Source organism: Lingula anatina, chromosome 9, assembly GCF_051362555.1.
Source record: "Lingula anatina isolate TDL-2025a chromosome 9, LinAna3.0, whole genome shotgun sequence".
NCBI lineage: Eukaryota > Metazoa > Brachiopoda > Lingulata > Lingulida > Lingulidae > Lingula > Lingula anatina.
This window is the reverse complement of record NC_141775.1, coordinates 16,429,067-16,499,054: the sequence shown is the minus strand read 5'-3', so window position 1 is coordinate 16,499,054 and position 69,988 is coordinate 16,429,067. Positions and strand designations below refer to the sequence as shown.

The 69,988-nt window shown below is 38.1% G+C and overlaps 4 protein-coding genes and 1 long non-coding RNA gene across 5 annotated transcripts in view; 2 read left to right on the top strand and 3 right to left on the bottom strand.

The window, feature by feature from the left end:
- The window catches only part of LOC147759993 (uncharacterized), a 3,843-nt gene extending 1,005 nt beyond the window's left edge, over window positions 1-2,838 (bottom strand). Inside the window, exons 1-2 of the long non-coding RNA XR_015331188.1 lie at window positions 2,699-2,838; window positions 2,069-2,125 (exon numbers count right to left, since the gene is read on the bottom strand). This is a non-coding gene — a long non-coding RNA (uncharacterized LOC147759993). The remainder of the gene's footprint in view (window positions 1-2,068; window positions 2,126-2,698) is intronic.
- A 4,634-nt stretch (window positions 2,839-7,472) lies between these two features.
- Window positions 7,473-20,018, bottom strand: LOC147759992 (E3 ubiquitin-protein ligase NHLRC1-like). The gene is made up of 3 exons (XM_086995665.1): window positions 19,007-20,018; window positions 7,729-7,977; window positions 7,473-7,495 (listed from the first exon to the last, which is right to left on the bottom strand). Exons 1-3 carry the CDS (start codon window positions 20,016-20,018, stop codon window positions 7,473-7,475), a joined length of 1,284 nt encoding a protein of 427 aa, XP_086851791.1.
- Window positions 20,019-46,895: 26,877 nt separating this feature from the next.
- LOC147759991 (uncharacterized) lies at window positions 46,896-50,978 on the top strand. Its single transcript, XM_086995664.1, has 2 exons — window positions 46,896-48,853; window positions 49,099-50,978. The coding sequence occupies exons 1-2, from the start codon at window positions 47,263-47,265 to the stop codon at window positions 50,976-50,978; spliced, it is 3,471 nt and encodes a 1,156-aa protein (XP_086851790.1). The 5' UTR covers window positions 46,896-47,262.
- Window positions 50,979-52,293: 1,315 nt separating this feature from the next.
- On the top strand, window positions 52,294-56,601 carry LOC106163444 (G protein-coupled receptor 157). Its single transcript, XM_086995441.1, has 6 exons — window positions 52,294-52,874; window positions 53,238-53,695; window positions 54,459-54,598; window positions 55,349-55,456; window positions 55,698-55,913; window positions 56,239-56,601. Exons 2-6 carry the CDS (start codon window positions 53,263-53,265, stop codon window positions 56,512-56,514), a joined length of 1,173 nt encoding a protein of 390 aa, XP_086851567.1. The 5' UTR covers window positions 52,294-52,874; window positions 53,238-53,262; the 3' UTR covers window positions 56,515-56,601.
- On the bottom strand, window positions 56,532-69,542 carry LOC106152376 (uncharacterized). The gene is made up of 18 exons (XM_086995440.1): window positions 69,341-69,542; window positions 67,206-67,248; window positions 66,040-66,069; window positions 65,335-65,366; window positions 65,061-65,139; window positions 64,604-64,724; window positions 64,062-64,240; window positions 63,264-63,476; window positions 62,732-62,854; window positions 62,324-62,446; window positions 61,405-61,527; window positions 60,837-61,025; window positions 60,330-60,455; window positions 59,618-59,860; window positions 58,792-59,034; window positions 58,228-58,416; window positions 57,532-57,981; window positions 56,532-57,217 (listed from the first exon to the last, which is right to left on the bottom strand). Exons 1-18 carry the CDS (start codon window positions 69,458-69,460, stop codon window positions 57,174-57,176), a joined length of 2,670 nt encoding a protein of 889 aa, XP_086851566.1. The 5' UTR covers window positions 69,461-69,542; the 3' UTR covers window positions 56,532-57,173.
- Window positions 69,543-69,988: the final 446 nt, after the last annotated feature.

The following is a 69,988-nucleotide window of genomic DNA, read 5'->3' as shown; positions in this document are numbered from 1 at the left end:
CATAAACATTACAAATTAAATTAAATACCACGTGTAAGAGCTTTTTCTGTTAATTCGTGTGTAGTGCACGCTGTCGGGAGTTCAAGAGAGTGAAAGGTTTACTTGTGTAAAAACCTTTTTTTCAACCACAAAATCTGGCGATCGCTTGCGATCACTTTGCAAAAGTGAAATATAAAGAAGCTATGGCCGATTTTGATCGGCAAGCAGCCGCAAACCGGTTGCAACAAGGTTGCAGTATGGCATCTGCAACCTCTTATAGACCATCTTCAAGTTGTAGGTTAACAGTCGCACACCGTTTGGCGAGCAACCTGTCTGCAACCACTAGGTGATTGAAAACCGGTTGCAGGACTGTAGCAATCGCTTGTCAACTGGTAGCAGCAAGGTCGCACAGAATATATATGTTGCAAACTTGTGAAGTAGCTGCTTTCTTATAAATTCCCCTCTCAAAAGACAAAAAAAAAAAGGTTCTAGTAAAACGTCCCCTTTTCAAAAAGACGGGACTGCGATAATCATTGGCTTTGTTTACCTAAGAAGTAATAAAATAATAATTAAAATAAAACTCGGAAAGACTGGGTGAGACCGTGGATTGCAAGACGCCCCTTGTAACGCCATTACAAACATTTGATGGAAGAACTTGGACTTGATTAAAAGGAATACTTAATTTTCTTCCTAAAAATAAGACCAGCATTGCTTTCTGAACTTTTGAACAGACTGCACCCTCAACTAACGAAACCAGTGCTGTAAAAAAAAAATTTGAACGCGTTTTAATCCTTCATCTTATATTACTCTTTAATATGTTCTTGTTCAGATACTTGGCCTCTTTGATGTCGCAAGGCCTGTGCGGTTACGGTCACACTGGACAAAAAACACTTTGCGGTTGCAAAAAAGGTGCAGCACAGATAATCTCCTGGCGACAGAAAAACCTACTTGTGTCATCCAACCGGTTGGTAACAAGTGGCCGACCGCTTTGCAACCGAACTGCAACCGAATATGTGGTTTTCCCTTTGTCTTTTTAACCCCAGGCGTATCCCACTTACAATACAAGGTAATAAAATCGTGACAGGTCGTGCGCTGTACTTTTTACACTCTCAGCCTTGTGGTAAGGATACCAAGCACTGGGAAGATGTTAAATTGTTTGTGCTGAAACTATTTTTATTTAAGATTATTGGACGCATTTAACAACCTGTTCAATTATTTATGGATAATTTTGATGGTTGAAAGTATGATATTAGATAACAATTATACATTGCTGATTAAATTGTTTTATTTTCCGTTTTCTCTGCATTGGTGCATTTGTTTCATAGTTTAAACTGAATATATGGCTTTGTAAATGACATTTGCCCAAATAGACCACCATTATCCACCTATTTTATTGCAGTCGCTTGCAACCTTCCTGCAACGTATTTTCGAATGCCTGTTAGCGATCCAGAGACAAAAGACCGTCAATCGACCATGTAGTTACAACTGCAACCTTCTAGCGACCTGCTGCCGACTACTCGCGACTGGTAAAAAAACTTGTAAGCGACCAGTCGACTCAATACTGTCAATCGACCGTACAGTTGCAAATGGTGTGCTACTGGTTATAGCAACCTACTGACAACCAAGTAGAGACAGATAGGCAAACTTTATGATAACGATATTTTTCATCTTCAGTCGGTTGTTGGTGCACAAAAATGGCCTTCATGTGTCAGTGATCGCAAGCGACCTGTTAGCATCCTTATGCGACCACTTTGAAACCTATGGCAACCTCCTTGCGACTGAGGTTGCAAAGAGGTTGCCAAAAGGTTGCAAGCGCAGTGTGACCCAGGCTTAAGTGAGCGTAAGTGAACGATTGTGATTGAAAGCTTCCTTCGGTTACTATGTTCACTACAGCGCATCTTTATGCATAATTCCCCCAAAATCCTATAAAATTAAGATATCAGATATCTATGCAACTTGTTATCCTTATACTCTGTCATGATTCTTTTATGCTGCATTTATTATACAGTATGTTTGAATGGAGTTCTTTTCCTCATATTTGTACCATGCTTCATTTCCAAACTTAAACATACTAATATTTTTCATATACCTGCTACAGTTTCCTCTTGACTAATACCAGGCAGCTTTCCTGGAGGCTTCAATGAAGCTGGAAAAGAGGAAAAGTGAACTATTAATGTATATGTGTGGTACAACGTTAATACAACAAGGTAAGGTGATGTGGATAAATTAAACATTCAGTATTTTTCGTACAACCATTGTGCATTTCGATCCATCTCAGCTGCTCATGATAAAAGGGGTTTGTGGTGTGATAGTTACATCTACAATGGAATTTTCCATTTTCCCTATATAATCAGCAACTCTGGTAAAGGTTAACTTGTACATAAGAAAAAAAATAAAATAAAATGGAAACAAAGGATTGTTTTAAAGTGCCTTTATGACAAACAAAGAAACCATCACAATTGAGATTCTTCTACAGAGCACTTCAAGATAACATTAGTGACCACTTTTAGATTTTCACCTAAAATGACGTTTTATCATTATATCTATTTTAAAAAGAAATAACGGTTAAATATGTGACTGAACACTTAGAAACTTTTGATTTAATTAATTCAATAATTCTTCAATGATATTAACTGAATCATTATTCAATTATTGAATTGGTTTTTTCCTTCATATTTTAAAATGCTTGGTTTCAAATCATACTTATATTTTCACATACGTGTTAAACTGTCCTCTTGATTTACACCTGACTTCTTTCCTGGAGGCTTTGATGAAGCTTGTCAAGAAAAAAGTAAAATAGTAATGTAATTATGTGGTACGACATGGCGATGTGGGTCAATAAAAGAGCCAGTATTTTTTTTCCTACAATCAATATGTAAAATAGTGGGTTAATACAAAAATAACATGGAAACCTGACTAAGGATTGCTTTCAAGTGGCATTGTCATTTTTAGAGGGTAACATGTACATAACAAAAAATAAAATGGAAACATCATCCACAAACAAAGGATTGTTTTAAAGTGGCTTTATGACAAACAAAGAAACCATCACAATTGAGATTCTTCTACAAAGCACTTCAAGACAACATTATTGATCGTTCTTAAATTTTCATCTAGACTGATGTTTTGTCAAAGATCCTTTGCTAAAGAATGATAGCTTAAACATGTGATTGAACGCTAAGAAACTTGTAGTCTGTGAATTTAATTCTTTGTTTCTTTTTTTTCTAGTCATAGAATATCCCCCCACTCCCATAGTCCCAGTATTCTTCCATTGAGCATATTTCAATTTGGCTGTCAATTTATGAGGAAAATAAAAAAAACAACCAGAAGTCAAATATACTTTTTTGTGGATTTTTTGAATGTATTTTTTGTAGGAAAAACTATAGGATAAATGACTATGTAAAAGCACATTTCTGTTATTAATCAAACAAAATAACCGCCTAAGTATGCAGGAGATAGAGAATAACAGAAAAAATCAATATATAACTGTTATAATTAATCTAATCAAAACAATTTACGCCTTAGATTTTTCTGTTCATTGTTATTTTTAATTCGCAAAGAACCCCAACTATCATTATCAGTATGTTAAATATCCAAAACTTAAAGAAATAAAATGAAAAAAAAAATCAAAGGAGTGAAGGTAACTTAGACCCCATTCCAAGAGATTAGATCGATCCAACTAGATCGACCTCACTCCCTGGGGGTTCACGCTAAATAGCTGTCAGCCGAGCGGGCTCGAAGTTAATTACCCCTTTACAGCTTGTAGTAGGCGGGACGGACATTTAAGCTATTATCTGACAGTAATCTAGTGAGACTCCCCCGGGGATAGATCGATCTAAAATCCATGGGAATGCACCCTAAAATGGAATATATTATAGAATGATATAAAATAAAGTTCAACTGCGATCTAATTTTGTGTTGTTTCCATTTTGGTGGCAGTATGAACTTCTCCCAGGAGCTATAGAGCATGTTAACTTTTTATGTAGTTTAATGGTACTATTTCAGCCTGTAATGTGAATATATTTTGCAGGGCCAGACATTAACATATTTCACTTAGTTGCTAATGATCTTCTGCTGATGAAGTCCTTTGAACAAATATGGAAATTGCCCTTTCATATCGCTTGGATCGCGAACGATCTACCGCTGAAGGAACTGTTAGGGAAAATTGCCTTCTCGTCTCGCTCTGGTCAGTGGCGATCTCCCGCAAACAGGGACCCTACTTGAACGAGTAGGAAAATTGCCATCTCGTCTCGCTCCGATCACAAACAATCTCCTGCTGAAGACACAGAATAGACGCAGCCTGAAGAAGACATGAAAATTGCCTTGTCGTCTTGCTTGGATCTTGAGCGATCTTCCACGGATGCGAAGCCGACTCTCCCCCACCCGCCCCTTGGCTGAAGCCCCCCCCCCCCCCCCCCCCCCCGAAAAGTTTGTTATTTTATATGACAAATGCTGCCATTTGGTACGGTATAGAACTATGAATCAGCAAGTCAACATTCTAATTTGAAAATGGGGCATTTGGTGTGATTTTTTTCAGAAATCTAAAGGGGGAGGGGTTTGTAGGACTCCCCTGAACCTCCACCCCCCCCCCCCCCCCAATTAAAAAAAAATCGCCACTACGAATGGATTCGAATTCCCTACTTGAACGAGTATGACAACTGTTTTCTCGTGTCGCTTGGATTGGAAATTATCTCCCTCTGACGATCTTCCGTAAATGAAGTCCCTTCAGCAAATACGAAAACTGCCTTCCTGTCTCCCTCTGAGCATGAACGGTGTCTCGATGAAGATATCAAAATTCCCTTCTCGTCTGTCATCGTTGTCGGGTGCTGTGTGAAGGTCTAGAAGGTTTCCGCTTACATAATTTGGCGGTAAGTTTGCACAGACTTGGTTACTGGCCTACACATTGTTTGTACCAGAGGTATGTCAATCTATCACTGTTTGGTGCACATTATGTTTTTTAAATGACATACAAACCGAGGGAGAGGAGGGAGAGTGCTATCATAGTTGCAGAAATGATATAAGAATGGTGTCTAAAATTGTTTATCTTGACTTATCAACGATTCTAGGACAATTCCCCCCACGGACTATTCCCCCCGGACAATTCCCCCCGGACAATCCCCCCCCCCCCACCGTTTTTCATTGAGTGAAAGTACAGGAAGATTTATTAAATATTTAATCGAAGTATAACCACCTATCCTTCAGGTAAAGGTGGGGTAAACAGATGAACAGGTAAACAGTGTCAGATATTTTATGTTTTTAGTGTCGTGGGTGGTGGGTAGCCCGCAAGAAAACGCAGTAGATACTCCAGCGCAGTAGACTACTGCAATCATACTGCAAACATGCTTCAAATCTGCTTCGATTTGGGACCTAATTAGCATATTTGAAACATGTTTCTATCATGCTGCTAATCTACTGCATTAATGCTCCTCTCTGTACAAATCTATGTACTTTTTGGAGTAGAATTGCAGTAGGCTATGCTGCATTTCTACTGCAAATATGCTCCACACCACTACTGCGTTAATGCTTTTTTGCTACTTCGATACTATTGCATTTTCGTGCGGGTAGTGGTCAAGCAATTAAAAGTGACAAACAGTCACAGGGATACCTGGATAAGCGAGAAAATCTGTTTACCCAACCTCTCCCTAGAGAAGCTCCTTGTTTCAAGACTTACTCAATCAAGAGGGGAGAAATAAAGCAATTGAAAGTAACAGTTAATTCATCAAAGGGCTACCTGGATGAGTGACATCATCTGTTTATCCCTCCTTTACCTGGAGATATACTTTGATCAGATGTTTAATAAAATGTTCTGTACTTCTATCTCGAAAATTTTATGTACTTGTACTCCATGAAAATAAATTGTTTAATAAAATTAATATTATCTATCCTTGATTTGCATCACTAAGAAATATTCAGAAAATGGATGAAAAGATTTTAACTTTGTACTCTTTACTTTATATTTGTATCTAAATATATATATATTCTTCAGGGGGGAATAGCCCGGTGGGGAATCGTCCTGGGGGGAATTGTCCGCCGGGAATAGTCCGGGGGGAAATTGTCCTGATACCCTTATTAACACCATAAGTTGTGTATATTAAACAAAAAGCTTTTCTACGCTAAAATTTAGCGACCATATTAGTTATGAAAAGTGCTCAATATCCAAGAAATTATTAAAGTTAAGCTGACTTCTCTAACCTAAAAAATACAATTATTTTTCAAAGAATTACATTCTTCACTATTGGACACAGGGGCATGGCAACTTGACTACCTGGAGGGCTCACGCCCTCACCTAACATTTAGTTGCATGTCAAAAAAGTTGGAGAGCACAGCTAACAAAAAAATCACAAATAACACAAAATTATACTAGTTATACCAGAAATATTATCATTTCATTATTATTATTTTCCCTTTGCTGTATATTTTGGCAGTCATTTTGCCTTTTTAATAACAGTAACGTACTAGGATGAAGTTAAATACTCTACTGTGTTCTTCCGACAGGAAATACATTCACAATAGCCAAAAAGTATATCCGTCAACGTCTTGTTGTTTTCCTTAAAAAAATGAAAAAATAATCAACCAAGCTAATTTTACTTCTCTTGCCCTAGAGGATGCATATCCGTAATAATAGTTTACAGGAAAAAAACATTGCAGAGTTCAAATATTGGCCAATGGGAGTGAGTGAATATTCGTCATTTTGTAGTGTGCAATATCACCCAGTGTCATCATCATGACGTCATAGTTGTGAACAGTGGCTGTATGTTTCTTAAATTTATTCGATATATCATAATTAACGCCGGAAGAACTTGCTTTAGTGAACTCTGGATGTAAAAAAAAAACTCTGAGTCAGCATATTTAACAAAGCCGTTGATCGAAGAACCAATAAATTTTGCCTCCATATTTAAAATATAAAACACCCAATGACCATCCATAATTGAAAGCTTCATGCTTTAATCAACTGTTGCACTATTCTGGAAAAATGGCCTAACCGCCTGACAATTTCTGTTCTTTTCTTTCCTTTTTTCTATTTGTTTCCTACTTTTTGTTTATCACATGTGTAGGAACTACTGACTTAATCCACCTTATGTTTCTGAAAGTCTTCTTACCACTACAATTTCATATTTCTGAGTGTCACAGCACTTACGTTTCTCCTCTTTCTCTGATGTTGGTGCATCTGTCGCCGCCTCATCTTCTACAGTGATTCATTCAAAAATTCAAATTAATTTAATGTTTGTTAAAATGAATTTAATAATAAACATTTTGTTATTTATAATTCTATCTGACTTTTTTGTTTGTTAATTTGTTTCAAATTAGCAAATGTTTCTGCAGTTGATCATCTATGCACTTTTACACACACACACACACACACACACACACACACACATAGTTACACTATTTAGGTGTAAATAAATACGAATTACCTGCATGACTTGCCAGGATTTCCTCATGTATTTTTCTCATGTTAACAGCAAGCAAACGTGATATTGCTGGCCCATGACTGTCTATAAATCAAAGCAGCGTTTAACTATTTGTCATGAAATACATAATAATATTTATCTTCAAAGGCACCGAATAAATGATAAACAAGGAGAAAATGCTGCTGTATTAAGGTAACTATATATAAATAATAAAAAAGGAGAAATTAAAAAAAGTCCCTGTATACTAATACATCTTCAAGAAATTATTAAAAAAAATATATGCAATAAACAAGTTTTGATATTGATTTTTTTCTCTCTGCAGAACAACAATTATTCTTACCAGCTTCATCTGAATTCCAACCCTCCTTTACAAGAACGTAGTCGGTTTCTATACCATTAGTGATTGGATCTTTAACTTCATCATATTCCTTTCCGAGAAGCCTCTTTCTCAGGTGTGTTTTACCTGCGCCGTAATGGCCCAGCAGCATCACCCTTGCCCTCTTCACTCTTTCAAAGCCATCCTTACATGCTCGTTGATATGCTTCTTGCAGTAATGGGTCTTGTCTATTGATTTCCTCTGAAAAGTGACCTGAAACATTAAAGGTGCATTTTAAGTCCTAGTTTTGATACAAAACCCAAATAAACGTCACAATATTTTCTCAAATATAGACTGGATATTTAAAATGGAATATACCAGATCTAAAGTTATGCCTATAAATAACCACAAGCCGGAAGTAAAAAAACCGGGAATGGTTTGAGAATGATTAAAATGTTATGTTCGACAAATAATTGAGCACAGGACCGTGCAGCCATCATTTCGATAGCTGGTTCCACGTTAAAATATAGTCACCAAAATTCAACCTCCTATGTCCTCAAATCGTTAAAAAGTGCTTAAACTTCTTATAATTTGTGTGTCATTTTTGATAATAGTTTTGATAGTTTTGCATGGCAATTATCAGTGGAATACACGCCTGTTATGTACCGTTAGTGGTATTTAGAAAGAAACTTTTACTTTACAAAAATTGTAAGTTACACTGTTATTGTACAATGAATAATTACAGTCATAAGATTATGTATGTGTGCATTTATTCCATCTAACGTAAGAAGATTAGATACAATTATAACGTCAGAAAATACAATAGAGGGAGTGTGATAATGATAGGGTCGCTAAACGATTTTGACGGAATATAGTGACTAGCCTTATCCTCTTGTCGCCTGGGTAGGCACGCCCCCTTAGAGTACTTATGTAAACAAAAGGTCTTCCATAGAGAACTATCCTTTTGTTCAACAGCCTCGCGCGTGCAGCGGATTATGTATATAGTGACGCTATACAGCTAAATGCAGTTAAATCTGTGAAAGCTGTTACTTAATTTATTCTGCTGTGTCGGACGTTGTGGGCCAGCCCAATGGTTCATTCACTCATTCTTTTCTGAAGATTGGTGATGCATATTTCGAATGCTTAATTATTTGCCCTCCTTCTTACAAGAGAAAGGAAAAGGGGAGAGAAACGGAGACAGTGTCAAATAAAAAGGGTAAAGAGTAATATAATACATTAATTAAAGGGACTCGCGGTGGAAGAAACGATAGACTGTTTTGCATGAAGGTATGCAATTATAATCCCACATGGCCATCGCATATACGGCCGTAGTTTAAATACATTACTCATAGTTGTATTTAATTACATTATTTTGCTGAATAGACATACATTTTAAAGTTGGTCTTTCAGGAAATCGTTTTGTTTGAAATAACACACACGACAGAGGTAAAATCACATATAAATTTATTTTGAAATAAAATGTTTCGCTAGATCTTGTTAACACTCAGCGAAATGCACCTAGTGATTATATTCAATGTGCCATCATTTAATTGCTTTCTCGGTTTCATTAATTGACGATAATAATTGCAGTAAGCAAGAAGGAGGAAATGCTGAAGACAAAACAACGCCGTGGGTATGTGTGACTTTCTCCCTTAACATTTTCTATGATGCTGTCAAAGAAAAAGGAACCGAGATAGCGATCATTTAAACCGTTGCTGTTTACAGGTGGACTTCTTCGTTTACCATTTAAATGCCCCCCTCCCCCAGCAGACCCAACTTGAGGAATGCCATTGTAGCTACAGTACACTGTATATCAAACTTCGGTCCAAGTTATGAAATGTTTAAGCACAAAACGATAATTTGAGGGTATTTTTTCATTCAAGACAAAATTCAATAACTATGATGTGTGACAAAAGAGACTTTACAAAGCTTTACGTGTACTTAGATATATTCCAGTAACCTATGGAGATAGGCTAGCCACGTAATTGTAACCTCAACAGGCAGTGTCCCCGATGAAAGCAAGCACCACAATAAACACTGAAAGGCGGGGTACAAAAATTAACTTTTTTAAATATCGATTACAACATGCTGTACAATGACTGAGTCGTGAAAGGAGTTTTGGACTTCTTTGCGTTAAAAACAAATTCATTTCAAATTAAAAGAGCATTTTTTGGGGGGCGCGTGGGGGGGGGGGGTAAATAGTAACTCATTCCGTAATCCTTCCTGCACATTTATTCAATCGTATCAAAACGTTTGATACACAATGTTCACTAGTGTCATAATTTTGGCGATGTATTAAAACCATAATTGTACAAAGTAGGTTAGCATAAGTTAGGCAACAACCAGTGTGAAGAACAACTCCTTTTTTAAGTGAGGCAAGACAACCTATTCAAACTGATTATAACCTTGATAAAGACACAAGGTAAAGGAGTTATGTAAACTAGCGTGTGAAAACACAGTCTTTGTCACTGTTACAAGACAATGGAGGCGACCAAGTGGGGTAATTACAATATACCCCTGTACAGTCAAAGAGAAATTAGTTATGAAAGCTTACATCGGGTCAGCCCTTAATTTGCTTGTCCGAAAGAAAGAGATAGTTGTCGCAACGCGAATCCTTTTATTAACCCTTCATGAGTTTGTGTAAAAGTGTGAAAGACAGGCAACGATCTCGAGTCGCTGTTGATATTGTTCGCAATTAATATTGGAGTATACCGCCTACATGTAAACATCAGACAAGGCGTTGAGATCGATAAAAGTGGAGGTTTATCTGAAAAATAAGATGCCATTTTTGTGAAATGACTTATTAAGTGATGTGCATGTACCGAACATGTTTAAATTCTTGTTTTTTTATTATTTGAAACATCTTCATACACGGCCTCATATTTATATTTCTCCCAGGCCATACTCATTTTATTGTATAACATGGGACTCTAAAGCACAGGCCATTGTGAAAGTTAATTGGCTACAGAGACTTGTTATCCTTTATGCAGTTTTATAGCGTGGATGAACTAGAAACGGGCTTTACTTAGCTTTACTTAATTTACGAAAATTTAAACAAAATCAATCTGCAAGGCTTGCTTTGACTTGATGTTAACCTAACACTGGTTTTAAAAGGAGAAATAGAAATATATGTTGGATGGATTAAATCATCGACACCGTTCTCTTTTAACTTAACGTGGTCATATACACAGTAACACAGATAATATTTATAAGTTGTCTGTCGTTCAGCACGCATTATAGGCGAGTAGCCAAACAGTGACGATGATCAATCCAAGTAAAATCTAGGCAAGTATTGTTTACAAAATAGATCATGATGAATAAACCTACGCTTTAATAAATAATCACCACACGGTTCTGTTTTTGTCACTTAAAAGCTTTCGTTTAAAGACGCTCAATGATATCAAAAATGATTCGACGCTTTAAAAATGGACCGGTTCAAGGGGCATTTTTTGTTTCAGCTAGGGACTTCAGGTAGAGGATTCAGTGTAGGTGTTTCCTCGGATGATAACAGCATCACACCCTAGGTCTAAGCGAGTTGACTTTTTGTCCAAGCATCCTATTCCTACTACTAAACTAATAACTCTAAACCACAAAGGTTTGTGCGGTAAAAATAGTTAAACTAAATGAGGTGCATTGACAGAGGCACAAGTACAATCCAACGCCAACGTGCAACAGGGGGAAGTCTGACAGTATATTACATAATATATGAAAGTGCGGTCAATATCAACAGTGTAAGACATCAGTTAAAGAGGAGGGGGTCTTACTATCTTTTGTTAAACGCGACTGTTATTATCTCTCGAACAAGCTTAAACCATGCCTTATACAATTACTGTGTCTCCGGCATGTCGAACATATTTTGCTACAGTTACAAACAGGGAAAACTAGCGACTTAGTTGTTCTAGTAAGAAAGCATAAGTGCGGCGCCCGGGCAAAACAATCAACTACCCGGTATAACATTCATATTTTAGCGTTTACATATGACGCGCAAAGAGCTAAGTACATATGACGCGCAAAGAGCTTAGCAATTAGCCTTGACAAAGTGGTCCGTTTTTAAACAACAACGAGAAAAAAGAACGCTTTGTCATAGTTATGAGACAAATCGCTTGCAACGTGCAACAAGGGGGATGGCTGACAGTGTGGTCACACTACATGTTTATGAAAGTACGTTGAATTAACAGTCTTCGACATCGCCCAAAGAGGAGGGACTTACTGTAGCCCTCAATCTATTGTTAAACGCGATCATTATCTTTTCTCATACAACCTTAAACAAAACCTAAACAATAAGATTGTTAAATCAGATAAGTGATGTAAAATCATATTGGAAATTTACGTTGACGACGGAGACTTTCATTCGCAAAGTTAATGAAACAAGACTGGTCCAAGTTAACTGCCCATATTGAATAAATCTTGGACTGCTAAAGCCATGCTTCACTTTGGTAATAGTTATTTAGTAAGCTAGGTTTATTCACATAGATCACAAAGCATAAGGGAGTTATGCTGCAAACAACCCATTTTGAACGCAATCGTCATCGCTGCCGAACAACCTGAAATCATGCCTATACAATATTAGGAGATGCACGTCGAGTAAAAGATTCAACACCTGGGTGCCCAGCACTATTATGAAAAGGAAAAATGACTTGACGTTTCATGCACAATCATCATCGAAAGCTTTACAGGGGGTATATCAATATGCTGCATGCGCAGTCGATTTTTATCAAAATAAAAAGTGTGTTTCATACAAGCAAAATCTAACTTTCCTTTATAACTGTTACTGAACAGCGAAGAGTTACATAAACCCAGTTATAAAATTACAAATGTAATTATGAGGCTAATTTCTCTGTGGAATGAAATATTTTGTTGGCTTTCAAATGAAAGGACACTCACTTTAATCTTAAAAGAAGTTAGTTAATGTGCTCGTTCCCCTAACGCGCGTGCCAAAAGGTCTCATCAAATAACCAGATACACATCTGTCTATACTGGTAACTAGTGAAAATCTATCTGTGGCCTTTGATAATGGGTAGACACTCACCGCGTTAGTTGCGACAATGATTATTTCTTCACAGTGATTTATTCATTTAATTATTAAATCATAATGTATTTATTAAATTATTTGAAATAATTTACCTTTTTTAATGATTTATACCATCTAATTTTTATCTTTTTTATTTGATTCTTAATGTCATCTAATTATTTAATTAATTCTTTAAATATTTTATTTATTTATTTTATCAAGCCCGTAGCCAGCAATTTCAAAGGGGGGGGGGGGGGTCTTTTTCTGAAAAAGTGGACCTTTTACCGAAAAATCCCCATGTACTTATGTCAAATTTTACCCAGAGTGGACCTTTTTTCAGCAAAAGGGGGTTCTTTCGAACCTCTTGAACTCCCCCTGGCTGCGGGCCTGTTTATTTATTTATTTATTTATTTATTTATTAAGATTTTCTATTATTATCCTTTTACGGATTCGCTCTATTATTTTATATAAAATGTAACTTAATGTAGTAATTGAGGCAACACGTCAGCTTGTAATGTGAATAAATTTTTTTAATAATGTTTCTTTCTTTGTTATTTCTAAACAGTAATCTATTTTTACACAGGTCGCGATGATGAAAATTTGTGTACATCTTTAAACTTTTTGAGACGGGGTGATTTGTTGATCATGCTGATGTACGATGCTGATGCATGTTTATAAAATTCAATTTTTGACCACAGAACACTTCATATTGAATTAAATAACTGATACTAAATTAAACTAGCAGTTATCTTGCAACACTTAAAACATGATCAGCTGCGCGTGCCAAGCTAGTGAACATAAAGATAGGTGGCCACGGGAGTGGCACGCGTTAGCATGGGTTCTAGCATCTTAAAGCTATAATCCTATCGCCGCAACAAACAATGGGCACCTTCTGGCTGATGTATCCTGCTGTTAATTACACCTAGTCACAGCGGATTGTCGCACTCGCGCTGGACCACAGAAACAGGCGTCATGGGGTTCACTCGCCTAATGTATTGTGTGTTATTACGCCTAAACTATTGTGTTTTTGCGTTCGAATTTTGAAGGGATTAGACGGCTTTCCATTGTTTGTCCGCCCCCTTCTATTCACAGGATAGGGATTAAAACATCCTGACGCTTTTAAAACGTCGTACAACGGAAACATAATTATTATTTCTACTGTATCAAATTAACAACACAAAAAACTAGAGGATCACATAGGCGTTAATGCCCCCTGGAATCATACCACCACATGGTGGGTTCAGGGGGCTGTCGGGGGGATCCTGACCCCCCTTCAATTTCTGAAAAAATCACACCAATGGCCCCCTCTTGAAATTAGAATTTTGTCTAGCTTAATCATGGTTCAAAACCGCACCAAATGGCACCTTTCACCCTCAAAAATGCCCTGAACCACACGCCGGGGTAGGGGGGGGGTGCTTCTCATCTGCTGTCTGTCATTCTTTAAAAATAGAGCCTCCTTCAAATAGGCCTGGATCCGCCCCTGTCACCAGTAAGTGCTGTTTAAGTTGAAAGGAATGTTTAGATGGTTGTGAATTAGGTGTAGGTAATGTGTGTGGGAAGAGAAGGGGAATTAAAGCTAAATATGGGCATATCTTTCAATTTGCAAAGTGAGATTTATGGGGGAAAAAGTAGGGTAAAGGTGAAATTCAAGGACACAGTAAGATTGTCAATAGATAATTTTGTATTCATGTTTAATAGTTATTTTGTTGTTATTTTTTTTTAGTTTTGGAGACGTAAAGGATGGAAAATTTACAATGTTCAGTTCATGACGAAAATAAGATAAAAGGTGAAATTTAGCTAACAGTTGTTTGCCAAAGTATTAATTTTTCATACATTTGACTTTCTATTTATATCTAACAGTTGATATGAACATATTTTGACACTTTTGGAGATATAAGGGTTATACATTTAGTTAAGTAAAAAGAACGTTAAAGTTCAAATTCTCAGTCACATTAACATTGCCAATGTATGACTTCCAATTCAAGTTCAATAGGAACAATAGGCGTATCTCTGCCAGTTTTGGAAATTTATATGTCAAAAAATGGCAAAGTTCACTTTATGGTAAACAGTTGGTCAAAGGTCAAATCCAAGGTCACAGTAAGACTAGGTTCACATACCTAGATCGATCCATCTGGATCAGTTGAACTTCCTGGGGAGTCTTACTAAATTGCTATTAACTTAGCAGCTTAAATGTCTGTCACGCCTACCAAATCAGCTAGGGGGTAAAGTTAATTACCCTTAATAGCTGTACTAATGAATTTACTGTCATTTTATATGATTATCTAAGAAAAAGTTTGACATAGAAAAAATATCAAAAGAACAATTTTAGATAACCAGTTTGCTCCATTCTCAGATTTTGAACATAGTGAATAACTGAATTTGACAAACTGCAATGATATGAGTTTATTTTTGACACTCTGTTACACAATACACGATAACAGGTTTACCATCATTTTTATGTAGTCAACTAACCATATTGTTAAGCACAACATGTCAAAAGCACACTGCCACGTATCTAATTAGTTCAATAAATTAAATCTGAAGAAAATACACTACAGACTTAACATTTAATATGGAATATTTCAGTTTTGAAGGTATGCCAAAGTAAAACTGCATAAAAAAATACGATCTCATATAAGATAAACGACTGGAAAACTGTGCAGTCAGGTGTGTCGCAACCATTTAATTGACTACCAAGTCCGTTGCACTGCTGCATTATGCAATATGGTTCAACGTTGATTCAACTTTCATAGTCAAAGTCATATCAACATAGTTTCAACGTTAACCGTCAACGTTGATTCAACATTGATACCTCAAGGTTGATTCAACCTTGATGGTTCAACGTTGATTCAACTTTCATAGTTAACGTCATATCAACATAGTTTCAACGTTGACCGTCAACGTTGATTCAAAATTGATTCCATGTTGATTTGCCCGCTGGGAGACTGTTTCCCACCAAGGTGTGCCATTATAATCAGTACATGGCCCTCAACAGGAGGGGTAACATTAAATGCAAACTCATTGTTGTATTAATATACACTATTTTGCGGAACATCCATTCATAATTTGATCTTTCAGGAAATCGTTTTGGTTCAAATAACACAGCAGCCTATTACACAGTTCCTTTAAAAATCCTTTTGATGTTGTAATAAACCAGTATTTATAAACAACGCAATAAAAGCTAATAGGTAGCAGTGGGGAAATGATAATCAAAGACCAACGTGCGACAGGGGAAAAGCCTGACGATCTGATTACTTGTCGCCTTTACATTATAGTACTGTTAATTGTGACGTCGCTTAAAGAGGTGGGGGGGGGAGGGGGGTCTTACTATACAGGTAGCTCGCAATATATTGTTAAATGCTTTTGTTAACATTTCTCAAATAAGCTAAAATCGTGCCTTTACACTAGTTAGCACTAGTAAGGTGGCCCAAAATATACCAGGAACCAAGTAAGTTGAGATATTCAATCTTGAACACCGCTAATTGTATTGCCATGAGTTATTTAGATACCTGTTGCATAAGAAGTGCTAAGCACATATCCTCGACATATTAAAGTTACTTTTATTTTTAAAGAACACCGAAAAACCAACCCATCTTGTGACCGTAAGACAGATTCCATAGGAATCATTTTAACCTCATTTTTCAGAGCGTCCAAAGGTTTATGCGGTAAAAATATTTTTATTAAAAAAGGTGCACTTGCAGTGGCGCAAGGACAATCCAACTCCAACGTGCAATAGGGGGAAGTCTGGCAGTGTGATCACAATATATGAAAGTACGGTCAATTAACAGTGTAAGGCATCAGGTAAAGTGGATGGGGATATTACTATAGCTCTATATCTATCGTTAAAAGTGACTGTTATTATCTCTCGAACAAGCTTAAACCATGCCTATGCAATTACTATGTGTTCGGCTGCCGTGCAGAATCATCAGACGAACAGATTTTGCTATAGTTACACACACGAGCGACCTGTTTTAGATCACTGTAGTAAGAAAGCACACGTGCGACAAACGGACAATAACAGTCTAATATAAAATTGACATTTAAACGTTTAGATGCACATACATATAACGCGATTAAAGGTAAGCATTAAGGCCCGACAAACTAACGTCCATTTTCAAAACAACAACGAGAAAAAAAACACCATGTCATAGTTATGAGTTAAGCATTAAGCCTCGACAAACTAACGTTCAATTTTAAACAACAATGAGAAAAAAACGTCCTGTCATAGTTATGAGACAAATTGCTTTAAAATTATTCTGATGTGGGAAAAAATCACCCGTTTCTCAGAGCACAAAATAGGTAATAAGGGGAAAATATTTAAAAATAAATGAAAAGGTTTACATAAATAACAGAATAAGAGAAAATATCTTGCAGTGAGGCAATTACAATCCAACTCCAGCGTGCAACAGGGGAAGCCTGACAGTGTATCCACACAATATGAAAGTACGTTGAATTAACAGTCTAAGACATCGGTTAAAGAGGAAGGGGATCTTACAATAGCTGGCAATCTATTGTTAAACGCGATGGCTATCATTTCTTAAACAAACTTAATCCAGGCCTAAACGATAAGATTGTCAAACAGGATTAGTGATGTAAAATAATATTAATGGCAATTCAACAGTGATGATGGAAAAAAGTATCATTCACAGTGTTAATAAAATTAGACTGGTCCAAGCCAATTGCCCATAGCAAGTAAATCTTTGGTAAAGCCAGAACGTACTTTGGTAATGGTTATTAATTAAGCTTGAATTATTTACATATACAGACTTGATATTTAATATGGAATATTTTTTTCCAAATTATTTTTCATCAGTTTTTTCCTATTTTGCTGACTGATAAATGAAAATAAGGATTAAAATCGGGTTTTAATAACTTTTAATTATCTCTTTGATGTCATTGTGGCCATTGATTCGGCGAGTAATGGCCTACCCACATATTGTCTATGTGGTTCAAATGTGGCGATTTTGATTACCAAGGTAGCTGCTCATTCCCTTGGTTCTGTAAGTAATCTGCCTTCAAAAGTGCTCTGTGTGAACCGGCAATTTCACCGTGCAACCTAAAAGTGTTCCTAAGGTGCCCCCTGTCAAATCGTAGTCAAGTGGTTCCCAGAGTATTCCTTTATTTGATCTGGTTCAGGTTTTCGTGGATGATCATTGGTGTTTTGGCACCAATGTGGTATCCGCTCCAATTAACGACGGTGTTAATGAACTTAGTCACTTTAAACGCGGCACACGCTTAGTCGTTGGGCTCTTCTGGATGTCTGTAAACCCTGTTTTGACAAGTAGAGCGGTATAGGTGAGATCTGACCTCAATAAAGAAAGCCACGAGTTTTCAGTGTTCAACTAAGGAACAGTCAAGGTCCCCAATTCATTAGAGAAACATACAGCGATGTTTTGCTGTTTACAGTGGGTTCCCCCGAGGTCGTCTGGTATTCTAACCAGCTAAAACCAGTTTGGTGTACGCAACAGCATATCCCGACAGACAGTTCGTCCTGTACCCTGGTGGTAAAATTTCAGTACATTGGGCGTGGTCTCTGTGTAAGTACATCAGTCTGGACATTACTCTATTAAACTGTGCGGACCGTTTCGTTTGGCACAATTATCTGTCTGGCAATGTCTGACTTTTTTGAGCCATTCTGCCACAGATTAACAAATTTACGGAGCAGTGCATAGCTCATTTTACACCTAGCAAAACCGACCACTTGCATGCAAAATTGCAAATTCTTCTATGCAGTAGTTGCCGACATATGGATACTTTTTTGGAAGAACCATGCTTTGCCAAAGTCAAGCTTTGACCTGCCCAAAGGAGCAGTACCCATTTAAATCACTGCATATTACATAATGCAGCAGCGCAACATACCTGGAATTCAGTGAATTGGAAGCGACACACCTGACTACACACTTCTCCATTCACGTATCTTATATGAGTTCCGAGTTTTTTGAAAAAAGAATGCATTTTTACCTAGGCATACCTTCGAAACTGAAATATTCCATATTAAATGTCAAGTCTGTACATATATCACAAAGCAGAAAGCCCTAATGCTGCGAGCAATCTATTGTGAACGCAAGCGTTATTACTCCCGAACAACTTGAAATCATGCCTATATAATAGTAGGAGAGCTTCATTCTCACTCATTCTAATGGGTTCATGCTAATTGCTCAGTAACGGTAAAGCACTTACCTAAGAACGTTTCTCCACTCCACATACATTCTTACTAATGGCTAGCTGTGTGCTTAAATTACAATTTATTTTATAATAATTATAAAAACCCACACTAAAAATTTTACTCACCTTCTTTCAGTGCAATGTACTTAAATGTCTTCACTTTGCCGGCTTGTTCTGCCACCACCAGTTGGCCAACAGGGTTGATGGCTAATGCTCTGGGATTCTTCAGCCCATCAACTTTATTGGCAATGTATTTGATGAACTGTCCCTGTGGACTCAGTGCCACTATCCTGTTGTTATCCCTGTCAGCAATGAAGATGTGACCATAGCTGTCTGTGCACACTCCACATGGTGTCCTCAGCTCACCAACATCACTGCCTTCTGTGTCGCCATACTGGTACAGATGATCACCAGTTGGGGACAGCACATGTAGACAGCTATTGCCCCAGTCTGATATCACAATGTTATCATTCACACTGTTCACTGTGATGAACATTGGGAGATCACACATATTGAGTGGAATAATGTTCAGGAGCCGCCCACTCTCTGCATGGAATGTAAAGATGGATTTCTTGAAGCAGTCACAAACCATCACATGACCTTGTCTGTTCAGTGTAATACCCCATGGCACCTCCAGTAGACCCTGACCCATGGTTGTCACCTGCTGACCTCTGGTTGAGTACACTTGGACACAGCTGTCACCCCTTGATGTTATATACAGGTGACCAGTTTGTGACACAGCCACATCACACGGATCTCTTAGTTTAATGTCAAACTTAAACTCTCCAGCATGTGAGAATACATTTGTTTTATCGTTTCCTTTATCCACAGCAAGTAACTGTTCCTTGTATATGGCTAACCCAGTTACATATGCTACAATTTTTTTATCATCTTGTGTAGCACTGAAGGAATACACACATTCTGCCTTCTCCAAGAAAACAGGAGGATGTGGAGCTGATGTTGTATTTGTATCCTGTCCAGCTAATGGAGGTTGTGTCTGTACTGTCACCTGTCCTGATTTTGGATCGACATCTCTAGACTGCCTTAACAAGGCGTCCATTCCGGCAGTAGATTCCATACCCGGGCTGTGGGATATCTTTGAAGACGTGTCTGGTCTTGACACAGGTGTCTTCTCCATTGCTGCCAGATCTTCTACCAGAGGTTTTTGCTTGATACATACGCCATATCTGTCTAATTGTTTTCAAGTTAACAACTCTGTTTAGATCTTCAGAAACCTAGCTGTAGCCGTGATTCCTTCTCAGTCACAGCAAATGTGTCAACGATTGTTCAATTTTCCTGTTTACTCCCGGTGCTGTAGTTTTGATTAATATCGATCACAGTAACGTTAGCACACTCGTAGTATATCCTAAAAGTAGGTTTATGTCAGGGCAGATTATCTGGCAGAAGTATTTTTATCGAAATCTCCACAGTCGGCGTTCTTTAACTTCCTCTAATCTCTTAAAAGTAAGACAGAAATATAGCGTCTGTGTATTACCTGACGCTGACTCGACCTTGGCAAATGTCTGGTTGCTATCTTTACCCTGTTGCTGGTGACGTCGTTGTATTGTGTTTACTCTCCAGTTCAGATCAACATTATAGAAATGGGTCAATGCATACAAATGTGTCTCCCCTGCTTTGTTTAAAAATACACATCCATAATTATTAAAGGAGTAATTATACCGGTACTATTATATATAGTTTTTAAGTTAGTACTTGTCAAATGCAGTATAATTATTACTGTCATCAACTTAGAAGTAGAAAAAAATTTACGGTGGTTTGATGCGTTATGAATGCCTACATTTGGCAGTATTACGTCTTTCTCAGTGAATAATCTGTGAATCTCATGTCAAGTATCAATCTATGGTCTTGGTAGGGGGTGGATGTCGGCTTGATATAATAATAATAATAATAATAATAATAAAACTTTTATATAAAATCATAGCCGCCGGAAAGTTTAATTTGTACAAATACGTGAGTGCAAACAGACATTAAGAAGAAACGATTTTCATTAAGATCAAATTGAGTTCATAATAAACGCAGACCATTGAAAGGTATTTAAGCACGTTGAACTATTGACATGTATGCAATAAACTGAGAATTAAGGTGCTGTAAACAGCCACAAGAAAGCGTCATCAAGCCGCGTGTGTGTCTTAGGTGCGGGGTACAGTCAAACTACAGGAGACAAACACTGTACAACATGGATGGCAGCACTGAATAAATGATACATATTGCCAGTGATCTAAACCGCATGTAGGTCATATAGTCTTGGTGCGTACAATTATGTCTGCTGAAATCAATACTACACTTTTCACAACTCTGCTGGTATTCCATAGTTCTGAATTAATAAATTTACCCTGATGTCATATCTTGTAAATATATCGTCAAACAACCATTTTTACTTCCACATTATCAAAACTAAAACGTATGGATAAATTCTAACTTATTAAAATCATTTTGAGCTAACTTAAAAAGCAACAGGTCATAAAGAATATACAGCACGTGGTATTGTTAACAGCATGTATGGTGTTTACCAACCACCTGTCCTACGCTCAGGTAAGGAGAAAAACATGCACACAGCCCCTGCATACAGGTGACAGGGTCAGTTAAATCAAACTTAATTCAGTGTCTATTGAATATACTCCGAAAAATTTATTTTGAGGAGACTGCCTTTGCAGCGATCCTGTTGCTAAATTTCCCTTTCTTACGGTACAATTTTCCTTTCGTTAAAACTGCAGTTATTCTGCAGCATTTTAAAACAATTGATGGAAATGATGTAACTGTTGTTTTATTTGCAATTAAGTTTGCGTAGCTCAGAGCGATATCCACCGTCTCAGGGGGGTATCCAGGATTATTTGAAGGGGGGGGGGGTCCGGAAAAACAGATCTCGGATGCAAAGCCGACCTTCCCCCCCTTGGTGTGAGGTTTGGGCCTGCTCAACGGCTCCTGCAAAAATGGTGTTTTGGAGAGCAAAAAAAGCCATTTCGTACGGTTTACAACTATGATTTACCTTGTCAAAATTCTAATTTCAAGAAGGGAAAGTTGGTGTGAAACGTTTTTTCAGAAACTGAAGGGGGAGGGGGGGTTCAGGACCCCCCTGACCACCCCCTAATAAATCCGCCATTGCGTCTTAGAACGGTGTACAATATTGAGTTCCCTCATTATTTTAATTTTTCACAAAGTCGGCGCGGTGACCGTTGGACTTTTGTTCCCCCCTCTTATTTGAAAAGACAAAGGAATCCATACATAATTTAAATAATCAGAATTGTTTGGGGTGTCTGTTGCCCCACGCGGGGTAACCGCTTGCTGAATAAGTAGTGACGTCACTATAGCTCTCGCCTGATGAGCTGTGCACTGGTTTTTTGCTGTTGTTAGAGTTAAATAAGCTGACGAAGCTTAAGGTTATTGTAAGCCTTTGTTATCATCCAGATACCGAACATGAGATTTCTCCTGTCTTTGTGCGGATGAAAAATAATAAAACGCCCTTGAAAATATAAAATATGGGCGTAATATTTCTCGTTGCTATGTATAATAAGCATAGGCAACTCAAATCTCTTATCGTCAAATTGACACCTTTTTATTTTTAAGTGAGATAGCAATCGGTTTGGGCCGTAATTTTATCCCTGAAAAATTGGCAAAATTGACCACAAAGCCATATGGGCTACATTCGAGTGCCGTAATTTAGTTGAAATGTTTTTGTTTTGGAGTTACGAGCCCTTAAGTCTCGGTCAAAACCGGACGCACGAATTTCAGGATCGTACGTCCCCTGCGAATTTTGGGTGTTGCGGAGGCCATGGAGGTCGTAGAGGTAGAGGAAAGTCTGCCTTGCGAGTCGCAAGGGCGACATGAGATGTCCTTTCAAGCAGGGAGCCTAATTGCAAGGAGCGATCGCCGTGGAAATTGTGCTCATTTCTTAGGATTGTCTTGCTTCCTGTGTACGTGGCACACACTCACCACTTATGAAGGGAATGCAACGCACGGTGAAAGTCAGTTTTGCTTCACACTTGCCTCACACGTTTGTGGTGACGTACTGACTGCGTACGTCAGTTTTGCTACTTATTATCCTCTTCTTTCTTCTTCCTCCTCCCTTTTTTCTGCTATGTAAACTTTTCTCTCTTGCCTTTTGGAGGCATATTAGAAACTAAATTGAGCAAAAATTTGAAAATTTTGAAAATTGTTGTACACGTTACACAGTTGACGTTCATTGTAAAGACACGAGCGTGCGTCGTGCGCAAGTCTTTTATACACCAGGAGTGACGCACGTGCGACGCATTCAAGGTGTACTCTCGACTTTGTTCGTTAAGCCTACGTCCCAACCGAACGTACGGGCTGCTACGTGTGGTCTACGGCTAAAAAAATGGGGAAAACGTGGGAGTTCGTGCCTGAGGAGCACGTCCATCGTGCGACTTTTGGGAGGACGCAAACAGCACTTAGAAACTTTTCGACATGATCAACAGCCGCGACGTGCGATCTAGCTACGTCCTAGCCGGACGCAAGGAACCTAAAACCCGTGCGTCCAAAACGTAGTTGGGACCTAGGCTTAACTTTTCGACATGATCAACAGCCGCTACGTTCGATCTAGTTACGTCCTAGCCGGGCGCAAGGAACCAAAAAAGACGTGCGTCCAAAACGTAGTTGGGACTTGGGCTTTACTCAACACGCAAAGGACACTTGCTCCTTTATAGCTTGCGACGTGCGTCTTGCACAACTCGCGTCTCTCTTGCTAACTCCGTGCGAGGGGAGCAAGTTACACTTGCGGCCTTGCTGTTTGCAGGCTATTCGTAGAATCTTTTGGACATGTCCAACATCCTCCGCACGTGCTTGCGGGCTGTCTGCGAATTCGAAATTTCGTAAGAAGGACTTGCGTGGGAAGTGAGATTCTGCGCAAAATTTGGACGCAAACAGCCCGTACGGCCGGTTATGACCGAGGCTTTAAGTGCACGTTATCTTTAAACAAAGGCACCATTTTGCTTTATCAACGAAAAAATCTGAACTAAAGCTTTTAAAATAACTGCTGACAGTGCTCTTGAGTACAAAATGCCGTCTTTAAATTCGCATTAAAAAAGGTATTCGTAGGTGTTGTCAGATTTTGTAAGATCACCATTTGTGGAGTTTTGTTACCAACTTTCCAATTTTGCAAAGTTAAATTTTTGACTTTGTTACAGCAAAATATTCTGTATTTGGCAAATTATTGTATTTCATTTCTTGTTAGACCTACATAAATGGTTTGAGTTAACACTTGTACCTGTATTCAATTCTTCACTCAGTCATGACAATTTTGAATATATGTAGGGGAGCCATACCTGTATTTGTTATATTTTTTAATATAATGTTTATATTTTTTCTATTGGATTTATTCCGTGCATGTCTTTGAAATGTATGTATGAATATCTTATCTATGAAATAATTAATGTTTGTGTAAGTTAGGTGGGGCCCTTTTTATGCCACATCCCTTTGCATGGAAACTTTTGTATCAGCTCAAATGAGTCATTACATTGACAGAGAGGGGACATTTTGTTGATTTTGCTGCTCATAGGTCTGCATGTACATTAGAATATTAACATGATAGCCAAGCTGTTAAGTCTCTTTATCTCTTAAAAATGTTGCCGTAGTTTGGATGACTGGTGCTATATATTGTCCAAATTGCTCAGAATGTGAAAAAAGTATGAAACTTAGCACAGATGTTCTTTGGACTATATGTATGCTGAGATTTCAAAGCGTTGCTGAGCAACCGTTCCTATGGAAGTGAATTACCCTAGTAACAAGATAATTAGACCTATCTTTTCCATTTTAAATTATTTAGAAATGCTAATAACAAGGTGTCAGGGTATCAGAACTATCACTAGAGTATTTTAAGGCAATTAAAACCCAAATTACCCTAGCAACGAGCGTTAGTTTATTGATTAAGGCAAATCTATAAAACTAGCTAGGAACTACACTTTTGAACAAGTACTTTTAATCCCGTTAGTTGAAACAATTTTGTGAAGTTTACACACATCCGATCAAAAACATTGCCGCTGCAGATACTTAAGGCAGCATGTTCAAAGTTAGTAACCAGTCATTTCCATGTTTTTTATCACCTTGCGACTCTTTTATAAAACTTTGCAATAATGTAGGCGTTAAAATGTATGTGCAATATACAGTGTATTTTGCCCTTGCACATTGCCAGTCTCTACATCTGCTCCTACATGCACTTTTCAGCAACTCTGAACAGAACATTAGCTTCTGACAAATGCGTCCACAAGGGTCCACTGTTCTCCTCAAATCCAACCAGAGTGAGCACATGATATCTGATGACATGGCACCGTAGTGCTGATTCAGATATATTCATCTCGCAAGACTACAGTCCTTTTATACTGTTGCAGAGCAGCCTTGGTGGTAGGAAGATATGGCATCTAACGGTCTTTGTGTGTGAATAGAAACTTTTGAACTTCATTAATTAACAAAAAAGAATTAAAATGGAACCATGAAGGTGTATTTAAGTTACTTGGTAGAGAATAGAAATTGATAAAAGACAATGTGAAAGAACTTTTAAGAAAATATTGAAAAATATGAGAGAAATATCTTGGAAATCTGGTCTCTGAGAAATGGATGGTAAGAACATAAGTGGCAGATAACAGGGAAGAAAAGGTCAATTGGCAGATTTTTAATTTGAAAACCATTGATAGAACCATTTCATGGCAATTAATCAATCTTTTGAGAAAAAAAAGTTCTCGAAATAAAAATGTGATCCTCATGACGTAATTTGACCCTGCTCAGTCCTGCGTGAAAAGACACGGCAATGCATGGTGTGCATTGAAGCATAATTTCCCTACGAACATACATTTACATTAACATTTGTTATATGAAATAAAAATTTAAAATTCTGGGTATTTTTCTTAGTGCTCCCTTTTTTAAAACACCCTGTATAATAGGGTTTTAACCTGTAACAGGTGTGGGGGAGGGGGAGCTTAAATTCCTATCGCCAACTGCTCTTCACAAGAAGGCCGGCAACCTCCATGTTTCTGTAACTCATCCTCTACATCCTGGTAGCTGATTTCTAGTTCATCTGCTAGATGGCAAAGACTTAAATCCCTGAATGCAGCTTTCAGATGTTTAATTGATTCTTTTTTAACACTTATTGCAAGAAGTGCTTTGAACAAATCTCTGCAAGCTTCTTGTGGATTTCTCTTTGCATCATTTTTAAGCTTTGTTGTCTCCTCATCTGGTATTACATTAAACTGATACAGGTAATCTAAAATTCATTCCATATAAATGGAATTTTCCGCAGCAAATTCAATCACTTTCTCCCTCAGTTTATCGTACTCCATTTCACTCAGAAGTCCTCCCTAGAAGAGAAATATAATAATTCACATTTACAAATTCTATTCCTTCAAACCATGATGTTGTGTAAATGACTTTCAATACACTTAGCAATACTGGTTACTTTATTTGACTATATTTTAGACCAAATGATCAATTACCTTGACATCATCAATCAAGTCTTGTGGAATGTCTTGCTGTCCTTCTCTGTGACGTTCCTTTAATTTTAACAAACACAGACGAAATATGCAATAGAACCCTTAACCTGAGACAACAAAGAAGACACAACATCGGGAGGGGCTTCATCTGAAATTCCATACATCTTCTTCACTTGGCCCCATACACCATCTTGAGAAAGTGTCTCATTTAATCGTTTTTTCACACTTGGAGGGATATGTTTTTCAAATGACGTTGTCATATCTTTCTCTTCCATGTGTGTCAATGATGCCTTTTCTGAGTAATTGTGGTAAACCTGCTGAACATTGAATGTAATATGCATGTTACCTGCATTAGCAGTGATCTGTCTTAGAAACCCAGCAATCTCATGTGGCACTGCTGTAGGTAACCAAAGACCACACCCAGTATTGACTGTTGTGACTTGGTGATTTTTGATAACCCACAAATATAACTTTTTGAGAGACAGATATTTATTTCATTAAGTACACAGTATAATCATTTTTTTTTTAATTCAATGTTTACAAATTGACCTTGTTGTTGTGATACTTCATTGCTTGGCAGATAATTAACAAACAGCTCAAAATTCTTTTCACTACATGGTTAAATTCAGTCTGCACTAACATCTGAAGGAACTTTGAATTCCCCGTGTATTTATAATGTACATGAAGAAAGTGCAGCAAAGGGAACACTAAGTAGCAGCAGCAGATGCAGGTGATACCTAAATATCCAGACAGTGTCTGTACATAGAAAGGAAAACAAGACATACACTGGTGTTCTAGTTATATTGAAATAAACACATACGTCAAAAGATATGAATGTTAAAGTGATAAATGTAATGACTAGGTTATTTATTTACCCACATTAAATCAGTTATTTAAGCCTCTCTTACAACCCGTCGTGCGTGCTTAGAGATCGTGCGTCCTCGGAGTTCTCGTCAGACGTAGCGTTGTCGCAGGATGAAAATTAAATCGCAGCGGACGAAGTAGTAAGTACTTCATGAGTAGGTGTGTCGTGCTCTAAACGTGGGGCCCGCAAGTGGTCTGTACGCCTTTTTTTGGAAGTAGGAAGAAGTAAGGAGCACGTACGATCTGTACTCGTGTCGCACACAGTGAGTGAGATAATCATACGTGTATTGCAAGTGAAGCGTACGTTTTCAGAAACCGTACTTACGAAGTAAGAGAAACGTAAGAGAAACGTAATAAGCACGGAAGTGGAACGCACGGATAATCAAAATAATATAAAAGGGAGCACCGAGTCTCTTCATCATTCACTGTTTTGGCTTCCAAAAAGGCACTTCCAAGAAAGATGCGCCATCGACTTCTACAGCTGCTAATGCTAGAGGAGGCCGAAGATCGTGACGCAATGCTGGCAGTGGTTGCTCGGGATCGCCTGCACTTTTATCGTGCTGGGCACGTGCGTCGTCTTAGTGTGACGCACTTCACAGGTATGGTAGTAGTACTCGCCACGCACTTTGGAAGTAAGATAAACGCACGGAGGAAGTGCGCTCACCCCCCTTTTTGGTAACACGTACATTGAAAGCAAGTTAAACTTACGATTCTCTTGCGTGGTAAGTACGTTTTCGTGGTAAAATACCCCGTAATTTCTGCATGCTTTTCCTGCGTTACACGCACGCCTAGCGCACTTACTCAGTACTTTTGTCTTGCGTGCTACAAGCGTGCTCCAGGCGTTCTAATTGTCGCAGACAGGTCGTAGCGAAAAACTGGCCGGCCAGTTTTCGGGCTGCGTGCTTTGCGTCGTGTTTGCGTCCACCAAAAATAGTACGCTCCACGTGCGTGTATCTTACTACTTGGCCAATTTTTTGCACGCAAACCGCTCGTAGAAGCACGCACGACCGGTTGTAAGAGTAGCTTTAGAGAGGTTTTTACATTTAACTATCTGTTGTCGGTATTTTACAATCCAATATTTACAAGTACTTTACAGGAGTGTCTTATTTAAGTATTGTTGGTATTTTTAACTAAATATTTACTGGAGGCTCTCAATTAGGTATTATCAGTATTTTCAGTAATGTATTTACAATTATTTTGCAATTACTAGAGAGCCTTAAGTACTGTCAGTATTTTCAAATCAATATTTACAACTACTTAACAAGTACTAGAGCACTGTCTTAATCAAGCATTGTCTGCAATTTCAATTCAATATTAACAAGTATTTTACAATTACTAAAGTGTCTTAATTAAAGCAATAATAACTCTTCCTTTGAGATTCAAAAATCCGCATGAAATACATTGTAAACAACGCATGGAAATATATTCTATTGTATTTTACCACTAAAACGGCCGTTATTGTAGGAAAACTAAAATCTGTGCTTGTCAATAGGGCTTTCGATCCCTTTTTTCCGGTCGACAAGTGCATTCGTTGCTAATGACGTAATGGTGTCACGCGGATTCTCGCGTTCATTCGAGACCAAAATAACATGGCGGGAAACCCTCAGACGTAAGTTGCGAGTTTTTGTACAGTGCGTCGGATAACGAAAAGCCCAGAATGGCACACATTGTGGATATGAATGCATTTTTAACAAAAAGACGAATATATCTCATGAATCTTATATAGTGTTGTTGTTGTCTGCTTTTCCCGCGGTTTTAAGTAGGTCACCAGTGACTTTGCAATGTCAGAGAGAGCTCCGTCAGTTAAAATCTCTTAAGAGATTTAAAAAAAAAACGTACGTTTAGGAAAAAAACCCTGGATTCACTTTGAATGCAGGAATGGGGTCGTTGGCCATTGGTAAGTACGGTAAAATTGCCGTTTTTTCCAGGAAAATCCAATTTTTGGCCAAAACGAAGAGTTATTATGACTTTAAGTATTGTTAGTACTTTCAAATCAATATGTACAGCTACTATAGCTACTATATTTACAGCTACTTATTGTTTTCTATTATATATACAACTACTAGATTGTCTTGATTAATTTATGCCATTATTGTCAGCTAAATATATACAAGTACTTTACAACTACAAGGCAAATTAGTATATGTCATTAGTGTCAGCTAGCATAATAACTTCTTTTTGGCCAAAAAATGAATTTTCCGGAGTAAACAACAATTTTCCCATGCTTACCAATGGTTAATGAATCCATTTTTATATTCAGAGTTAGTCCCTGGTTTTTTTCTAAAAAAGTTTTTTAACAGAGAATAGAGGTTTTAACAGAGAATAGCCATCAATGGAGGTCACGTGGTCTGAAGACAAGCTCAGATATCAGAATAATAGCTATAACTGCTGTTTTTGCCGTAAAACAGAATATATTATAGTCAATGATTTATTCACAATGTTTTTATTGTGAAATATAGACATCATACGAAGAGTTATTATCCCTTTAATTAAGTATATGTTATTATTCTCAGGTAAATATTTACAAGTACAGGAATGTCTACACTGGCTCTGATGATGGTAAACAGCAGCAGATACTTCTTCGAGGACACCTCTACATATGGCATTATGTGTTTTAGTAGAGATGAGCATCACAGCACAAATAATGCTCTTAGTGTGAAATGTGGGGAATATCTATATTGCATCATGGAATGTCCCATTGTAGATTTTCAGCAGGTTTGCTCAAAATCACGAAAAACAGAAGTCACTATTTATCTGATGACAATATCTAAAGCATGCAAGTGATATGGTGGATATACTCCATAGGTTCATTGTCCACGGTGACCCAAACAAGATAAAAAATCTTGACACATACTGTCAAACACTGTACACAAGTAGTTTTAATGTGCTCCAATAGGGTGTGGGTGGAGCTTAAATTCCTAACGCCAACGGCTCTTCACAAGTTTGTTCAATATCACTGGAAAAAGAAATTCACTTTATTATGTGATAACAATATCTAAAGCATGCAAGTAATATGGTTGTAAATGCACCGGATGTGCGCAGAGTGGTAATGCGCACTTATTATATGGACAATGCTATGAACGACTGAACGTTACCGGTGGACACACGTTATGAATTACATGGGGCGTAAAAAGTAAGCATTAATCCATTACTTATTTGTTAGATTCTACTTAATTATATACTAAATTCACAACTCATTTAGTTAATCTTGTTTATTTATTTCTATTTTTTGTAGTTTTGGACCGTATGTGTAAGCTACACCGTTCATGGACGAGTAACCAAAGCGCTCCACATTCACTATAATAAACTTTGATCATCATATCTACAAAACAGCGTTTGTTTTGCAGTAACAAAAGTCCAAAATTTGCTCTTAATCATGGCGAATACGTGCCCAGAAGAGATTTCTCTTGATGATCTCAAATTAAGGTCAAAAGCAATGTCACAAGTCACACGCAAAAGGAACAATATAAAACTACTTATGGATAGCACTGAAAATTCAGAAATAGTGCGATTACAGCTGACAGAGTATGTGGATAATTTTCAAGAATACAAAACATCTTATTTAAACTATTTACATGCCCTTACGTCAGATGAACTAATAGAACGCGAAAAAACGAAATACCTAGAACGTGAGTCCATATTCAGTGACTTTACCAACAATGTTAGAAGTTGCATGGCTAGCTACTACAGATCAATCGCTGAGAGAAGGACCAACGAAACAAAGCAAGCGTAGTTCTATAGAAGCATGTTCACAATCAATATGTTCAACGACTAGTTCTATTTCATCGAAACGCGCTAACGAACGTGCAAGGTTAGCCACGCTTTTAATAGAAGAAAAACAGATGAATATGCAACGAGAATTCGAACGTAAAAAGGCAGAATTGGAGGCTGAGAGACGTGCATTTGAAATTAGAACTGAAAGAGAGAAAGCACGCGCAAGAGATCAAGCTAATGCGGAATTCGAACAAATTTGCGATGACAACTCTGTTCGGTCATTTCATTTTCCTACATCTGGTGCACATGATAAGTTGACCGCGAAATTGTTGCTACAGGTGAAAATCAAAATGTTGTCAACTGGGTTGAAGATTCTACAAAGTATATGAGTAACCTTGATGCTCCAGGCATGACACATGGGTCAGTCAAGCCTGAACGAAACACCGATCAAGTCTACTTTGCTGTCAAGCGCGCGTGATACAGACACAATTACAACGCAGTTGTCCAAACACAACACACCTCCAAGGCATATTGTCAATGATGCTGATCTAAAAGTGCACACTCCATTTGATAACCAGGTAGATAATAAACTATCACCTACCCAACAAGAAATGAATGTGAACCAAAATCTACTCATGATGAACCCCTCCGACATACAGCGACAGAGCGTATTAGCATATCAACAACTCGCGGCAATTTCATTGCCTCAACCTCAAGTGTTAAAATTTGATGGGGATGTTACTAATTACAAACTGTTTGTGATGTCGTTTGAATCTCGCATAGCAAAACGTGTTGTCAGTGATGCAGATAGACTGTATTATTTAGATCAACATTTGATCGGAGAGCCACGAGAATTGATTGCAGGCTATCTCTAATGAATTCAAGTGAGGGATATATTGAAGCTATGCGTCTTCTTGAAAAAGAATACGGGGATCCGCACAAGATATCCGCAGCATACACTCAACGATTATTGTCATGGCCGGTGATTAAACAGGACGATTCAATATCTTTGAAACAACTCTCACACTTTATGACCAAGTGCAGCATGGCAACAAGAGGCATACCTCATATGGAAATCATTTATTACATGCCCAACTTACAAGCTATAGTGATGAAGTTACCTGGATATCTCCAAAATAAATGGAGGGATCGTGTTACACGTACTAGGTCAGAAGAGAACAGGATCGTCAATTTCACTGATCTTTGCGCGTTTGTTCAGATAATGGCAGAATCTGCGAATGATCCTGTATTTGGAAAAAACGCATTACAAAGTGTGACGAAATCAGTCAACCCCTTTAAACCGCAGTCTACAAGTTTCAGCACTGCTACGGATATAACCACAAAGTTTCAGCACTGCTACGGATATAACCACAAAGTCTAGTGGTTGTTTACAGAAACGTACATGTAACATATGCAGCACTGCATCCTACAGCACTGCATATAGACAATTACACACCGCAGACCACTTCTGATGCTGTTACGATTAACTCTGCTTCTGCCAATTGCCCGGAATCAGTATTTCAGGCTATATAATACCAGTCACTGTGTATCAAAAGGGAACAAACAAAGTATTTCAGTGTACGCGTTTTTCGATGACGGCAGTACACGTTGTTTTATGACACATGAATTATATGCCGAGATAAATGCAACAGGCGTGAACACCTCATTGGCTGTAAGAACCATGCATGGAAAAAGCACTCTGCCGTCAATTGCTGTTGAAGATCTTGTAATTACAAGCCTAGATGGCACCAACACTGTTTCTTTGCCAAGAACGTGTACAAGAGACGATATTCCGGTGCTCCATACGCAAATTCCTCGCAAACTGATGCAGTGGAATCATTTAGCCGAAGCAACACACAGCTTGCCACCGCTTCATTCTTTGCCAATTTCATTGCTGATCGGGAGTAATTGTACGGAAGCTCTTCAACCGAGGAAGGTTCTTCCATCAATTAACGGGAGTCCTTACGCGTTATTGTACCCTCAGGGCTGGGCAGTTTTAGGTCCATGGGGCCGAGAAAATTCCCAAAGCACAGTGTCATGTAATAGAATTTCTTACAAAGAATTATCACAAGCGCCAATTGGTACAGAGTTGGAAATGAGAATGTCTGACCTCGATCTCAACGAAAAACGCATTAATGAATGTGGTCTTTCACAGGAAGATAAGATTTTCTTGAAAAATACAGAAAAGTGCATCAGATACAAAGACGGGTATTATGAACTACCATTACCGTTCCTAGAAAACCATGTCAAATTTCTAAACAACACAGATCTGACAGATATAAACCAACGGAAATGTGTTGAATCTCAGTTGAATCCCGCCGACTACGCGTCACGTGGATTGAATAAACTCGATTGTACCAAGATAACTAGGTGGTTGAATGGTCCGGGATCCTTGTGGTTGCCAGAACGAGAATGGCCAGCAAAGAACGTACCACAGCATGTCTCTGATGACACAGATGTATTCTGTGCTGCGACAGTGGTGGATGGTGATAACACTCCGACTCATAAACTCATATCTTACTTTTCAGATTGGACAAAACTCAAACGCGCAGTAGCAATTTATCAAACGTTGTTTGAAATTCTGAGACAGAAATCAACACAAGAGACTAAAAACACCGATATGAGCATAAACCTACCAGATATGGAGAGAGCTGAATTGTATCAGATTTATACAGTGTCAACATTCCCCATGTGAAATGAGAATCTTGAAGAAAATTTCTGAAAAATTTTTCTTTTTTATAGGCTAGATCCGTTTCTTCAAGACGGCATATTACGCGTTGGTGAGGGATTAAGAATTATAAATCTTTCACTTTACACGAAACATTCTATACTTTTACCGAATTTGAACACTGACAGATTTTTACACGCCTTACGACGATTAATGCCATGTCGCGGGGACGTAAAACAAATACGATCAGACAATGGGACAAATTTCGTAGAGACTGAACGAGAACTTCGGAATACTCTGAAAGAAATGGACAACGACGCTATCAAAATCAAATTGATGAATTGTCAGATCACGTGGCTTTTTTAACCCTCTAGCAGCCAGGCATTTTGGGAGTGTCTGGGAACATTAAATACGCACGATACGGACGTTGTTGGGTTAGTGAGATACGTGAAGTTGAAAACTCAAAACACAAAACTTCGGAGACCCGTGACTTGGGTGGTGGTTATTGTTCCTGTTGAGGAACAAAATGTGTAGAATTTATATGCTGCTTTATGTACATTTATAATGAAATGAATTAAACCTACTTAACAGTATTATGTATTAGTAAAAACAGTGGTATATATATATTTTCTTTATTTACGTAATTATGATCATATTGTCTGTCATAAGTGTGCATTAATTTTTGATATTGAATACAATAACTGTATTCAAGGGGCCGAGAATGTAAATGCACCGGATGTGCGCAGAGTGGTAATGCGCACTTATTATATGGACAATGCTATGAACGATTGAACGGTACCGGTGGACACACGTTATGAATTACATGGGGCGTAGAAAGTAAGCATTAATCCATTACTTATTTGTTAGATTCTACTTAATTATATACTACATTCACAATTCATTTAGTTAATCTTGTTTATTTTTTTAAATTTTTTGTAGTTTTGGACCGTATGTGTAAGCTACACCGTTCATGGACGAGTAACCAAAGCGCTCCACATTCACTATAATAAACTTTGATCATCATATCTGCAAAACAGCGTTTTTTTTGCAGTAACAATGGTGGAAAAACACCATAGGTTCATAGTCAACGGTCACCCAAACAGCATAAATATCATACTGTCAAACACTGTACACATGTAGTTTTATTGTTCTCCAACACGGTTTTCACCTGTAACAGGTGTGGGAGAGCTTAAATTCCTATCGCTGGCAGTGGCTCTTCACAAGTAGCCCGATCACCTCCACCTTCATATTTCTGTAATTCATCCTCTACATCCTGGTGGCTAACTTCTAGTTCATCTGCCAGATGCCAATATTGACACTTTCTGAGGACATCTTTCAAATATTTGATTGGTTGTTTTTCAGGGTTACTTGCAATTAGTCTTTCAAACAACTTTCTACAGGCATCTCGTGGATTTTCCTTGGCAGTATTTTTAAGCACTGTAATTTCTTCATCTGGTACCATGTCGCCTTGATTACAGTAATCTAAAATACTTCCAATATCAATATAAAGTTCCTCAGCAAAGTGAATCTTATTCTGTTTAAGTTTCTTATACTCCATTTCACCCTTAAGCCCATCCTAGGAAAGAAATATAAGAAGCCAAGTAAGTAGTTTATGTGGACATGTGCATTTTTACACCTTATCATAAACTTTAATTTTGAAAGAGCGCCCTGCTGGAAGCAAGCAGATATTTGCATTTTTAAATTTTTTTAATTGTTTAAAAATATATAAAAAATATAATATGCAACATATAGATTAAGTTTTCCTTTTTATACGTTCTGATGATATTTCACTTGGATTTTGAAGATATAGATTTGCTGAGGAGCATCTTAACAAATACTACAGATGTTTGCAAAATATAAAATCTCTGAAGCCAAAACATTATATCATACTGTATGCTTGCGTGTAAAATTGGAAAAAAAAAACTAATTCTTTCATTTGACCAAATTGTCAGTTACCTTGACTTCATCAATCAAATTTTGTGGAATGTCTTGCTGTCCTTCTCTGTGGCGTTCTTTTAACTTTAACAACACACTGATGAAAGATGCAATAGAACCCTTAACTTGAGACAACAAAGAAGACACAATATCGGGAGGACGTGGGGCTTCATCTGAAATGCCATACATCTTCTTTACTTGGTCCCATACATCATCTTGAGAAAGTGTCTCATTCAGTCGTTTTCTCACATGTGGAGGGATATGTTTATGAAAAGATGTTCTCACATCGTTCTCTTTCATGTCTGTCACTGATGCCTTTTCTGAGAAATAATTGTGGTTAACTTGATACAAAAGTGTAAATTGCCCTTGTGTCTGTATTAGCGGGGATCTGTCCTAGAACCCCAGCAATCTCATGTGTCACAGCTGTAGGTAACCTTTCTAACTGGTTATCCCCGTGGGCCTGGTTAAGAATTTGGCTCCCCGTTGCTCTGGTGTTCTGAGGGTCTTTAACGCCCTGGTCACGATTCCCAGCAGCCACAGTGTCCTGTGGTGGGAGTAAAGAAGGCCAATCTCCCCCTAATTCATGTCTCTGTAATTCATCCTCAACATCCTGGTTACTCACTTCTAGTTCATCTGCCAGATGCCAATGTTGGTATTGTCTGAGGGCATCTTTCAAGTATTTGATGGGTCGTTTTTCAGGACTGCTTGCAATTAGTCTTTCAAGCAACTTTCTACAGGCATCGCGTGGATTTTTCCTGGCACTGTTTCTAAGCACTTTAATCTCTTCATCTGGTATCACATTATAATGATAAAAGAAATTCAAAATTCTTCCAATGTCAATACAAAGTTCCTCAGCAAAGCGGATCTTATTCTGTCTAAGTCTCCTATACTCCATTTCACTCTTAAGTCCATCCTAGGAAAGGAATATAAAAAGCCAAGTAGGAGTTTGCCTTGATGGCAGCAAGCAAAACTTTTCATTAAAAAAAGAATATATACAAGATACTAATTAAGCATTTCTTTTTATACTTTTCAATAGTTCACTTTACATTTGAAAATAAACATTTGCTGAGAAGTATTTTATAGATACTGCAGAGGTATACTTAATATATAATCACGGAAGTCAGAAAGTGTCAAATTACACACAAAAAGCTGATTCTTTCATTCGACCAAATTTCCAATTACCTCAACTTCATCAATCAAATCTTGTGGAATGTTTTGCTGTCCTTCTCTGTGGCGTTCTTTTAACTTTAACAACACACTGATGACAGATGCAATAGAAGCATCGACTTGAGACAACAAATAAGACACAACATGGCGAGGACAATGAGTTTCATCTGAAATGCCATACATCTTCTTCACTTGGTTCCATACATCATCTTGAGAAAGTGCCTCATTCAGTCGTTTTCTAACATGTGGAGGAATATGTTTATGAAATAATGTTGTCACATCTTCCATCTGCTCCATGAATTCCTTCTCTGGTTTATAATTGAAAACCTGCTGAACATTGAGTGTAATGTGTGTGTCGCCTGTATTAGAGGGGAACTGTCTTAGATGGTGGTCAGGAACTGGCACCTGAGGTAGTACGCTAGGGGTTCCAACCTAAAATATAGCAAGAATTAATCCCTACATATGTAGCCTAGTAGTACTAATAATTAAACTAAATACTCAAAAGTTATTGTTAAGGGCTTTTGTTAAACGCCATCAATAAATCCCCAAAGCGTCCTAATTATTTTGATTCTTTTAATTTATGAACATGAATCAAAGGGGATACATGCTTTGTACTTTGATCATTACTACTCTAGGTTCATCCTAAGGTTGGGATAACTGAACGATGCCGAAGCTCGGAGTTAAACCACGCCAATAGATGCACTAATTGTATACTGTAACAGTAACTACAGACTTGACATTTAATATGGAATATTTTTTTCGAAATAATTTTTTATCAGTTTTTTCCTATTTAGCTGACTGATAAATGAAAATAAGGATTAAAATCGTGTTTTAATAACTTTAAATTATCTCTTTGATGTCATTGTGACATCAGTTCATTAATGGAATTCGCCAGAGAAGCAAACAAAAACACGTTGCCTATTCCATGTCATACGACTCCCATTAAAAGAGATATTTTAGATCTCCATATTTTCCAAATTATCGTCTGTAAAAGGGTAATACGCTCCACAAAAGACCCTCATGTCAGTTGCTAGTCACAGTAATGGTCGTTGTTACGCCTGGCCTCTTCGTGGCTGTTGCCAGCGCTCTCAAGCGGCAAGGCATTTCTTGGGGGTAGGTTTTAAGAGGTCAATCTGGAATAGCATTTCAGGCATCGGTCTAAAATTGTCCAATCTGGTCCAGTTTTGTTGTAGGACATGTAGGCAGTTGATTGGTGAGTAATGGTCTACCGAAATATTGTCTATGTGGTTCAAATGTGGCGATTTTGATGACCAGGGTAGCTGCTCATTCCCTTGGTTCTGTAAGTTATCTGCTATTAAAAGTGCTCTGTGTGAACCTGCAACCTCATCGTGCAACCTAGAATTGTTCCTAAGGTGCCCCCTATCAAATGATAGTCAAATGGTTCCGAGATTATTCCTTTATTTGATCTGGTTCAGGTTTTCGTCGATGACTACCGTTGGTGTTTTGGCACCAATGTGGAATCTACTCCAAATACTGACGCTGTCAATCACCCTTGTCACTTTAGACCCGGCATATGCTTCGTCGTAGGCCTCTTCTGGATATCTGTAAACTCTGTTTTGACTAATTGGGCGGTACAGGTGAAATCTGACCTCAATAAAGAAAACCACGCAGTTTCAGTGTTCTACCCAGAATCGTTCATGGCCCCCAATTCATTAGAGAAACAGACGACGATGTTTTGCTGTATACAGTGGGTACCTCGGAGGTCATTTGGTGTACTTACCTGCTAAAACCAGTTTAGTGTTCGCTAAGGGCTTTGAAAAATGCATTTTAGTGGCAATTTACCCCTCGTTCTGAACGGACTAAGTGTTTTTTGTTGAGTTGCAGCAGCGTATACCGAAAGACAGTGGGTCCTGTACCCTGTAGGTAAAATTTTGAGACATTGGGGGTCACCTCTGTGCAGGTACATCAGTCTGGGCATTACTCTATAAAACTGTGGGGACCGTTCCGTTTGGCGCCATGATCTGTCTGGTTATGTTTGTCTTTTTCGCGCCATTCTGCCTTAGATTAACAAATTTGTAATGCACTACTTGGCTCATTTTACGCACTGCAAAACTGACCGCTTGCATGCAAAATTTCAAATTCTTCTATGCAGTAGTTGCCGAAATATGGATATTTTTTTGACAGAACCAAGCTTTGCCTAAGCCAAGCTTTGATCAGCCCAAAGGAACACTACCCAATTAAATCACTGCAAATTACATAATGTAGCAGCGCAACAGGCATGAAAGTCAGTTAATTGGTAGTGACACACCTGACTGCACACTTTTACATTCACAAATCTTATATGAGATTGGAGTTTTTTGAAAAAAGAACGTATTTTTACCTAGGTATACCTTCGAAACTGAAATATTCCATATTAAATGTCAAGTCTGTATAATAGCACACAAAGACAATATCACACTGAGAATATGATAATGTATCATCACATTACAGTAACCAAGTTTTCTGCCTACTCACTTACTGGTAACTTCCAGTGGATGTCAAACTCAGTGGATGTCAGCGCTTTGATGTCCTCTTCCTGATCCTCAGATACTTCCTGCTTTATGTGTATCTTGAAGACAAACACATCAAGTTTCTCTGCCATTTTAGGGTTCAAGGCATACCTTATGTATTCTGTTTTGTTTTTGAACAATTTTTCATACTTCATAACCTAAAATATAAAAAGCGTCTTTTTAAACTTCTTTTGTTATAATTATTTTTATCATTATCTAAGAAATTTTAACATAGCATACCAGTCTGCCATGATCATTACAATACAGGGTACATGCTGTTTAAGTCTAAAATGACCTTCTTACTATAGTTTACTTATTTTTGTTGCGCAATATTGAAAAATATAACTTATAAATACTAACCATTTTAGGACAATCTCCATGCATGTTCCACTCTGTCTCAAACCCGGCCAACAAAACGCTGACGTCATAGCAGTCCTTTTCTTTACTCTCAATATGCTCACAAGTTAATAATTCGAACGTCTTTCCCCGGGCTAACATCTCCATTTGAAGAGATTCTTTTACTTTTTTTCTCACATTCTACAACATTCCAACAAAAAATGACCATTCAACAGCAACATATAAGCTTTGGGAGTGTAACAATAGATAATGAAAAAAAATCCATAAATAAAGGCAACGGATATGATAACAAAATGACGTGTTGGGCTATGTCCTGAAAATGAACAATTAAAAAAGAATGCACATTGTTCTTCGAAGGAATTAAGATAAATAAAGGTACTTAATACAGTGACCAATTACTTTACACAGTTATTAGCAATTATGGATATAGTCATAACATACTTGAAAAAAGAAAATCCCTTGAAGAATAGATTAATTCTCACCTCGACCTCATCTCGAATGTCATTGACACAGCACACCATCAGTTTCAGCAAGGGGACATGTCGAGGCTGAAATGACCCAAACACCAAGGCAGAAAGACGCTTACTGTCACATGACAAACTGTGTTTGCAGAACTTGTTCATGGTTAAGACACCTTTGGTGTTTGTCAACACAAAATAATCACTGCTGTATACTTAAGTGTTAATGATTGTTCAATTTTTCTGACTCCTCGAGCTGTGGCTTGATTAATAGCGACCATAGTAGCGTTAGTACACACTCAGTGTATCCTTAATGTAGGTTAATGCCAGGCCAGATTTTCCGGCATACTTTTATTGAACTCCTCACAGCCGCAACCTTAAACTTCCTCTATTCCCTTCCAAAAACTTTAAAAGTAAAACAGAAACATGGCGTCTGTTTATTATCTGACGCTGACCCGACCTTGGCAAATGTCTGGTTTATACTGTAGGTATACCCATTGTTCGGTGTCTGGTGACGTAGTCATATTGTGTTTACTCTCGCGTTCAGGTAAATATCGTAGAAATAGGTCTACCTCGCTTTGTATAGAAATACACATCCATAATTACTGACACACCTATTATAGAAGTGTTTTAGTGATTATACCTGTATTAATATTTTTTTAACTTAGTACTTGTCAAATCCAGTATAATTATACCTGCCATCAACTCAAAGGTATAAAAATGTGAGGATGGTCTGATGCGTTATAAATACCTACATTTGGCATTTATATGCTTTTTCCCCAGAGAATAATCTGTGAATATCGTGTCAAAGATCAATCTGTGGTCCTGGTAGGGAGTGGATGTCGGCTAGATGGTATAATAATAATAATAATAGGGGAAACCTGAGCTAGTTGGCCCAGTTAGACACTTTTGGCCTTGAAGAGCCCACTAAGAATGATTTAGAGTAACAAAACCGGTTTCAAATAAGCCCCATGAACTAAGTTATGTGTGCAACGTCATTATTTTTTAATATAATGCCAGATTTCTCACAATTTGACAAAAAAAAAAAAAAAAACACAGTTGACGTCGGGGGGGGGGGGGGGGGGGCAAGTTGGCCCCAGGGTCAGGGCAAGTTGGCGCCCTATACGAAAATGAAGTAAGTATTCCATCTAAACGCCTTGAAAAATATTTAAATACATTTTAAATTTATTAAATTGATTTTTGAGAGGCTTTGATAAATAAATAGTTAATGTGTTGCACATTTTAATTTAAAAGGGTTGTAGCCATTTATGATGCTAGAATGAACAACGATTATACATTTCTGTGAAACTTGAAACAATGAGCTTCAGTCTGATGCCCTATACGTATACATTCGATCAAAAGCTTATGAAAATAGATTTTATAATCTCTTTAATAAAGTTACTTTAAGATGCTAAATTCCTTCATGTGGACTCACTGCCTAAATAAAAGTTCTGTACGACCGACGCTTTCTTAGCATTATTGGATACGGTCACTTTACAAAATGATGTGATGAATTTTTTTACCCCATAGTTATATTTTTTTTATAAATTGATGGGGAAGGGTGGGGAATTACCCCAACTAGCTCCGGTCTCCTCTAATTTCATATAAAATCATAGAAACCAAAAAGTTGAATTTGTTAAAATATGTGAGTGTAAATAAAGATTTTAATACATTCTTAAAAGAAGGAACGATTTTCATAAATATCAAATTACCTTCAAAATAAACACAGACCATTTAAAGTTATTCAAGCGCGTTGGCAATTGACCTGCATCTTATAGACTGAAAATTAAGGCGCTGTGATCAGCCACAAGAAAACGTCATCAAACCGTGCTTGTATCTTAAGTGTCGGGGTATTGCCAAACTACAAAGGCTAAACACTTCCCAACTGCCGCTGTTAAGGCGTTAAGGATATAACAAGTTACCTCATATATATGTTATACTGTGCATTTCTTAGATATGTTTAAGTGGGTAAAAGCTGGAGATAATTACTTATTTATTCATAAAGCCTGATTAAGCTTTAAGGCGTAGTATTTCATCATAAAATGATAATATTAATATAGACCTAAGCAATTAACACAAAAACAAGTAAATTTGTCTCTTGGTGGTTTAAAGCAAAATGTGGAAAATTACAAAAAAATTAATGATATGCTGAATACAGGTCTATTGCGTACTAGATGCCATGCATACCTATAGATCTTATGCTACGTTGCGATATACTCTTTATTCTGTTTTAGGGGGTGATTTTCTGTGAAATTTAGGTTCTAACTTTCTGTATGTCTGTAACATGATACAAAACCACCTTAGCAAGTTATATGGCAAAACATCTTTGACGCTTAAGGCATTACGGAATTTATTGCTCTGTTGATAGAGTGTTATAATTATGTTCGACATTCACCGACTGTGGCAATGTCATTCTGCATCCATAAGCGTAGACAGATTTAATCTGTCACGGTGCGTTCTCTCCAAAGAGCATCACGGCACCCAGCTCTGATGTCAATACATTCCCATGCCCTGATCAGTGTATCTTGGTTATAGAGATTAACTTTCTTTTTATCCCCATCTACAGGTAAACAGAAAATGATTCCATACTCTGCATATCTTTACCTACAGGTGTCAGGGTCAGTTAAATACAACATTTTACTTCTATGGAATATACTAATATACAGAGAAGTTATTTTGAGAAGACTGCCTTTGCAACGACCTCTTGGCCTTGAGTTACACAATGTCAAATCATTCAAGGCAAATTTCCCGTTTTTCGGTACAAGTTTTCTTTTTGTAACACCACAGTCCATCTGCAGCGGTATATTTCCTTCATACTTTATGTGTGTAGGGGATTTATTAAAACAACAAATATTTTAGAAACTTATCTGAAAAGACAAAGAAGTCATACCTAATTCATATTTTAGAGAGTTTTAGAGTTTTCTAAAAGTGCATGCGTTGCACCAGGCGGCCATAAGCGTGATAGAAAGCAGATCTGGAGAATTACCAGGCGTGAGCATGGCAAAATATAAGTTTCTCTTTGCCTCTCTCTGTTTTTTTTCAGTAATGTATCTGCTGTAATTAAAACATCCAGATCGATTGCTGCTGTAATTAATTCGCCCTTTTAAAACATCCAGATCGATTGCCGATGTAAAACATTTGGCCTTTTTAAACATCCAGATCGATTGCTGCTGTGAAACATTCGCCCTTTTTAAAGATCCAGATCGATTGCTGCTGTAAAACATTCGCCCTTTTTAAACATCCAGATCGATTGCTGCTGTAATTAATTCGCCCTTTTAAAACATCCAGATCAATTGCTGTGCACATTTGATTTCAGATAACAAAGACAATAAAAACATGAAGGGGAAAAAAGCGAAAAGCAAATAAATAATCCCCTGACCCCATAACCTGCCAAAGCCTACAAAGCTGAATGGACTTATTGAATGATTCATAAAATCTATAAGACTTCTTTTCTGTCCTGAAATACGGGGCACATACATAATCCATACCAGCTGGGTGAAACACAGTACAGAAAGTCGTATTCAATTAGCCAGATAAAAATCTAGTAAAAAAAAACTTTCTGTGGTCCCATTGTCCAATGTGGTTGAGAAAACATTGATGTATGTGCATTTCACTGCATGAGAATGAAGGGAACCAGTGATCGCTTACTGACAATTATTGTGGAAGGAAAAACACATAAACCAGTGAATTAAGGTCCTTTTCATATCCAGTGGTCTATTTAACTGGTCCAGCCAGGGCCTTCTTTCAAATGAAGTACGGAATTTTAGCGACATACATAAGAGTCGTGTATAAATATGTGTTCAGTTCAACAACACAAAACCTCGCATAGTAATTGCAAATATTGATCTAGCATAGAAGTACGATTAAAACGGGGTAGCACAGATTATCAGTTATAGTTAAAATTGATATAAGATATGGGTGAGGACAGATGTTTGAATCAAGTACCTGTAAGACTACAGTTCCATGTTCGGAAATGTTTTAAAAGTTACCATATCGCTGAGCCAGTAGGTGGACAGCTGGTCAAGCGCATTTCCCCCTTAGAAACATTTCAAGGTCTAGTAGCATTACCTCTTAGGACGGGGCGTGATGAGGGGGGATGCGTTCACTCCAGCCTTTCTAAACGATTGGTAAAAATGCAGAAGTAAAATAAATAATCCACATCAAATACTAACTGATTACGTTTCACTTTACTTTTCACTTAGGGTAGAGTTGACTCTGGGCCAAAATCAACATACAGGAAAGTCTCACTTCTAGTATGACATGGTTTTTAAAAGCATTTGTAGTGAGTGTCTACTTTACCATCTTTGCATTTAGAAATATTTTACAAAGCGCTTCGAAAAAACTAATAAAAAAAAAAAAAAAAAAAAAAAAAAAAAAAAACTGCACACGTTTCAAAACAGGTCGGGCTGTGAGAATATTATAATACGTGGCCTCAATATTTGTTTTGATAAACCAAACGTTTTTAATCGAAGATTAACCAATGTTGAAAATAATTTAATGCCCCATTGATTATGTAAGCAAAGTAAAATCACATTAGTAAGATTTGAAATATATATATATGCTATATCAAAATCAAACTGTGAGTGTGTTTGAGTGTGGTTTATTTTCTCGTTTTCATATTCAGTAGTGCCATTATTTTCACAGAACCTTTTAACAAAACATAATGGGAATACATACGGGAATGATCACTGACTGTTCAACTAAATCAACATTAATCTTGATTCGATCTTTCTTTCCCCTTTAACTACATGTGACCTTCCACCCTTCACCCTGTTCACTGTTTTAGTTGAGACAACTAGATGAGACAGAGCTGGTGCAATGGGACTCCGTTTCCTTAAAACAGAATACGCAATATAAATATAATTACCATAATATAAATAATGAAACAATAAATAACCCATATATTAAAATAAATGAACGTGCTTATAAACGACTTTAAGGCTGAGACTTAAATATGCTGTTATTAGCCCAGATCAACAGATAAAAATGATCACACTTATTTTGAAACGCGAAAAACCTGATTATTATCTCAAAATAACCAAACACAAGGCACATTATATAATGTAAAGCAAGTAAAACAACGCAGTGTACCATATAAACTCTTTGTTAAGTAGGAGATAAGCCGTAAGGTCCATTAACATTGAGGAATGTCGTCTTCTACATGCACGAACGTAAATTATAGACGCTAGCGCTGTTATTTAAAATGCTTCTGTTGCTTGGGGACCTCGAAAATATTTCTGCAGCATGGAACTACTACTTTCATATTGTTCTCCTAAGCGTTGGTATTTCTTGGTTCGTAACAGCAGATATGAATCCACGTGTTTTCTGTGTTTTGGTTATGGTTTATATTTTGAGCGAAGTCATTCGTTTGGAGACGCACTCCCCAGAATATATTTCGCAAATGCATCTCCTGTATCGCACCAACTGACAAATTAAATATTTAGAGCGGACAATGAGACGTCATGCATTGTCCGGCATTGATAGTGGAGCTGGGTGCTCTGGGAGTGCCACTGAGCATCCTTAGGAAAAGAAGAACAGCAGTGGACCTGGTCTATGTAAGATTGAATGTGGACTTGGCCAAGCACGTGCTGTCAACGCTTAAACTGAAGAACCTGTCACTGGAGTGTCAGGTAGGTAAAAATGTCTGGAAACTCACCGAAATTATCATCCTGAATCTGTCGTTTCAAGTAGAGTCTTGAGTTTCAGAGATTTATTTTGACGGTGGAACTCTCCGTTTGCACTTTCCGTGTTCATATTATTTATGATCAATGCACCTAGCATCCTTAAAATGCTGAAAGAAGAGGTTTGTTTGTTGTGCCAAGTTTTAGGTTGATAGATCATACTGTGACATCTTAATGTACGATTAAAGTTCGATTAAGATATATATATATATATATATATATATATAAAGTTCCTAAGCCCAGCATACTACTTTATTAAGGTTATTGAAACCTTCATTATCATCAAGATACCGAAAATTGTTTTTTACTGCATCTAATTATTAAATAATGCATCTTTATTTGTGCTGATTTAAAACAATGAAAAAAACCCCGAAAATATAAAATATTGGCGTTTATACAGAGTATGTTTTTGTTGCAATGTATAAGCAAAGGCAACTCAAAGTAAAAGTAAACCTGGTGAGTATAGGCTGTAATCCCATGCCGTCATTGTGGTTTAAATGATTTTGTTATGGAGTTACGAGCTTCGTATTACAGATTTTTATTTAATAATTATTTTGCTTTATCAAGGATAAAATCTGACCTAAGGCTTCAAGAAAAATATTGCTGGTAGGGTTTTGGAGTACTAAATCTTGTCATTAAATCAGTATTAAAACGGTAATTGTGGGTACTCAGGTAAAAGAGAAGTTTAAGAAACCGATTTGTCGCAATTATGACATATGTGTAAATGTTAATCATTTTGATCTCTGAACACTGAAAATGCATTTATTACCCAAGAGAATGTTTATACAGTAAGCAAACATTGACACATTTGACCTTGAAGCATTCCAAACAATCTGTCAATAGGATCCGTGAATGGTTCTCGATTGAAGGGGATTGACCCCTCCCCCCTTCTTCATCCACGTCAGTCAAAACTCAGACTGGGGTAAGGCCCCTGTCCAATTCTTGTACATGTATAAATATATAACTTATCTATAATATCACGTCAACCCTAAGAGAATATTTCACTCTATTTATCATGTACTTACTTCTCGCCTGTACATTATTTTTGGTAGGGCGGTGGAAAATGAAGTGTCTCTGAAACTTAGTAGAGGAAACGCGTGTGGCACACACACACGCACACACACACACACATACAATCCATTCATATGGTTTAAATCCCAACCAGGCAACAGATAACAAATTATCTAATCTTGCTATATCGTCATTCACATCATCACGCTTTAACATTCCCGCGAGGAGAATTACACAAACTTGAGCGGGTTGGGATACGACGTGAAATATGGCACTGCACTCAACACAATTCAGAACACGAGGTCATTCTTACGTCTAAATGAAAGCGAAGCTGACGTAGTTCAAAACTGCTGTATATAACAAAAATTGCAAACCAGAAAGGATACTATTGGGACTACACCTTAACCATGATATGTGACTATCAGTAGATGTATATTTGTATTATTCATCGCAGTAAGCATGGATAACTATGCGATATGATTACCGCTGGATCCACATAGGCTGTGTGTGTGTCACCATTCTGTTATTTACATTCAATATATGCAACTTACGTCAGTTGAATGACACAAATGGCAAATATGTACTTTTATTTCCTGTTTGTGACTTGTTTTGTAGTCGTCACGACAGCAAAGGAGGAGACCAATCAACAGCTGATTCTGACAACAGTATCACCGTCAGCTTCGCACGATAAAAGAGAAGCTTTGAAGAGCTTAACACTTTTAAACAGGGATCTGGTACATAAGCAAATAATGACAAAGGTCACTATAAAACAGGAAGCAGACAGAACGCTAGTTGAAAGCGTGTCTAAGAGTGGTGACATTCAGAGCCTTATTGAAGCGGATGAAGATGTCACCGTTTTCATCCAGAATGCCACGGCTAATGACACCAAAGGCTACACTGATAAAGTATTAAAGAACAACACATATGGCGACAAATACAGCTCCGCAGCTTCCCCTGTCACCGTCACAGCACACAATACCACACGTGACGTCCCATCTTACGTCACGGACACTCATTACGACCACGTCACAGAGGAAACCGCAGCAAGTAGCAAAGTTTCAGTTCCTACTACCAAAATTACTTCTAAATCTGACAAAATTACAATGGAATCTTCATCTTCCTACTACACAACTACACCAGTGTCGGACAAAAGCACGAGGAAGTACATTTCACCTAATTCCACCAGAGTCGGGATATCGAGGACACAATCATCGGTGACGTCACCAGTAACACAACCGTCTATGACATCACCAATAACCACAACTGAAATAACATCTGACACTGTCAAACTAAAAACAAAAACTTCAACTTTCTACGGCAAGAGCACACCGGTGTCTGACAAAAGGACCAGTCAGCACAGCTATCCTGCTTTCAGCACAGTCAGGAAATCGACGACACGTGCATCAGTGATGTCACCAGTAACACAACCGCCCATGACATCATCAATAACCACAACTGAAATAACATCTGACACTGTCAAATTAACAACAGAAACTTCAACTTTCTACGGCAAGAGCACACCGGTGTCTGATAAAAAGAACAGTGAGTACAGCTCTCCTGCTTTCAGCACGGTCAGGAAATCGACGACACGTGCATCAGTGACGTCACCAGTGACACAACCGCCCATGACATCATCAATAACCACGACTGTTAATGTCTGTGACGGCATGTGTAACCAGGGCCAGTGTATCTTGCTGAAGAATGTGTGTGAATGTGGCAAATATTTTCACGGGACGTTCTGCCAATTCGTCCACTTAGATCTTGTGGACTACACCGTGTATGGTACGTCAATAACAATACACTTACCAGAACCACTTCCTTTCTATAATTTTGTATTCAAATACTATGAAAAATACAACCCAAGACCGGACGTTATGGAGCGTAACGTCACATCGTCTACAACGCCTGTTTCGGAAGTAACTCTCTCTGGTTTAAAAGGCGGAATGGTCCAGTACATCATTTGTATAATGAGTAAGGGTGCTTCCGAAGAAGAAACGGCGTCTCCGCACCAACTATTTGACTTGTTTCAAGAAAACAGTGCTTGCCTATCTGTCAAAACGGGTTTCAGCAAATCGGACCCATACACCGTGGCCTTTTACATAACGGGGACCCTCCTCGTGTTTGTGCTAGTGGTGATATTTCTGGCACAGTGTGAGTAAATTTGCACATATTTAGTACATCTGTTATTTTGTTCCCAGACGTCCTCGAGTGAGCATGTAGTGCCTAATTCATAACTGGTTGTAAAAATCGTCCACTTTTCTTTGTTATTCAATGTAGTAGAATTACATATTCAATATTTCAGATTGATGAAACTTAATACTCTCGTTCATTTATAATCAATACCGTTTCTCCAAAAACCAAAGTTATCTCCGATCATGCCGCCTTCTATATTTCAGTTGTACTAGATCTTGACCGGACTATAGAGAGGAACTCTCAGAAAACCTCCGCACTACAGAAGCTGAAGAAAATGTCTCGGCGATTCACGAAGCGCCACGCAGGGGGCAAGGAGTTCCGGAAACTCCAACCAACTGCCTTGGCCACGGTCAGCCCCCCTCCACATGAGGAATACCACCCAGATTTGAGTACAGACACCTCAGACATCGATGGCAGTGGGCCGGTAAAAATGCTTAGACGTTTCTCCAAGCGTGTGGTGTCAGGTCGCAAAGCCAGTCAAAACTATCCCCTGGTGCGCATGACTAGACTTGGTCAAAAGTCACGTCCGTCTGAGGTGGGGACAAACCAGAGAGAGATGCAAGCACATAGGGCGGTGCCACCCGCCAAGCCACCAAGGAAGGGTCCCATAAATTCGAGGTCAAACTCAACCAAGCCTGCCTCAGCCGTCAAGCCGCCTCGAAAAGATCCGATGAAGTTGAAGCCAGACTCCGGCGGGTGTTACCCGGCCTCTGTCTACTTGGAAAACGAACAACGTCGACCGAAAAAAATGTGGGCCCGAAAAGTCGTCAGCTCTGCCGTTCCACATAAAATGTATAATTTTGATAACAAGATTGAGAAACAGATGCGAAGCGAAGAGCTTGTGGTTAAGGCCGCCCAACGACAATATTTGGATACCGTTAAAGTAGGAGCGAATAACGTAGACAATCCCCAATCGCCAAACCGCATGAAAAAAGGTCGTACCCGCTACTTAATATCCAACGAAGGCCTTCGGCACGGAGTAAGATGTTCAGAACAAGACATCGAAGACGCCGATCGTCGAGCGAAATATTTTTTTAGATTTGCTACATCCGGGGGCGTTGCCGGCCACAACAAAGCTCCAGAAAAGTCAAGGGCGCGTAAGAGACTAATCCACAATCATCGCCAAAATGCTGAAGACTCTGAACCGCTCCAAGCAGATCATGATATTTTGAGGGTTCACGATGACAGACGAAAACCAAGACCAACCGAGCATCTGATTGAAAATGTTGGCGAATTAGACACATATTCCTCGCATCAATTACGAAGTAAAAACAAACGCCTTGTTGAAAACGGTGCCGAGGCTGCTCCTACCAGTTATGCCAACCCAGCCTTCGAGTATGGTTCCTCAAATGAAGAAGAAACAAGTTTCAATGACCGCAGAATGGAACCTTCGTCTCCAACATTTAAAGAAGGAGTGGCGGACAGACGTCAAGGTTTTCCCAAGTCACCCACGCGAAGCTATAAACATGACAGAGAAGACGTTGAGTTACATCTCAATGACGGAAAAAGACACGGGCTGAATATCTCACCCCCGTCAGCTGAGGACGTGATGGCGGACAGACGTCACGGTGTGGCAGGCAGACGTCATGGTTATCCAGGTACACCGCAGCGCCGCTATCAATACGACAGGGAGCGTGTGATCCCATTCGAGCACGAAAACCTCGAGGGGACCGAGTCTGATGGCACCAGCAGCTCGAGCGAAACTTATCCAGATTATGAAAGCGATTCTGTACACGAGGAAGCTATTCCCTACGATAACCATATGTTCACACCTATCACTTCCCAAACCTCGAATCTGGAAAATAGCAAACCTCTAACGTCAAGGGCCGAAGATGGTCACGAGCAGTTAGCAAATGATACACACTGTCGCACGCTGTGTGAAGTTGGGGCAGAGGATTACGCCACCCAACCTGACATCGAGGTCGACCTTGACGAAGATGCGTCATACAGTTCGTTCCAAACTGGCAGCAACCGCCGAAGTAAACGCCCTCGTATCCTCGCCATGAGCCCCGAATTTTCCCCCATTTGCGAGTTCGAGGAGATGTGTGGTGACTACAGCGCTAGTGACGAGGAAAGTGACTGAAAGCACGACCAGGTCTAGGATGTAACTGATGAGTTGCGGAGGGGGGAGGGGTGGACAATTATACATTTGTTTGTAATATTTAGCAGAAAGGGCGGAAGATATCTTTTTTATTTGGTCATTTCGCCTGTTTGACTTTCGGGTAGGAAGACGGGAGACGAAGTTCTCACGAAGCTATCGCTACAATGCCAGATTGCAAACGGTAGTTAGAGATAGGCGTAGACGCAACAATTAATAGCTTGCCAATATCACAGTACAAAATTATGAGTATCTTTAATAAAAGGGAGGCTTGTTTATTGCTTGATAATTGTGTTGAGCGGGACTTGAATGGCGGAGATTAATTATTTATGAGCGTAGCACGGTTTGCTCGTATTTCAAATATTTCTTCACAATTTTTGGTGGAATTTTCAGGATAGACAGAAATTCAGAGGTGAGAGAATGTTTCAACTCGCGATATCTGGCATCCTTTTCAGTAATTGTTCTTTTTTTCAGGAATGTTTTCTGATTGATGGTTTCGGGGTATGTCATGAATTCTATCAATCATGTGGCATGCGTATTATGCGTATTTTAATTGTATGATTATACGAGATTACCGATAACTACTATTTGTATCGGGATTATAATATTCAAACCGGAAGATCATGATTTATTGATAAAGATATGCATGACGTCCTAAATTGTTCAAATAAACCTAATTTATCTTATGAAATGTGATATAAAAAAGCTTTTGCATGATGCAATGCGAGATCAGAATATAAGTTCATGGTGCATGAATCATGTCCAGTTGTGCTCATTGCTTTTTTTCCTTGATCAATCTACAGTAATGCTTGCCCTTTCTGCAAAAAAAAAAAAAAAAAAAAAAAAAAAAAAAAAAAAAAAATTGTTACAACTGTAAAAAAGAACTCATATGTAATTAAATATTTGCTGCAAAGCTGTCACATTATTGACTTTTTTATTCTGACAATCGCGTTTTATTAGAAATATTTAAATATTTAAAACATTGGGGTATGATGTTAGATTAGCGGCGTTGTATGGATTCGCAGATGACTCCTAATGGAAGAACTACGTGCGCAGATAAATACGAGATTGTGATTTTTTTTCTATAGCGGTTGTCCTGCTGCCATGCAGTCTGGCAATCTCCAATAACTAACTAAGTTAATTGATAAATGTAGATAATACAAATACATAGAAAAATAATAAGAAAATTAATTTTCAACATAAGTAATTCATAAAGTAATTAATTCATACATTATACATAAAAGTGTTTCATCTACCAATTAATTTTATACCGCTATATTTGGGGAACTAAGTGTTCATGATTGCTGAAGAGATATGCTAGGAGACTTATCACATGATATTGTGATCAAGATAGACACTGATGATACGGTGCCTGTTTATCATATTGGGATATAATCAAATACTGATACACAGATGATATGGTGTATTCAACACTACGTTCAATACATTGTTAGTCAACAAACTGGGCAGAATTTTCAAACGATGCATCAGTATCGGTATGATTAATGTGTCAAAAAGGTCAGTGATTCGCTAACTGAGGTGTGCAATATACAGACAGTGTACATACATATATATTTTTGATATTTTACACAAGTCAGTAGTGTGCGGCTCGCCATGGTTTGGTACTCGAAACTGCAGTTGTGAGGAATCAATTTTATAGAAAATCCAAAAGGGGAAAATAAGAAAGGACTGCCAACACGTAAATATCTGTCACCAGAATTGCTGACAACGTTTAACAGCACACATGTGCATTAATGGCAGCAATGCTTTTAAAGGCCTTTCAATAATAACCAGTAAAATAGGGTCGTCATATTACTCTTGGTGACCCTCACACCGGGTGGCTGGACATTGCCAGATGAGACGTTACTGAGCGGAGAAAAGGTGAGGTCCTGCCGGGCAGTGGGCCTGGTAGTTCTGGAAATTTTATTGATCGGGGCTTTAAATGTCTTTCGGCAACAGAAAATCTGCATATATATATATATATATATATATATATATATATATATATATATAATACGGCATGATATTTGTTGACTTTGTTGCATCGATTGTAGTATCAATGTTAAATTAGGTTTGAACTCTCTCTCTCTCTCTCTCTCTCTCTCTCTGTAACACACACATACACATACACACACACACTTGCATAGATATATACACAAAAAAAAAAATTAACATTTGGTATATATAAGGCGTAAGCATAAATCACGACTATGAATAACGCCAATTTTCCATTTTATATTTCAGTGGACATTTTAAAAACTGAACCAAAATGTCTGAGGCAATTGACTATATAACTTACATAGTTACCATAGTAACGTGCGTACTTTCCTGGCTTGGCTGTTTTTTAATCTACCTCTCGTGGTTTCTCGTTCGTGAAACGAGATGCTCTAATCGACGTTTCCTTCTATACTTGACACTGGCAGATTTCCTGGTGGCTTTTGGCAATCTTATTGGAGCGTCTTCAGGGATGAAAGACCTACGGGGTCATCCAGGCCTCAACGGAACGAATCAGACCGGATGTCCCCAGGATTACGTTTGTGTCACCCAAAGTTTTATTTCCACGTTTGCCACTCTTGCGTCTTTCTTTTGGAACATTTTCATTGCGGTCAGTGTCAGAGACATGGTGTTTAAATCTGAGTTGAGTAAAACATGGCAAACAGGCAAAGGATGGCTCGCACATGTTATTTGTTGGGGTCTGCCGCGTGAGTAATCTAATATTTTTATTTATAAAGCTATTCATTATTAATTTTTGAATAACATGACTTATAATAAGGAATTGCATTTGAGCAGCAATAATAAAAATGTTGCTACTCATCGTCATATGATAGGTAAAATCGGCTTAATAAATCACATTGCAGATAAAAGTAAAAACAGCTACAATTCAGTTTATCTTTATCATTTTTCCATAGACACAAACCCTCGCATACCCATTTCTAATGTGCGGATAGACGTTAACGTTGAACTTTATGAAAGTATATTGGAAAATTAAATGAATAAACCAGTTTTATTAAGAGTTTTCGATAGTTGCATGTATGTACGGGTTGCAGAATGATTTCCAAAACTGTTGCCGCAATAACTATTATATTACTATTGAAGATGAATAACGTTTTTGAATTTGATAACATCCTTATTTGAACACCGAATTTGAGACACGCCTTATAAAGTATTCTCATACATCTCCAAAGGGACAAAGCTCCCTAGACGGCATTACATATTGAGTCTAGGCCCCGCTTAGGTGAGGCTTTCGATGGACACTGAAATCGGGGCATCCATGATGTAGGTAATCTTCAGCTTAATTCTTGGGCACATTTAGAAGGAAGAAAGAAGCTAAAATATGTAGTTACTCGTTTAGCACATTGCATGAAGTGCATTTTGTATAAAAGTTTCAAAATATCAGAAAGAACAATAGACTCAATTTATAGTAGTGTCTTGAGAGTTCAAGTCACTGGATCTCTTTCTTTCTAGTTCTGATAACGACGCCTATCTTGCTGACGAACAATCTCGGTCGTGATCAGGCAGGGATAGACGGACAGGAAACTAAAATCGCCAGTGCCGGATGGTGTTGGATAAAAACTTGTGACAGTGACATAGAGACAAAAAGATGGGTACGTAGGTTAGGATGAAATTGTAACTTAGTGACTGAGACTAAACATTTATTCAATTTTCATAGTCATCTCGCCTTAACAACTTCATTGCTTTATTTAATATTTGGGCTGATTCACAATGAAACTATCAGTCAACGTAGATCAATCAAAGTCCGCAGGGGGTCTCACTGAATGCAATCGGATTAACAGTTTAACACGCCTCCATTTTTATCCAATTTAATCGTATATTCTCCAGCTTTTCAGTATTCTACTCAACGTCATGGAAGGCGTACAGATCTGTTAATCTGTTTGTATTCAAAGAGAATCCGAGCGGAGTTGGGTTGATCTACGTAGAACAATAAATCCATTGGTGAAATGAAATTAAAATAATTCAATCGCCACGGCGTTAATTGCTATACTTCACATAGGCAGGTTACCAGGAAAATAATGAAACAATATGAATATTCAGACCCGTAGCCAACAATTTCAAAAGTGGGCTTCTTTTTCTGAAAAAGAGTTGACCTTTTAGAATTAATCCTTATGTAACTATATTAAATTTTACCTGGAATGGAACTTTTCTTGACAAAAAAGGAGGAATCTTTCGAATTTCCTGCCCCCCACCCCTGGCCAGTCGCTGATCCAGTGCTATTTTCTGACAGTTTTGGTTGATCAATTTTGTTCAAGTAATGTCTGATAAACTTTTAGATTCGTGTGACTGTGGCTTAGAAGACAAGTTATAACTTTGTATTTCTTGTCTCATGTGCGCCACAGGTGTGGGACGTATTTCTGATGACGATTTCCGGTAAGGGCTGGGAGATTCTTTCCTATGTGTTCATTCCCGTAGTTTACTTTCAAATGAAGAGAAGGATCAAGAAGGCCGTAAGTAACAACCGTGTATGAGTGAATGTTTTGACTCCACCATTAGAATTACAATGAGAACGATGACATTAGATCAGGTAACGAGTCCATCCAGGTTATTGCGTAGTGAAAGGTATCAGGCTGAGACCGCAACGTCGGTCAGTTGCTGACGTAAATTTCAGTATCAGAATTATACGATCGTGCGCAGCTGATGAATTCCTTCTCCGATCTTTTTAATGATATTAACGCTCTTATGTCTCAGGTGCGCCAGTCCCCTTCTCTATACGTGGACAAAGGAACTCTGGCAGCAGTCAAGACAGTGGACAGAGTAATGACCACTATACCACTGTTCTTCTTGACCCTGAGAATCTGGGGGACAATCCGCTTCCTGGCCAATACGGTTGTCTGGGTAAACCAGATGGAGCACCTGCCTCGTACATTTCATGTCATCGTGAACCAAATCTTCCCCGTGTTGCAGGTACGTGTTATGATCTGTTTATTTGAAGTCGTAGGTACTTTAATTATTCATAAATGTATCTTTATCTCTATTTCGAAAGTTTTATAAGCTCCAAATACCGATTTTAAAACTTTACTGATTTTTAAACTTGACCATGTGTTTCTTTTTTCAATATGGATTGTATATCTTTATACATCAATTTAATGCATATTGTAAGCCACCAGAAAGGTAATGTTTGTATTGTTTTAAGGATTTAAGTTGTTTTTTTTCAATGAAGAATCGACTTTGCGTTAAGGTATGTCAAAGAATTATTTCACATACACATTTTTTATACAAAACGTTTCAGGCAGTCGGTGACAGCGGGCAGGGCTTCGTTAACTTCATCATCTACTGCTTCCTGACCGCGCCTGTAAGACAAAAACTTCTGCAGCGCCTCGGATTGACCAGATACAGCCTACGTCACAGTGTCGTCATTGATTACGACACAAGCACCAATGATGTCACAGTCCAGGGTGTTCATGGTCATTCCGGCGTTCTTTCTTTACAAGTGACGTCATCCTCTGATAACACATGTACATTGGAGGAGAGCACGCCTTTATTGAAAGATTTTATTATAGATTGATCCAGAAGGAACTTCAACACGTTTTGTGTGATTTTATACGCTAAATATATTTTGTTTTAAATGTATTTGATTAAAAGGTGTACTGTACGCGTTGGGAAATTTCCCAAAAGTAATTTTCTTTGTCATTGGCAAACATATATTTCCCAATGCAGGCCTTAAAAGTTATACAACCCTTTAAATACAAGTGCCTGACGCCGATAGTTCTTTCTCAAACGTATGTCAAGGCATGGCTGCCCAAAAGACCGGGCAGCCATTTAGAAGTAAACCATTCTATAAAAAAATAATAATAAACATAGATTTCAAGTACTGAAACAGTTCAAGCAAAGATTCGTGCATGAGTATGGGAAAATTGCTTCTTTTCCCGAAGAGATTCAATGTGGCGGTAGGCTCGATCCTGTATATAGATTACCGTTAAGTCTGACAACTGAATATGTGTCAATTCTTCCTCAAGGCACATATAATGTCCTCGTATTCGAAGCACTGGACAGGTCCGTGATCAGCAATTTCAAAAAGGGGGTGTTTCTTTTTCTAAATTCGACCTTTTTCCCTGGCAAAAAAGGGGTTCTTTCGAATCCCCCCCCCCCTTACGGGCCTGCTAGTTGTTATGCCGCTTGTGTTTTGTCCATCTTCCGTTGAGCTGTCAGACTCTGGCAATCATACTACGGCAGGCCGTTGTCACAGGTGTGACCGTCGGGGCACATCACTGGAAATTGGAAAGAATGAATGAAAAATGGGGCAAGCGAACGAATGAAATAATTTATAATATAGACCACGTGATGAAGGGATGTGTAAATGAACAAACGGAAGTGGAAAAGCGAACGAACAAATGAATAAAAACAAATTGGAAGTTTTTGGGTTTATAACGCCTATTAACTGAATCGAATGGTAAATTGAATAAAAGAAATAACAAATTAATGGAAACGGCTACTTAAAATTTGAAAGTTTCATCGCATACAATTGTTGAAAACTACTATTTCTAATGACATCAACTCGTTTTCCAAACGCGGGAAAACTCACCACACTTGTTGCGATACGCCACTTGACGCGGACCACACATCAACTCTGCCTGCGGCACCAACTTCCGGTTTTCTGGGTCCACCTTTGGTACGGCGAACATTGCCTTGGGCTGCCTTAAATACACAACCAGGAAAAACTGCGAATGTTGCTGCTTTTGAATGGCTGTCGTCTGCTCGGCAACCAACCTTCCTATATCCGGGTATGCTTTCAGATCTCCAGCTAAGAAAAATCCCGTGGCAAAGGAGGCGTTGTCAGGGGCACACCTGACGAAAGGAGGCGTAAACGCACACGTAATGTTTCCATCTTTAGGACAAAGGAAATTGAATTGGCCGTTGTTGTTGAGTCTTTGGTATTCGTCAGTGACTTGCTTCTTCCACGTATCCGTGTCCCGACACGGCGCTGTGTATTCGGCCACAAATGAAATATAGGCCTCTTGTGGCTGTACTGTTTCTGTAAAATGACAGTTAATTAATAAATAACTAAGTAAATAAATAAAAGATTTTTTTGAAATTAAAAACACGATTGACCATAATCAAAATCAGAAAGTAGATGCTCGTAAACGCTTGACCTATTGTTAATTCCTTACCAAAAAACGGGAAATTAATTAAAGTTTCCAGATTTTTTTTCACACCACAGAGATCTAATATAACGCTCACTGTTTGCATTCAGAATTCACCTCAGTGACCATGTACTCACTATAACAGGAAGGCACCGTGGCATTAGGAAACCACACACCGCTGGGACCACACACGTATCTGGTGGGCGGGGCCTCCAGGAACTCATAGCCCTCGTCACAGTGTGCTGTGCATGCGTAACCGTGCGCCCACGCGAAGCACGTTAGGTGACCATTGATTGGATCAGCGAGTTTAGGACAGGCAGCTGACCCTGGAAAGTGGGGCAGATCTGTTTTAATTGATGGGCCGTGATTGTCTCAATAAATAAATAAATAAATAAGTAAATAAATAAATAAATAAATAATGGATAAAACTGAAAACTAAAATTTGTCAAAATAACTATGATGACAATTTAAAATGAAATACTGAAATGAAAATAAAATAAATAAATCAGATTTTCCAGTTCATAATAAACACTATTTTAACACCTTTTATAAATAAAATTGGGAGTTTCAGTCGCCAAAAAAGTTCCAGGTGTATTTATTCTCCACCAGAAATTTTCTTTTTCACTAGTGAAGCTGATCAATCAAATAACACCAAACAAACACAACACAAACACAATTGGTGTCACAATTTGGCCACTTACGTGTTACACTGACAGTAAACCTGCAGATGGCGTAATTGTCGCTATCGTCAGTGGCAAGATACGTCACAGTCGTGGTGCCGAAGGGGAACATTTTCCCTTCCGGTGACGTCACACGCACTGTGACGTTACCAGAGTTGTCTGACGCCACCGGGTCGGTGTAGTTGACAAGGACTCTGAAGACACCCTGGTCGTTGTAGATCGTTCTGGAAGCTGGACAGCCGCTGAATACCGGGTCTTCCACGTCTGAGGAACATGTGACGATAATTTTAAACCATTATTTTAGTAGGTTTTGATTCGAGATACAACGGCGGGAATCGTATATATAACAAGATAAACACTGAAAAATGTTTAAGACCAAAACTTACTTTTTTTACGTAGACCGCAATCAAATGTTATCGTATTTACAAACATGCATACGCTGATTAATTTTCATATCATTTACTAGAATTGCAAAATCATAGGGAAGACGTTACGTTAAAATTGACTGTCATTGTTGTGAGGACGTACTGTAGTGTCGTCTTTGGTATATTTTCCGTAAGTTCTGTGAAGCAATTTTGACATGTTTTTGCGTATACACAAATAATCCACATTTGATTACAAATAATATTTTGAAAACATTTGAAATTATTTATATTTAAACTGTAGTTTATTCAATAAATTGCACCCTAAATGTTAAGGTGTTAAAAGGAAATTAAACTAAATTAATTCGAGAGTTTAAAACTAAATTATCCTTAACAAATTCTCTAAAAAGCGACTCAACAAATGAAATACAAACTTATTTATAAAATTTTTGCTATAATGTTCATTTTTGAATGTTGGAACATACCTTTGACCTGGATGACAAACGCACACGTTGCATTGTTCCCAGCTTCATCAGCAACGACATACTTGACTTGATGGATACCTATCGGTAAGTTGGCTATATTTGAGGGAGGACCGCTGATTACGGTGGCTCCCACATTGTCAGTGTATTTGACCTCTTCAAACGTGACCATTGCAAAGTCTTGGGTGGGAAGGGTTGGGACGGCGATGTTTCTGGAGCAGAGTGTTATCACTGGAGGTTCTGTGTCTGTAAAATACGGCATGAAAAGTCTGCATAAGATGTCTGCCTCGAGTTTGTTATACATGTATGTATATGTCTTATTGTATGTATCTTATTTTGGCGTCTTATTGTTTTTGATGTATTAATTTTAATAAAAAAGAGATAAATAAATAAATACCCTAATACACTGCTTTTGCCCGACTACCGTTTGAACTTTCGCATAACACATATGTAACGATAAGTAATGTTATAAGAAGAGGGCATCTTAATAATGGTGTCTGATAAAGTTATCTCTAATTTTTGTAAGTATTACCAATTAAAATTCAGCAACAGCATAAGTATAGATTCTAAAGAAACAAGAAAATATACAGAGAGCGCTGCATAACCTAAGTACACATACATATATATGAACTGTATTATTGTCATTTTTGTAATATACAACCTATCATTTTAATATAAACACTCTTTGAAACTATACCTCAACTGGCTAACATACCTATACATGTCTTCCCGTCCTTATCCAATGAAAAACCGTCTCTGTTGCATCCGCAATTGTAACCACCCGGATGATTAAAACAGAGCTCATTACAGCCACCGGAGTTGGTTTCGCATTCATTTATGTCTGAAATTTTAAAACGCGGGGATGTAATGTATATTTTTGTAGTGATTTCGCCGTTCCCTTATTCATTTGTTGCGTTTTTCAAATAAACTTTTTTGGTTGTTATTCACGTACGATAAAGAGAACATTTATCTGCGTCCTGAAAATAGCATTATAGAAATTCAAAAATTGATATGAAAACTTACAAGTTCATCCTGAAGGCGTTTTTAGATCGAAAAGTAACAATAAATTTATGTAGACAAACACATTTTTAAAAATATAAAATAACTGTATTGTGTAAAACATCCTATGCGATTCCGTAAACGATTTTCGTGCATGAACTCTATTTTTGTTAAAATACACGACAAATGCAGCTCTCGAGAACTCCAGTTCTTTCAGTACTACCTTCACATCTTGTGTTCAGGTTTGTCCACGCTCCATTGTCCTGGCAAGTCATAGTGGCGTCCCCGATCATATTGAATCCTTGGGGGCAACTTTGTGTGCACACGGAGTCCGGTTGGTAAGAAGGTTTGTCACAGTCGTTGGAGCCGTAGAGGGGGCTGGGAGGCTGAGGGCAGATATATGGCCGGGGATCTGGATTGTACAAATAGAACAAGATTAATTACTAGTGGGTGTGGCCCAAAAAAATATGATAAAAGATTTTAAGAATTACAACTCGTGCTCCATAGTTGCCGTGTTATTAATAACCGCTTTGAAATTGGAATCGGTAAATATAGACTAGTTTATTTATTCTACAATAATTCAAGGGGCCATTTAGGGAAAAAGGAAACAAGGCATAATTTGGATTACCATTTCCTTCAAATTATGTTGAACGTAATTACCTGTATTGTCGCCAAACAAGTCCAATATACCCAGTGGTATGAGAGAGAGAGAGAGAGAGAGAGAGAGAGAGGCAGACGATTTTAAATTATCATATCTAACCTATGTGCTAATCTACAGTTAACAGTCCTACCTATACATGATGTCCGGTTATTGGCCAGAATTTTCCCAGTCGGACATTCGCAGTGGTAGCTTCCTATTTCGTTGACGCAGTTATCAGAACATGAATTCTGTCCGCTAGCACACTCGTCAATGTCTAAAATAAAAATACATACTGAGGTATAGGGTACCATGTTACCACACAACGACACTGGTCTTATTGGGCACATTCAGAACAAGTTGATCCGCGCACTAACACGGATCAAATATGGCGCCATCCACTCGAAAGGGTACCGAGATTTAATTGCCCTGCCCCTGTTTGGACGACACGTGGGAGGCGGGAATCCATTGTCAAATGTGCGCTGTATGCGACACGTACGCGGACTATTTAGTCCGCGGATCAACTTTGTTGTGAATGTATGGTATTACTCCTAGACATGGGCTACCGTGACAACAGAGCATGACGTTGCTTTTGGTACCATGACAACAGACCATGGCAGAGGTCACCATGACAGCTCCTTATGCCAAAATACACAATGCCATATATTATACCCTTGAAATCAACATATGACAAAAATACCATATTTAGAATTGAAATTCAGAAATCTGGACTTAATTAGTGATGAACATAAAGTCTGCCCGATAGCTCACTCCGTCACCTGTCAATATGCAAAATCACAAAAACGCACCGTGACATAAGGTTCCATGACAGTAGACAATACACCGTGACATAAAGAAGGGAGATGCCATGGCAACACACCAATGACATGCAGGTAAGGTACCATGACACATTTTTACGTCTAAATATACGCCTTACAACGGAATTTCATACTCTTGCAATCAATCCATGAATCAATATATATATATATATATATATATATATATATATATAAAACTGAAATTGCGACATTGATCGTTTTATTTATTAATTATTTTTGAGATCATCGACTCACCAGAGCAGGTTCTCTTATCGTCATTGAGTTTGAATCCAGTTTTGCAGCTACATCCGGGCTCGTATGTGACGTTCTGCTGATTGCAGTAGTGCTGGCAGCCGTATGTGGCGCAGGTCCAGGTTTCTGGAAAATTGTTCGGTAAAACAAATAAAATATCTCTTACCATCTCTCTCTCTCTCTCACTCTCTCTCTCTCTCTCTCTCATGACTTTGCCAATGATAGCGCGGAGTTGCGCCTTTCAGAATGATAGTCTAGTTTTACAAAAACAAACAAACAAACAAACAATAAAAAATTACATTTCAAGCATTTCCACCTATAAACATTTCAAATATTAAATCTAAGTTTCATTTAAATATCGAACTTGAAAATCTACAAATTCTGATAGCAAAAAACAATAAAAAAGCTTACGCTTGCAAGTTTTCCCATCTGCTGTGAGATTGTATCCTTGACGACACGTGCACCGGAAGGAGCCCTCTGTGTTCAGACACGTCTGCTGACAGCCGCCATTGTTCACCTGACACTCGTTAAAATCTGAGTAGACAAAGAAAAAATGGTGAAATGGAGACGGAAAATGCGTATTGAAAATGTATTTTAACGATTGGTTGAAAAATACTGTTAAATACAAGAGGGCTGTTTTTGTCATCATAATAAAATGAGTATACGTATATGTAGCAACCGATAGCCATCAATCGTTTTACTTCAGTTAGTGTTCATAAAAGTCTCACTACGGGGCGGGGGAGGTAAAATGTCGATTTTTTTAAACATGGCTGATTGAAAGATATTAGCAGAAATCGGAAGCTTGTTCATTTAACCACAATTAAATATGTTTTGTCCATTTAGTGTGGCCATCAATTATTTCACTTGGTGACAACTCAAAATAAATAGATACATGCAAATTAATAATGTTTAGTTTTGTATTGTAACAGGAGAAGACACTCACCTCTGCCCTCACAATAATAAAGGAACGCTATCTTCCTCTTGTCAATACTGGTCAACTCGTCGGCGGGGTCAATCTTCTCGCTGGTCTTGCTCTCTAGTGTTGGCTTTCCATTTTTAGAGAACGCTTTCCTCGAGTAGTGCATCACACTGTGATAATCGTACGGCAACTGTTGTGTGGTACTGCCCCTTGCTATGTTAAAGTTATGCTGCTTTCCTGAAAGACATGCAGTACAGAAGAAATAATTTTAAGTCAAATTTATTTTAAAGTATGCTTACAAGTTATTTATACCGTAAATGTCATGCACCGTTAAAACATCTTATAATATGTTTAAAACCAGGACTTTGAGGATCTCTGGAATGCAATAAAGGAGAAATATGCCAATATGTTTAAAAATATTATCATCATCCTTTGCCCTTTGGAGGAATGGCAGCAGCAACGGCAGAATATTTAGAGAAGTGTTTTTACTCCTTCATTGTTGAAAGGATCTTATTTGTTCGCAGACCAGTAACATTCATGATGGTGCTGAGGTTAAAGAATTTAAAGCTATGCAAAGTCTTTAAATGTCATGCACCTTTAAAACACCTTAAATGTGTTTAAAATCAGGGGTTGAAGCTCCCTGGGATTTATAAAACCTCATAAGTCAACCGATGACTGTGATAACTAACGTAACGTTTCGATTCACCATCTACGACCCTATCAGTGACCATACAAGGTCTTTTAACAGGTAAAATCATTACGACATCACATGGTTGTCACGTGATACTAACCCGATGTTTCTACTGGTTCACATGCCCCTACCTGATTTGACATTCTGAAATAATACCCGGATGTAGGTGTCTCTATCAGGTCGGGACTGCTCGTGCCAGAAGCCAATGGCGTGCATCATTTCATGGATGACGATATCTTTGTAGTAACAGCCAGAGTTCTGAAGGTTGATGATTTGTTTTCTTCCTGTTCTGCCAATGGAACTGTAGCACCTGTAGTTAGGGACAAACACTATTAGAAAATAGACCAGGTATTTGGATAACAAATCGAGTTCGTTTTTGTTCAGAGGTGATTGTGTCTAATTACTGACTATACCGCCTTCCAATCGAAGCGTATTGCGGATATTCGTTGTAGTTCAGTTCGACCATTTAAACTGAATTTATTTTTGTTTTTGTTTTTTTTTTCGAGTTTGTACTTTATCTAATTATTGGATCCATCGGCACACTCAGTAATGTCGTTACTTGTATTGTTTTCGGGCACAATCAAGCCTGCCAGTCTATGGAATAAAGCACCGATAATTCAGTTTGGTCCTGAGTGTGGGCGATATTGTGGACAACAGAAGGACCATTACTTACCCTTGTTTGGCTGAACTGAAGCTGACGTAAGCGTTCTCATTTGTTCTCGGTATAAACCGGATACATGTGAACCGATTGTAATCTGCGATGGCTGCACTAATGGCACGTCTGCCCTTTGAAGCTGTAAACCGAGGGGGAAAATATGATGTATATGTACATTTGAGGACATTTAAAAGGGATTATATATATACAGGTATATATATATATATAGAGAGAGAGAGAGAGAGAGAGAGTATACACGCAGTGGCAAACATGTATACTTGGGCCGGGAACTCGTTCATCAAAATGAATTATGTTTTTTTGTTTTTTTTATTTTTCTGCATGTTATAAAATTTGAAATCTACTACAATGGAAACAAAGTGTTGCGAAGAATTTCTTAAACATCTGAATATTTTCAAATATTAAAATCAGTTTTCCCCGTGAACTCTCGAGAATTTTCGAGAACTCTTCTACGTACCCACATTACCCTCGATAACGTACGGCACAACTCCTTTTGTCCATTTCTGATTGAAATTTCTGATGGCATTTCTGGAGCCCTACAATAGGAAATAAGCTGTGTACGCAGGGTGCTATTTCTCATTAAGTTATTTGTTACCATCAGTGTTTTCATGTTTTCATCTCATATCATCTCATCATACCGTAAAATATGTATTTAGGGTTCTAAACATATAAACTAATATTATTATTATTATTATTATTATTATTATTATTATTATAAGTGCAACACTCACCGTCGGTAAAACAATATCTCCCTCAAAATTATCTGTAAAGAAGAATCACGATGTCAAAATTTATTTATACAGCAAAGAAAGCTTATGCCAAATCACTGGTACATGTAACTACTCACAAGTACAGTATGCTTTATTAGGTGTTGTAAGAGACATTCTTTTGATTTTCAGAAGAAAAAAACACTCGTTTTACACAATTTTATGGTTTTACACCTTGTGGCGGTCGCCGGGGCAGGTAATGCTAGCTTATTTATTCAGTGGCCACCTTAGCACAGGCATTCAACCTGCTAGTACATGCATTTTACCCTCTACCAGGGCGCCAGATATTATAGGCACATTTTCAACCAGTTAGAGGATTGACCATATTTAGCCAGAGACATTATATGTGAATGTCTAGTGAAAAGTCAATTTGTGGCCCTGGTAGAGGGTACTAGTATTGCACTGTCTGGGTGGATGTATCCGTGTGATGAAGGTCCATGTGAATTAACTGAACACAGGGAAACATTCAATTTCCGTAACTGACATTTCAGTTTCGCGAGTAAAATGGGAACACACTAAACAGATGAAGTTTATATGACAATTAGATGATGTTTCCTGAAAACTTTTACATGTAGCTGCACAGAATAGGTCATTTTTCCACTGACACACATTTCAAAAGTTGACGTTGCTGTTCTGGAAAACTAAACAAAACACGTTTATCGCACTCACCTCCGTATAACGCTGATAGCCTTTCCTCCTCTGAAAATACGAATGATAAAACATTTAAAACATATTCATGACACAGATAATAAGTTATATCCATTAAATACTAAACAAGAGTCGTATCAAATAATAGTCCGATTCATTGGGGCGCATTTCAGCGACAAGTCCTGATACAGCTGGATAATAAGATAAATCAATTAAATACTTAAAAAAGAGCCGTATCACATTACAGTCTTGGGCACAGGGTCATATTTCAGCGACTTTGAGCGGGTCATTGTTCATTACATGAGCCTGCATGTCTCCTCTCTCGTGGTGCAACAATGAAAAGCATGCAAGACTTTGTTTTTAAAAAAAATAAAAGAGAGAGAGAGAGAGAGAGGGAGAGAGGCAAACATTTAGTCTCGTTTGAACCAAGATAAGTTTCTATTGGTCCAATTGAATGAAATTTTAAAAACAGGAAGCACGTGGATGGCGTCTCAAACCAACAGTTACAATTGAAATAAACGTCTAAGGATTTATTCTGAAGTTGACTAAATTTCCGGTATTAAATAACTGCCAAATTTCGGACTAATATCCATTTGCGACACCAGAGCCAGGTGAAATTTCCTTGGAAATCCCGTCATGCCCCCCCTCCCCCTCCCCTGTCCAAGTATCTGGATGACATGGAAAACAGGACTGTCATTTGAGATTTATGTTTGTGACCCCAAGTCCCATTTGTCGTGACTTGTCAAACAATAGAAAGAAAAAAGTGCCTTTAGTTTCTTTTTCAGCAGATCGTGTGTTAACGTGGCGATATCCGGGCCTGTCAGATAGTTAATTCTCTTGCAGGATGCATTTAGAATCTAAAATCTATTTTCGTCCGGAAGTCAGAGGAAATTACTCTATAATCAAATAAACTGACAGAGCTCACAAGCTTAATTGTTCTTAATATGATGATAATTTAATTGAGCACTAAAATGTTTTTACAGTTACACTGACAGGCTCTCTATACACACTAACGTTATCACACTTATCATTATTATAGGCCTACATGTATATCAACTTCACAAATTCGAGTTACAAAAGGAAGAAAACATCATTACAAAAGTCAAGTAGTGGGTCTATAACAGGTACTTGCACATTTTCAATTGAAATACATAGTTTGAATATTGAATGATGAACCCTACACTCACCTTCTGTGGCTCTTGTGTGTCGCGTTAATTTCTCTTCAACTTCCTGTAAACGATATAAAGAAATCATGATTTAGTTGTCTGACTCTCAGGGTGTAACAGCTGTATAATGACGTAAAAATAGTCACTTCCTGTTGCCCGACTCCCAGGGACATAGAAAAATCATTTTTTGCTTAGCATTTAGATTTGTCGGAAGAATCTGTTATAACTTTATGGATTGTCCGAGTTCTACCTTATATCGGTAGTGTTTTTCTACTAATTTTAATTAAAATTATTATTATTATTATTATTATTATTATTATTATTATTATTATTCAACACCATTGTCAGTCTTCTACAGGAATATTCATTGAATGTAACGTGTGCTCGCAGCAGGAAAAAATTAAAGGTGAAGGAGCTATCCTAGCTTTTAACTGCCCAGAAATGATGTGTCTATTGCGTATGTGGTTATTCCTTTTTTCATTTCTTTGTGATCATAAATAATTCATAAAATAAATATCCTGAAGTTGCAGTTTAGGATATTTTGGGACGCACGCCTGTCTTATTTCTCTGTCGCAAACATACAGTGTATGTCATTTATTTACAATAGATGTCTTCTCATGCATTTATTCATCTATATCACTCTAGAAATGCGTGAATTCTCGTGCTCGAGTTTGAATAATTGTGCACACAAGTAAAATATCTGGCTGCACGCAAAAGAGTCGCCGTATATAATGCTTCTTTTTCAGAGAAGGGAAAAAAAGTCCATTCAGTCCATTGCTATAAGAGCGAAGACATTAACAACCGATCTGGTAGCTGAAAAGCTTAATATGTGTATGTATAAACTACAGGTGCAAATAAAATGGATTATCTAAAGCCGTTATGCGGTCATCATGAAAACAGCTCATTTGAGTTGAGTGTTCATTTCTAATGGCACGGACCCGCTAATGCACGTGGACGTATTAGGTCGCATTCAGAACAGTGCATGGACTATCTAGTCCGCGGGTCAAACATGTAAAAGGCTTGCGGTCTAATCTGCTAACAGACACTGAATAGATCCCCCCCCCCCCCCGGGGGGAAGTATTCAAGTGGGTCAGCCATATTTAACCCTCGCACTACGTAGTCCACTGTTCTGAATGCGACTTTATTTATGCGTTAACTATACGGAAGCGCGGGAAACGAGACACATATGCCGGACAAAATAGACAAATTAGTCTATATTATAGGCCCCTACTGTGTCCATCCCTATAGTTCCGTTACTATTAAAAGGCCAATGGTATATCCATAATTCAAGAAGGCAAAACATTTGCGGTAAGCTCGTCACACCCACGTCATTTGGAATGTGATAATAGTTCTCTATGTTTAAAAGATAAAACTGAATACTGCCTCTCGATTTGTCTACTTGAGTGATTAGGGAATAACAGACCGTACTTCTACAGCTTGCTGGAGGATCCGTTTTTAACGAAGTTTTTTCTCTGTCTAAAACTGCAAACACCATGCAAGCACATCTCGTATACATAAAGTAACCTAGCTGATTTCAAGTGTGATGAAATTTACAGTATACTGTCTAGCACATGTTGATAAAAATATTGTTTTTTTTTTACTTAATCAGTTCTACACATAATTGGGCGTAAGCTTTCACATGTTAAGAAGCTAGCTTACAATTTCTCAGATAGCAAACAGTGGTCGCGCCGACGGCGGCCCGACGACTTCGCCTCCGTCGGGTCAACGTTGGCAGCCGACGTCGGCTCCGGCTCGGTGTGTCTGGCGACTTACAGTCGGCCTACCAGTGGTCTTCCACCCTTTTGCCAACGTCGAGCAGAAGTTGAAAACCGAGGGCGTCTCGATAGTCCGAAGGTTCATTGGTCCGAAGGTTCATTGGTCCGAAAAGTGGTCACATTTTCATCGATTTTTTAATCAAGGGTTCATTGGTCCGAAGGTTCTATAGTGAATATTCGGACCAATGAACCTTCGGACCAATGAACCTTCGGACTAACCTAGTTTTAAACGCTGCACTTTGCAAATTAATACTAGTGTCGGAGAAACGTTCGGACTTCAATTTTTACTTTGCCTGGGAAAAAAAGGAGTATCATTATCTGTGAACATTTTAAGATAAAGCTTAATAAAGTACATCTCTCGGTTTCTGTTTCTTTTCCTACCTCCAAAGGAAGAGCGTCGGATCTGCCAGTTACGCCACTCAACGCGATGGCGAAAACCAAAAATCCCCCAAGGGAACGAAGCCACAAAGGCCCCGGCGTCTTCATTTCAACACATTTCATGTTCAACGTTTCTCTTTGCTGTGGTCACCGTTCACGTTGATCCAGCGGTTTTTAATTCACCATAGCGGAAACCCGAGCGTGCCGGATACGAAGCCGGATGTTTTTAGTTTTATATTTATGCACTCGTTAGATTGTATGGTTTTCGTGCGATCATCCGTCTATAAATAGCTCTCGCGTGATGAGGTATTGAAATTAATTTCTTCTACATGGCAAGGAGTGGGTCGCTTCTTTATTATGTATGAAAATGGAACTTTTAAACGCTAAGAGGCGTTAAATTTCGTGTGAAAATAATTTCGCAATAGCGATTTTTTTTTTGACGTTTTTGTTCATCATGAATAATTCAATAGGCCTATTTTAGATCAGTTGTTATCAGGGCCTTCCGTTCTAACAACAAGTTTGACTGATTTCAAGCAATGAGAGGGCCAAGTGTCGGTAGGCTCAGAAATTCAGGATGCACATGTAATATAATATAATATAATATAATATAATATAATATAATATAATATAATATAACCCTAAGAAGACCTT

Excerpts from the sequence above, each read along its gene's own strand:
- LOC147759992 (XM_086995665.1), bottom strand. The coding sequence starts at position 20,018 with ATGGAGAAGACACCTGTGTCAAGACCAGACACGTCTTCAAAGATATCC. Across the intron at positions 7,978-19,006 it reads GTACATTGCACTGAAAGAAG|GTCACTTTTCAGAGGAAATC; the intron begins GTGAGTAAAATT and ends TTAATGTTTCAG. Across the intron at positions 7,496-7,728 it reads TTGGAATTCAGATGAAGCTG|TTAAACGCTGCTTTGATTTA; the intron begins GTAAGAATAATT and ends CATGACAAATAG.
- LOC147759991 (XM_086995664.1), top strand. The coding sequence starts at position 47,263 with ATGACACAAATGGCAAATATGTACTTTTATTTCCTGTTTGTGACTTGT. Across the intron at positions 48,854-49,098 it reads GGTGATATTTCTGGCACAGT|TTGTACTAGATCTTGACCGG; the intron begins GTGAGTAAATTT and ends TCTATATTTCAG.
- LOC106163444 (XM_086995441.1), top strand. The coding sequence starts at position 53,263 with ATGTCTGAGGCAATTGACTATATAACTTACATAGTTACCATAGTAACG. Across the intron at positions 53,696-54,458 it reads TATTTGTTGGGGTCTGCCGC|TTCTGATAACGACGCCTATC; the intron begins GTGAGTAATCTA and ends CTTTCTTTCTAG. Across the intron at positions 54,599-55,348 it reads ACATAGAGACAAAAAGATGG|GTGTGGGACGTATTTCTGAT; the intron begins GTACGTAGGTTA and ends TGTGCGCCACAG.
- LOC106152376 (XM_086995440.1), bottom strand. The coding sequence starts at position 69,460 with ATGAAATGTGTTGAAATGAAGACGCCGGGGCCTTTGTGGCTTCGTTCC. Across the intron at positions 63,477-64,061 it reads ATTTCAGAATGTCAAATCAG|GAAAGCAGCATAACTTTAAC; the intron begins GTAGGGGCATGT and ends CATGTCTTTCAG. Across the intron at positions 57,982-58,227 it reads CACGGTGCCTTCCTGTTATA|AAACAGTACAGCCACAAGAG; the intron begins GTGAGTACATGG and ends GTCATTTTACAG.